Source organism: Pseudorca crassidens, chromosome 4 (genome assembly GCF_039906515.1).
Source record: "Pseudorca crassidens isolate mPseCra1 chromosome 4, mPseCra1.hap1, whole genome shotgun sequence".
NCBI classification, from domain to species: Eukaryota; Metazoa; Chordata; class Mammalia; order Artiodactyla; family Delphinidae; genus Pseudorca; species Pseudorca crassidens.
Genome location: NC_090299.1, coordinates 27,344,828 through 27,416,916, shown reverse-complemented (window position 1 = coordinate 27,416,916; position 72,089 = coordinate 27,344,828).

Genomic DNA, 72,089 nt, shown 5'->3' with positions numbered 1-72,089 from the left:
GCTAAGCCGCTCCGCGGCATGTGGGATCTTCCCAGACCGGGGCACGAACCTGTGTACCCTGCATCGGCAGGAGGATTCTCAACCACTGCGCCACCAGGGAGGACCCTACTTGTGTCTTTTAATCTGAATACTACTTAGTATTACTCAAACCATTCCACTAAGTGCTTTTAATCCTCACTACCTCACTTCCATGTTCACATCTAAAGATTCATAGTTTTGTTTGTTGCTTTATTTCATTAGTAAGTGAAATCAATTTGATAAAAGACTATTTAATTGATAAAGAGAGTCATTTTTATGTTTTGCTGTGGGTGGGATTGGGCAGCCCTGGACTGTGGCATGAACAGACAGTACACTTCACTCTTTCTTGAGCAGCTTTTTTTTTTTTTTTTTCCTGGACATAGGAGATTTTTTAATGACTAGAGTCTCATTTGCCTGTTAAAAGAGTATTTTTCAAAGGTTATCTATAACGTACCTGGCTTAGGCATATAATTTATTGTAAGACATGGTTAGTTTTGTAAGTAACTACAAACTAGTAGGCTTGGGCCTTTTATGAGCCAGATGCTTTTTATGTGCTAGACACTTTGTGGATGTAATTTTGCATCCCCACATTAATTTTTGAGGGAACATTATTAATATTCACTTTTGAAATGTGCATTATAAGAAATGTGCATTATAAGAGATCAAATAATTTGCTCAAGTTTAGACAGCTAAAAATGGTATTTAAATTTGAACCCAGGCCTGTTTTACTGACAAAGCCTACCGTCATTATAACTACATAGGAACATATGTGAGGGAATACAGTTTGCAAAATACAATAATTTGAATGTTATTCGTGCTGTTGTTCCCAAAGGATTCTGTAGGGTGTAAACTGATTGATACTATTTACATTCTCTCTCAAAATCTTTTAACCTGAAGATTATGCCACATTATAACAAATAAAATAAAAAAGCATGGCAGTAATACTAATGATACTATCTGCTGTCTTCTTAGTGTTTTGCATTTTATGTTTAAGTTGTTTGGCATGCCAAAGGAATTATTGGCTTTGGATTGCAGCTGATTTTTTGTATTCCTCATTTTTTAATTCTTTAACTTTCATGCCAATTATTTTCTGTTTTTGAAAAATTGTTAAAGTTTTTCATGGCAATTTATTTTCCTATGTTCCTATCTGTTCTTTAATTGGCTACTTCTGGAACTGGGATTAGTGTTTGCTTATCGTCATTTCTGCATAATTATTTAAGTCTATATAATGCTAATCAGGGGTAGCAACATGCTCTGCTTTAATTGACCCCCCCCATTAGTTATGCTCACTATTTTTAAAATTAATTTTTATTGGAGTATAGTTGCTTTACAGTGTTGTGTTATATGCTCGCTATTGAGTTTCTCTTCTTACACTTTGTATTTAGTAAATATTTACCATTTTCTCCATGCAAATGCCCTTTTGGATTGACTAAAATGGAACGCTTCCTAGCTTAGTAGAAATGTCTTAGTATACTGGGATATGCATATCAGTATTGTCCGCTGGCTTTAGCTCCATATTGAAAATTGGCAGAAGCATTTTTTATTTTATTTTTTAATTAAAAATTTTAGTGAAATATAGTTGATTTACAATGTTGTGTTAATATATATATATATATTCATTTTCATATTCTTTTCCACTATGGTTTGTTACAGAATATTGAATAGTTCCCTGTGCTATACAGTAGGACCTTGTTGTTTATCCATCCTATATATAATAGTTTGCATCTGTTAATCCCAAATTTACATTCTTTCCCCCCCTCCCTGCCCCTTGGCAACCACAAGTCTATTCTCTATATCTGTGAGTCTGTTTTTGTTTCATAGATTGTTGATTTGTACCATACTTAGATTCCACATATAAGTGATATCATATGGTATTTGTCTTTCTCTTTCTGACTTACTTCGCTTAGTATGATAATCTCTAGGTCCATCCATGTTGCTTTGCAAATGGCATTATTTCATTCTTTTTGATGGCTAATATTACATTATATATACATATATATATGTGTGTGTGTGTATATATATATATATATATATATATACACACACACACACCACATCTTTTTTCATTCATCTGTCGATGGACATTTAGGTTGTTTTCATGTCTTGGCTATTGTAAATAGTGCTGCTATGAATGTAGGGATGCATGTATCTTTTCGAATTAGAGTTTTGTCTGGGTATATCCCCAGGAGTGGGATTGCTGGATCATATGGCAACTCCTTTTTTAGTTTTTTGAGGAACCTCCATACTGTTTTCCGTAATGGCTGCACCAATTTACAATTCCACAAACAGTGTAAGAGGGTTCCCTTTTCTCCATACTCTCTCCAGCATTTGTTATTTGTAGACTTTTTAATGATGGCCATTCTGACTGGTGTGAGTTGGTACCTCATTGTAGTTTTGATTTGCATTTCTCTAATAATTAGTGATGTTGAGCATCTTTTCTTGTGAGAAGCATCTTTTATATTAAATGGGTTTATAGGTGACATTGAAGACTTGTAGTAACTGTATGGAAGTGTAGTTTATACTTCCATTAGCTTTAGTCAGGTTTCATTTCTTTATCACAGATATTTTCCTTTGTAAGTATTAACTATGCTTTTAAAAAAAATGGTATTTTTAAATAAATAGAAAACTTATGTTCACTCACTGATTGTCATTAACGTTGGTTGAAATCCAACCCTTCAAGTGAGGAAATAAAGCAATTAGTTTACTTTATGAAAGCCAATAGAGGATAATTAATGTAACTAATTTGAAAATACATTGAATTATTTTTAACGTATACCTAAATCATAACAATTTGAGATGCATAGAGCTTTTATTCTCTTTATTTTTCCTAAGACAAATGAAATAAGTGCATTACCAAATAGAATTCCCTTAGCAAAAAATAACAAGTAGAAAATTCATAAACCAGCATTTTGCTCATACTTCTGTAATAGGGAATAATCCTTTGTTTGCTTTAATCATATTAAGCGTCTTGCTAATGCTTGCAAATGTAGCTAAGTGTAGCCAAACTAAAGTTCTAGTTGGGAAATTAAAAAATGAACTTTAAGGGGCTTCCCTGGTGGCTCAGTGGTTAAGAATCCATCTGCCAATGCAGGGGACATGGGTTCATGGCCTGATCTGGGAAGATCCTATGTGCCGCAGGGCAACTAAGCCTATGTGCCACAACTACTGAGCCCACGTGCCACAACTACTGAAGCCCACATGCCTAGAGCCCGTGCTCCGCAACAAGAGAAGCTACCACAATGAGAAGCCTGTGCACCGCAATGAAGAGTAGCCCCCCCTGCCACAATTAGAGAAGAAGGGTGTGCGCAGCAACGAAGACCCAACGCAGCCAAAAAATAAAATAAAAATTTAAAAAAAGAACCTTAAATGCATTAAAATGTCTGCCATCAATGAAGATTGAACATCTTAATGAAAAAATTATTTGTCTAGATAAGAATAAATATTTTAATAAATGAATCTGTCAATCTGCTTATAGTTTTTCCTCATGCAGATATTAACAACATTTATTTTATTTTAGAGTAGAATAATAAAATTTTAGAACTTTATGTCTCCTGGAAAGGACCTTTACAGATCATTCAGTCCAGTGATCTTATTTTCAGTGCTGTAGAAGTAAAGGTTCTCCACCTGGCTGGTTAGTGGCAAAGCTAGGTTTAGACCTCACATCTTCCACCTCTAAGCTCAGAATGTTGTTCCTCACTCAGTGCTACCTCTGATTATGGTATATAATATCCACTAAACCTTTTATTTGACACAAAGTCAGGCTGCATTTCTAACACAGAGGAGACTCAGTTCAATTTTCTTTCCTCAAATATCTGTAAAATACATTATGTGCTGACAACAACTCCTGAGATGGTGTCAGGTGAGAGACATGATCTCATGACATTTGAGTGGGAAATGTCAATATATACATACACCTTCCCACAGCCAAACAAAATGTGTTCCCTATGGAAAAGCAATTAGCTAAGAGATAATAAATGTTTCCAAAATATTACACACATATCAGAGGATATAGAATGTAACAGTAAAAAAAGAAAGATTTAATTTTTTTAAGAGCTATGCTTTTAAAATCTGAACAAAGTAAAACAATCTTAAAGGATTTTTGATTACTAACAATTATGTATTATTTTCAGTTATGAATAACAATTTCAGCATTAATATTTTAAATTCTCTTGGATTTTTTGAAGGATTTACCATCTTGGTTATAAATAATGTGCAAACTGGCACAGAGAAGCCATTTATTTGCTTACCTTCCTCAGAGATACAGGGTGTATAGATTTTGATTCTGCCTTCAAAGATGGTCTGTTCTATTCTTATATAATCAAATTGTCATGTTTACTTTGTAGACTTTCATTAATTCTGGCTATACCTTATTGCACACACACATACTTAAGGATCAAGAATTCTCCCTTCCACCCTCCCTCCCTTTCTGTTTAATATTGCTTTAAACACCAAATATAAAATTGTTAAATTTTACATTTAAAACCCTACCTTAAAACAAAACTTTGGCTTGTATAGCTCAGGGATTTCTGGTTAAGAAATATTCAGGGAATCTTATTTACTTAAATATATTATCAGACGGTTTTAATGGTGATTAGTCCAAATGAATAATTCTAAGTATCATTTTCTTATGAGAAAATTTCCTGCATTAGGTTTCTTTCATTCTTTTTACAGTCACTGTTATATGCTCTGATTCAGAGTTGAGTAAAAGTATGTTGAGAAATGTGAGATACCATTTCTCTAATTTTTATTAGATTTTTAAGAGTGACTTTAAATACAATTCCACATTTTTTCAGTTCCCTCCATTTGTTCATATGTTTAAAAGTTCGTTGCCATGGCAACAGCAATTCAGCTCTCATTCATTTGTCCTTGTAGTCCTCTGCCTGGGGACTGTCATCTGACACTCAGCAAAGGGAACAGAAGTCTGGTCTGGAAGTCGGAAGACTGGGGTGCTAGTTCTAGCTCCAGTGCTGTTTAATCGTGTGGCCTTGAACACCTAACCAACATCTCTGGGCCTCAGTTTCCTGAGTTGTTAAATGAAGACGTAGGACTGTATGATTCTTAAGGTCTTTTTTAGTTCAAATATTGTCAATTCATGAAATTGTAGGGCTACTCTAATTGATCTTGCGAATGTCCAAATATACCAGTCTCTAGAACCCTTGATTTCCTTTAACTGGTCAGTTAGAGAGGGGAGACTGGTTCTCATTTTTAGGATTTTTGAGGAGAGTAAGCAATTTTTGAGTAGCTCTGTATGGGGTTGTATTTGTACTTGTCCTGATCTCTGTAAGTTTTTTAGTGGTTGCTCTTTCAATCCTATTTTTCATGGAGCCCAAGGATTCTAGCATCTGTGCTCATGATGACACATCTAGTTCTGCGACCAGGTTCTTTACTATCCCTATGAGCCATAGTTAAAATAAAATGATAAAATAATTGACAAGGAATATTCACTAACTCTGAAATCCTGTTCAACATATGTAGCCCAACTAGGATTTATGTTGGCAAACTTTGAACTTTAACAGTGTTCTCAGTTAAGGCTCAGTAGTAAAGTAATACAGAGAAGTCAAAGAGGACTTAAAGACATTTGAGTAGGAAAAACTCACTTCTTCTGTGTGTCTCCTTTACTACTCACACAGAACACTTGATACTTCTGGTCAACAAATGTGTCCAGTCTTTTCCCCACACCAAGTAGTTGTGCTCCAGTAGCTGAGTGTCCCACAATTTAACTCAAGTCTGACAATATTCACCTGGAGATAGTGTCAGATCCCACACGTTAAGGGCTCAGTTCTACAAGACTGCCCCCACCTGTCAGATGCCTATGTCAAGCCCAGGTTGTTACTTGTGCTTCTGACCTAGAAACTATAAATTGCAGGTTCCCACAACTCCCTCGTCTGGTTTGATTGATTTGCTAGGGTGGGTCATAGAACTCAGGAAAACAGTTTACTTACTATTTGCTGGTTTACTATAAAAGGATATGATAAAGAATACAGATGAACATCCAGATGGAAGAGATGCGTAGGACAAGCTTTGTGGGAAGGGGAGAGGAGTTTCCATCCTCTCTCCCAGCATCTCCATGTATTCACCAACCGGATTTGGGGCACTCCAAATCCCCTACTTTTTTTTTTGCGGTGCGCGGGCCTCTCACTGTTGCGGCCTCTCCCGCTGCGGTGCAGAGGCTACGGACACACAGGCTCAGCGGCCATGGCTCACGGGCCCAGCCGCTCTGCGGCATGTGGGATCTTCCCAGACCGGGGCACGAACCCGTGTCCCCTGCATCGGCAGACAGACTCTCAACCACTGCGCCACCAGGGAAGCCCCAAATCCCCTACTTTTAAACTTCATCATGTAGTATGATTCTTCATGAACTCCATTTCCAGGCCCTCTCCTCTCTCTGGAGAGTGGGGATGAGGTGGGGCTGAAAATAACAAGCTTCTAATCAAGGCTTGGTCTTTCTGGTGACCAGCCTCCATCCAGGACCCCACTAACAGTCACCTCTTTAGGACAAGAGGCACTCCTGTCACACAGGAAGTTCCAAATTGGTGGCAGGAACCGGGGCCAAAGACCAAATATTAGAACAGAAGGATTACCTTCTTCTGCTCTGCTCTTATTATTTACATGGGTTTTAGGAGCTCTGTGCCAGGAGCCAGTGGCAGAGACCAATATGTATATTTTCTATTATCTCGCAAAACTAAAGTGCATATTGAATAAAGTGTAGTTTGCTTAGGAATATTTGAGATAGTAGCAAAGACTGCTCAACCTGGTGCGACAGAGTCAGAGATGGGGTGAATCACTTATTTTGAGCAAAGGTTTCATAAAGAGCTTGCTTACTTGGAGTTTCAAAAAGAAGGTTTTGAAGTTTGATGCTGACTTAATACATTAATCAATTCGGCAAGTTCAATATCAATGTTGAATTTTAGTTAAGTATGGCCAAACCGTGAAAAAAACAGCTATAATTAAAAATGACTGTGAATATGAATATGAATTCATTGTCACTGACACCAAACTAGCAAAACTCAAGACGCAGTAGCAAAGGGAACAGAGTTCTTGTCTTAGGTTGTTTCCCCTTTTTCTAGTATTATAAAGGATACTTTTTTTTTAAAAAAAAGAAAAACATTCTTACATAATGCTAAGATTATTTTTCTAACTACAAAGAAAGTAATTCCTTGAATTTATTATTAGAATGGCATAGATTTAAATGTCACAAGATAAGTAGTTCCAAAATGGAAGTGCAGTTTCATTAACCAATATACTCTAGTGGACACATTATTCTATTTCTTGACGTTTTTGTATTTTAGCATTTAGTAGCACTAGATTCCAAGCCATTCCCACTTAACACATAGTACTAAACTAGAGATCAGAGAAATGAAATTTATTTTCCAACACTTTAAATAATTGCTGTAGAAGATAATAATGAAGAGTTAAAAAAGAAGTATTTAATGCTGTTGCCTCTTTGCCTGTCCAAATTAAATGCTAAAACAATCGCTCTAGTAGACAGTGTGTTGTGGGTACTTAAACTGCTAACTAAATTGTTAAACTCTGTAGTATGGAATTACTTTTGGAAGCTGATTATTAGCTGATTTTTTTTTTTTTTTTTTTTTTTTTTGCGGTACGCGGGCCTCTCACTGCTGTGGCCTCTCCCGTTGCGGAGCACAGGCTCCGGACGCGCAGGCTCAGCGGCCATGGCTCACGGGCCCAGCCGCTCCCGCAGCATGCGGGATCCTCCCGGACCGGGGCACGAAACCGTGCCCCCCGCATCGGCAGGCGGACTCTCAACCACTGCGCCACCAGGGAAGCCCTATTAGCTGATTATTAAGGTAATTGTTGCTGTATTGTTTTAAAAGGGCATTGGGCTAATAAAATCCCAACAAACAGCAAGCTCAAGTAATAAATGAAGTTGGGGGAAAATAAGATGAACTAGGTATTTCTGAGAAGAAAAAGCACTGTCTTTTGCAAATATGAATTAGATATTAAGTAAAAAAAGTTCATGACTGCTCTAAAATTAGAATGTTCATTTTAAATACTCCAAAGGGCCAAGTGCTGAGATTTGAACAAAATGGGAACCAAAATATTAACATTATGTCATCTCTTGAGTAAAGCTGTAAAAAAAAGAATTGGTTACTTTTGCTATGTTGTTAAGATATTTTAGATATTGGAATAGAGAGGAGTGAGGAATTTGGAAAGGAATACAGTGAAACGCCCAAATTCTCGGAATTTGATTCAAACCAAAAGGAAATGATCTCTTAAATTCAGCACAGATTTAAAAATAATTATTCTTCCAGTTGTGAAACATCTTAGTCACACCTCTGTTTTAATGACCCCAAAAATAATTCTATAAGTCTTGGTGTAAAAAATGAAAGGATGATATGTTAAAATGATTTTTTCCTATTTATTTAAAAAATCTTTTTTTCCATTTTATTGAGAAATGATTGACATACATCACTGTGTAAGTTTAAGGCATACAGCATGGTGGTTTGATTTACATATATTACAAAATGATTACCACAATAGTTTCAGCTTACATTCATCTTCTCATATAGATACAATAAAAAGAAAATAAGGAAAAAATTCTCCTTAGGAGAAGAGCTCTTATAATTTGCTTTCTGAACAATTTTTCTATATAACATACAACAGTGTTAGCTATATTCATCATGTTGTACTTGACATCCCTAGTACTTATTTATCTTATAACTGGAAGTTTGTACCTTTTGACCACCTTCCTCCAATTCCCCCTCACCACACACTTCATGTCTGGTATCTAGAAGTCTGATCTCTTTTTCTATGAGGTTTTTTTTTTTTTAAATTGCACATATTAGTGAGATCATACAGTATTTATCTTTCTCTGTCTGATTTATTTCACTTAACATAATGCCTTCAAGATCCATCCATGTTGTCACAAATCCTTGTTTTTTATGGTTGAATAATATTCCATAGTATATATATATACTACAACTTTTTTTTTTTTGAGAGGCATTTATCATCTATTTCTTTGTTTATCACACCAGATCCAAATGTCTATCCCAATCTCCCCGTTCATCCCACCCAACCCCCTGCTTCCCCCTTGGTATCCATATGTTTGTTCTTTACATCTGTACTACAACTTCTTTATTCATTCATCCATTGATGGATGCTTAGGTTGTTTCCATGTCTTGCCTATTGAAAATAATGCTGCAGTGAACAAGGGGGTGTACATATGTTTTAGAGTTAGTGTTTTTGTTTTCTTTGGATATATTCCCGGAAGTGGAACTGCTGAATCATATGGTAGTTCTATTTTTAGTTTTTTTTTTTTTTTTTGCGGTACGGGGGCCTCTCACTGTTGTGGCCTCTCCCGTTGCGGAGCACAGGCTCCGGATGCGCAGGCTCAGCGGCCATGGCTCACGGGCCTAGCCGCTCTGCGGCATGTGGGATCCTTCCGGACCGGGGCACGAATCTGTGTCCCCTGCATCGGCAGGCGGACTCTCAACCACTGCGCCACCAGGGAAGCCCCTCAAAGGAATTTTTTATTAATAAAATCCATTGGTTACAGTATACTGTAAACATTTTGGGATTACTTTAGTGGAATAAACTTGGAAGAACTTTGAGAGATTATTCAGAAGAGTTAGCTGGTACAGAATATAAAATTAATTAAAGTTGTAGAGCATGAAATAAGTTTCTTTCCTGCACTTCCCTGGTAATCAATCTATTCTTCCACTCTTGACTGGACCTATTGTCAGCTAAGAGAGAAAGTTTGTAGTGATCATGAAAAGAAAATAGTGTTACTTTGCTTTTAATAGAGTAGTTGCAAGTAAAGTCAGCTATTAGTTTGTGTTCTGGGCTCCTACACAACAATTTCAGAAATAACTTCTTTGAACCTTTTCTGTCAGTCAACAGGGTGTCTTTCCTGTGGGCTGCACATCAAAATCATTAAAAAAGTTCAGAGACTTGGATTCTGTGCCTGGAGAACCTGGTTCAGTAGATTTCAGTAGGGTCAGGGTGACTATATTTAAACAAAACAAAATGAAGCATAAAACCCCCTCTAGTCATTTTAATGTGTAGCCTAGATTGAGAATGACTGGGCTGTATGTACAAACCACTGAGGATATGAAGAAATAAGATGTCAGGCCGGTCCTCATATTGTTTACTCTCTGAAAGAGCTCAGAGTCTACTCTTTTTTTTAAATTTTATTTATTTTTTTATACAGCAAGTACTTATTAGTCATCCATTTTATACACGTCAATGTATAAAATGGATGTATACATGTCATCCATGTATACATGTCAATCCCAATCTCCCAATTCATCACACCACCATCCCCACCCTCTGCGGCTTTTCCCCCTTAGTGTCCATACTTTAGTTCTCTACATCTGTGTCTCAGCTTCTGCCCTGCAAACCAGTGCATCTGTACCATTTATCTAGGTTCAACATACATGCGTTAATATATGATACTTGTTTTTCTCTTTCTGACTTACTTCACTCTGTATGACAGTCTCTAGATCCATCCACGTCTCAACAAATGACCCAATTTCTTTCCTTTTTATGGCTGAGTAATATTCCATGGTATATATGTACCACAACTTCTTTATCCATTTGTCTGTCGATGGGCATTTAGGTTGCTTCCATGACCTGGCTATTGTAAATAGTGCTGCAATGAACATTGGGGTGCATGTGTCTTTTTGAATTATGGTTTTCTCTGGGTATATGGTTTTCTCTGTTATATATCTCACACCTCACTGGTGTGAGGTGATACCTCATTGTAGTTTTGATTTGCATTTCTCTAATAATTAGTGATGTTGAGCAGCGTTTCATGTGTTTCTTGGCCATCTGTATGTCTTCTTTGGAGAAATGTCTATTTAGGTATTCTGCCCATTTCTGGATTGGGTTGTTTGTTTCTTTAATATGGAGCTGCATGAGCTGTTTATATATTTTGGAGATTAAGCCTTTGTCCCTTGATTCATTTGTGAATATTTTCTCCCATTCTGAGGGTTGTCTTTTTGTCTTGTTTATGGTTTCCTTTGCTGTGCAAAAGCTTTTAAGGTTCATTAGGTCCCATTTGTTTACTTTTGTTTTTATTTCCGTTATGCAAGGAGGTGGATCAAAAAAGATCTTGCTGTGATTTATGTCAAAGAGTGTTCTTCCTGTGTTTTCCTCTAAGAGTTTTACAGTGTCCGGTCTTAAATTTATGTCTTGAATCCATTTTGAGTTTATTTTTGTGTATGGTGTTAGGGAGTGTTCTAATTTCATTCTTTTACATGGAGCTGTCCAGTTTTCCCAGCACCACTTATTGAAGAGACTGTCTTTTCTCCATTGTCTATCCTTGCCTCCTTTGTCATAGATTAGTTGACCATATGTGCATGGGTTTACCTCTGGGATTTCTATCTTGTTCCATTGATCTATGTTTCTTTTTTTGTGCCAGTACCATATTGTCTTGATTACTGTGGCTTTGTAGTATAGTCTGAAGTCAGGGAGTCTGATTCCCCCCGTTCCTTTTTTTTCCCTCAAGACTGCTTTGGCTATTCGGGGTCTTTGTGTCTCCATACAAATTTTAAGATTTTTTGTTCTAGTTCCTTAAAAAATGCCATTGGTAATTTGATAGGGATTGCATTGAATCTGTAGATTGCTTTGGGTAGTATAGTCATTTTCACGGTATTGATTCTTCCAATCCAAAAACATGGTATATCTCTCCATCTGTTGGTATCATCTTTAATTTCTTTCATCAGTGTCTTATAGCTTTCTGCATACAGGTCTTTTTTCTCCCTAGGTATGTTTATCCCTAGGTATTTTATTCTTTTTGTTGCAATGGTATATGGGAGTGTTTCCTTAATTTCTCTTTCAGATTTTTCATCATTAGTGTATAGGAATGCAAGAGATTTCTGTGCATTCATTTTGTATCCTGCAACTTCACCAAATTCATTGATTAGCTCTAGTAGTTTTCTGGTGGCATCTTTAGGATTCTGTATGTAGAGTATCATGTCATCTGCATACAGTGACAGTTTTACTTCTTCTTTTGTTTCTTTTTCTTCTCTGATTGCCGTGGCCAGGACTTCCAAAACTACATTGAATAATAGTGGTGAGAGTGGACATCCTTGTCTCATTCCTGATCTTAGAGGAAATGCTTTCAATTTTTCACCATGGAGAATGATGTTTGCTGTGGGTTTGTCATATATGGCCTTTATTATGTTGAAGTAGGTTCCCTCTATGCCCACTTTCTGGAGAGTTTTTATCATAAATGGGTGTTGAATTTTGTCAAAAGCTTTTTCTGCATCTATTGAGATGATCATATGGTTTTTATTCTTCAATGTGCTAATATGGTGTATCACATTGATTGATTTGCATATATTGAAGAATCCTCACATCCCTGGGATAAATCCGACTTGATCATGGTATACGATCCTTTTAATGGGCTGTTGGATTCTGTTTGCTAGTACTTTGTTGAGGATTTTTGCATCTATATTCATCAGTGATATTGGTCTGTAGTTTTCTTTTTTGTAGTAACTTTGGTTTTGGTATCAGGGTGATGGTGGCCTCATAAAATGAGTTTGGGAGTGTTCCTTCCTCTGCAATTTTTGGAAGAGTTTGAGAAGGACGGGTGTTAGCTCTTCTCTAAATGTTTGGTAGAATTCACCTGTGAAGCCATCTGGTCCTGGACTTTTGTTTGTTGGAAGATTTTTAATCACAGTTTCAATTTCATTCCTTGTGATTGGTCTGTTCATATTTTCTATTTCTTCCTTGTTCAGTCTTAGAAGGTTATACATTTCTAAGAATTTGTACATTACTTCCAGGTTGTCCATTTTATTGGCATAGTGTTGCTTGTAGTAATCTCTCATGACTCTGTATTTCTGCAGTGTCAGTTGTTAGTTCTCCTTTTTCATTTCTAATTCTATTGATTTGACTCTTCTCCCTTTTTTCCTTGCTGAGTCTGGCTAATGGTTTATCAATTTCGTTTATCTTCTTAAAGAACCAGCTTTTAGTTTTATTGATCTTTGCTATTGTTTTCTTTGTTTCTATTTCATTTATTTCTGCTCTGATCTTTATGATTTCTTTCCTTCTGCTAACTTTGGGTTTTGTTTGTTCTTCTTTCTCTAGTTCCTTTAGGTGTAAGGTTAGAGTGTTTATTTGAGGTTTTTCTTGTTTCTTGAGGTAGGCTTGTATAATATAGCTGTAAACTTCCCTCTTAGAACTGCTTTCGCTGCATCCCATAGGTTTGGGATCATTGTGTTTTCATTGTCATTTGTCTCTAGGTATTTTTTGATTTCCTCTTTGATTTCTTCAGTGATCTCTTGGTTATTTAGTGACGTATTGTTTAGCCTCCATGTGTTTGTGTTTTTAACTTTTTTTCCCTGTAATTCATTTCTAATCTCATAGCGTTGTGGTCAGAAAAGATGCTGGATATGATTCCAGTTTTCTTAAATTTACTGAGGCTTGATTTGTGACCCAAGATGTGATCTATCCTGGAGAATGTTCCGTGAGCACTTGAGAAGAAAGTGTAATCTGCTGTTTTTGGATGGAACGTCCTATAAATATCAATTCAATCGATCTGTCCATTGTGTCATTTAAAGCTTGTGTTTCCGTGTTTATTTTCATTTTGGATGATCTGTCCATTGGTGTAAGTGAGGTATTAAAGTGCCCCACTATTATTGTGTTACTGTCGATTTCCTCTTTTTTAGTTGTTAGCAGTTGCCTTATGTATTGAGGTACTCCTATGTTGGGTGCATATATATTTATAATTGTTATGTCTTCTTATTGGATTGATTCCTTGATCATTATGTAGTGTCCTTCCTTGTCTCTTGTAACATTCTTTATTTTAAAGTCTATTTTATCTGATATGAGTATTGCTACTCCAGGTTTCTTTTGATTTCCATTTGCATGGAATATCTTTTTCCATCCCCTCTCTTTCAGTCTGTATGTGTCCCTAGGTCTGAAGTCGGTGTCTTGTAGACAGCATATATATGGGTGTTGTTTTTGTATCCATTCAGCAAGCCTGTTTCTTTTGGTTGGAGCATTTAATCCTTTCACGTTTAAGGTAATTATTGATATGTATGTTCCTATGACCATTTTCTTCATTGTTTTGGGTTTGCTTTTGTAGGTCCTTTTCTTCTCTTGTGTTTCCCACTTTGAGAATTCCCTTAGCATTTGTTGTAGAGCTGGTTTGGTGGTGCTGAATTTTCTTAGCTTTTGCTTGTCTGTAAAGCTTTTGAGTTCTCCATCTGAATGAGATCCTTGCCTGGTAGAGTAATCTTGGTTGTAGGTTCTTCCCTTTCATCACTTTAAGTACATCATGCCACTCCCTTCTGGCTTGTAGAGTTTCTGCTGAGAAATCAGCTGTTAACTGATTATTATCAGTTATTATTATCGTTATTATCAGTTATTATCAGATTATCAGTTATTATTAATTATGGGAGTTCCTTTGTATATTATTTGTCATTTTTCCCTTGCTGCCTTCAATAATATTTCTCTGTCTTTAATTTTTGCCAGTTTGATTACTATGTGTCTCAGCATGTTTTTCCTTGGGTTTATCCTGTATGGGACTTTCTGCACTTCCTGGACTTGGGTGGCTATTTCCTTTCCCATGTTGGGGAAGTTTTCGACTATAATCTCTTCAAATATTTTCTTGGTTCCTTTTTTTCTCTCTTCTCCTTCTGGGACCCCTATAATCCGAATGTTTTTGCATTTAATGTTGTCCCAGAGGCCTCTTAGGCTGTCTTCATTACTTTGCATTCTTTTTTCTTTAGTCTGTTCTGCAGCAGTGAATTCTACCATTCTGTCTTCCAGGTCACTTATGCATTCTTCTGCCTCAGTTATTCTGCTATTGTTTCCTTCTAGTGTAGTTTTCATTTCAGTTATTGTATTGTTCATCTCTGTTTGTTTGTTCTTTAATTCTTCTAGGTCTTTGTTAAACATTCCTTGCATCATCTCGATCTTTGCCCCCATTCTTTTTCCGAGGTCCCGGATCATCTTCACCATCATTATTCTGAATTCTTTTTCTGGAAGATTGCCTATCTGCATTTCATTTAGTTGTTTTTCTGGGGTTTTATCTTTTTCCTTCATCTGGTACATAGCCCTCTGCCTTTTCATCTTGTCTGTCTTTCTGTGAATGTGGTTTTTGTTCCACATGCTGCAGGATTGTAGTTCTTCTTGCTTCTGCTGTCTGCCCTCTGGTGGATGAGGCTATCTAAGAGGCTTGTCAGAGTCTACTTTTTAAAATAGATAAAATACTTATTTTTCTAATAGAAAAGATATTTTTCTGTCATGAGCTCTCATCCCACATGTTGATAGTTTTTATATTTATTGTCTATGGCTCTACCATGCCAGGAATACAAGGGCAAAGAACAGGCCGATTGATTGATTCAACTATGTCAGAATAAATTGTCAAAGATATGAAATGGGCAGAAGAGATTACTGGGTGTCTGTTCAGTGGAGTGCTAAGCATTATCAGGCAGACCTTCCTGGAATTATCTGATTTTATAAAGGTTTGCATATTTAATTTTCTTTCCAGGCCATTTTACAACTTTGTGGAGGTAGAAGTTAATTTGTATTAAACTGATAGGAATGCAAATGATTCTTTTCCATACAAATGCTAATAGATTTTGTCCAGTATGAATACATTTAATTTCTGTTTTATAGAAAAGATAATCCAAAACATAATATTTTATTGCCAATAGGATATTAACCAGTTTGGCATATACTAGCAAATTATTTCAGCATTTAGCATACATAGTGGTCCATGTATAAGTCTGTTCTTCTAATCCTCCTTTGAACCAGTTTTAACATCTTACTGATCTTGTCATTAATTAGCTATATAAAATCTTTGACATGTATTATCTAATATTTGAATGATAGTTATGATTTTACCTTTTTGAAAATTGTGCTTTCTCAACTATAAATCCCTGCATGACTTAGATTTGCCTTTGGAAAGATTTCTCATCAGGAATATTTCTATACCTGCTGCTCTTCCAACTGCTGGCTGTTTTCTCACTTATCACTACCTGGCAATGGAGCTGGAGATAGGATATATATCCTCCTTGCCCATCACTGCTTCTTTCGTAAGTTGAGATGATTCCTTCTCTGATATCACACAGAAAAAATTCATAAAATCATCTACCCTGTCTTTTTCTGAAAAATGTATTCTGGCAGATTTATTGACAAAAATCAACTATCCTGCATCTTTTAATTACATCATAATCATTCTTATGGCTTTTGCTAAGCTATGGTCATAAACCACATCACATTCACTGGAAAAACATTCTTTGCTACCATGGCAACAGGCAAACTATGTCAAAGTTATATATAAATTGTACTTATTTCTTTGACCTCTTCTGTGGAGATGTGACTTTGCTCTTGAAACAATTCAGAGATATCCTCTCTTGCTTTCCAGACTGATAAACCTTCTCATACCAATGATCAGAGCCAATTTAAGGTGATGTCCAGATACTCTTCATATTTGATTAAGAAGGTCCCTGCTGTGTCATTAGCCTATAAAGTTTAGAAGCATTTTCTGATGTTCTAATAGTCTTGTAGGTTCATTCTGATTTTTTAAAAAAATCAAAAAATAAATGAGTATGTACACTTTTAGAAATATCAAAAAAAAGTTTGCCAAAGAATAGACTCATGTGTGAGAACATACTTATTAAGTTTTAAAATAATATATAGAGAGAAGTATAATATATTGGAGTTCAGAATAAAACAGTTGCTGGGTTTTTTTGAACTAGCTTTTGCAGTAATTATAATTGACAGGAGGAAGTACCTTTCGTTTTCCTAAGCTGATGCAATTAGGAAATGTTTTAAATAGGAAAAGAATATATACTCATGTAATTAGCACTTATGATAGAAAACACAAATGACATTCTGAGATGTTTCCATTGTCAATCATTAAAATATACATTTTACTTAAAACACCTAATGTAGAATTTTTTGGAATAGCAATTGTTATGGGCTGAACTGTGTCCCCTCCAACTTCATATGTTGAAGTCCTAAGCTCCAGTACTTCAGAATGTGACTGTATTTGGAGATACAGCTTTAAAGAGATAATTAAAGTGAGGTCGTTAGGGTGGGTCCTAGTCCAGTACGACTGTTGTCTTTGTGAGAAGAGATTAAGACACAGGCGCACCCATAGGGAAAACCATTTGAAAATTGAAAATCCATGAAGAAGACAGCTATCTATAAGCCAAGGAGAGAGGCTTCAGAAAGAAACAACCCTGCCTACGCTTGATTTTGGACTTCTGGCCTCCAGAATTGTGAGAAAATACATTTCTCTTGTTTAAGATACCCAGTCTTAAGTTTTTTTTTTTTCAATGAGTTCAAGGTGGGATAAGGAACCACGTATATTAAAGTCTGTAAGTAGGTTAATTTGTGCTTACCAGTCAACATTTATTTGGCTTATTTTTTTGGTCAAAGTCAACTTCTGTTTTTAGGAAGTCCCTGATTTATACTACTATGTATCTCTTCATTTAAAAGTGATTGGCATACTATTTATTCTTTAGACATATGTCTATTCTAACCAGGGTTTGCCATGGTAAAAACAAATTGTTTTTAGGATTATGAAAATAATGAAGAAATGAGGAGAACTTTGTGGGAAGGGAGCTCCTGAACTAGTAGGCTTGCTGTGACAAATATTCATACTGTTCTTAGGATTCAGTCTGCAGTTGTGTTCATGTGCAGTCATTGAATTAATCCTTCTTTTTTGTTTCTGTCATGACCAACCTAGGCACTAGCCAGCTGGCCAAGCTGATTTTCCCCTAAGAAATCTTCCATTTCTTCACCTCAACTGAGTGTCTCTAGGTGAATGCAGTGATAAATGAGTCTGGGTTACAATGAGTGATTGTCCTTGCGTCCGGTGGCAGGCTCTCATCTAACCATCTGTGCTGCAGACTCAACCTTGATTCTCACTCTCTGATGACCACAAGTCTAGTGATATCCTTCTATGGGATGAGGACTGGCATAATGGCCTGTTCTCTCTTGTTCCCAGAAAGTAGCAGCCTATACAGATGTTGGAAGAACTCTCCTATACCCAGTTTACAATGAGTTAGACATTGCCCAGCGAGGAGACTGTGATAGACGCTCTGACTCATGAAGTGTAGTCTCTGAGTGACTGGCGACTAGCAGAATAATGCACTTTTTGCTTCCGGGCCCATAAAAGGGAGTGCGTGAAAAAGATGTTGCTGAAGGAGTAGAGGAATAGAGTATTTGGGGGTGGAAGTTCTTATCAGAATGGGAGCTCATCTTTGTACAGTCATTTTCCTGATTATTGAAAATGTTCAAGTGTTGTTTAGGGTGCTACCTGTGAATACCAAGCAGAGGAGTTTGGGTAAGAGCGGGGGAGAGAGAAGGCTGGATTGCACTGTGTATGGGGGAAAAAGAGTGATGTAAGTGATAAAGGACAACAGACAGGAATAGTAAGTGGGGTCTCCATTTACAAGTGTACAACGTCTTAGCAGGGAAACTATAATTAAGCAAGGATTGAGAATAACTGCCAGGATTTGGTCAGAGCACAAGTGGAATAGGACACCGAGGCTTCAAGATATCAGGTGTAGATGAGCAGGAATTTTGATGATTTGTAACAGTACTTTAGTCCTTTCCTCTTGGTGATGATAAGAACTTTTAAACCCATTGTGGAGTCTGCATGTGACTAGGGAGACAGCCTGGTGCAGATGATAGGGGGACATTTCTGGGAAAGTGTTGAGCAGAGCAGAGCCTTGGAGGGCAGAGTCTTAGTGGTTGGAAGTAGAGAGGCTGGCACCCTACAAAATTGGTCTTACCCTCAATCGCATTTTATCATAGGCTCACAGCATAAATCCATGGGGATCCAAGAAGCTCTATGTCTTTTGTAAGTTAATGACAAGCTTGATTGCATACTACTTATTTTATGTACAGTTCCAGGATTTCTGCTTTAACCAGTTCCACAAAGTCTCCTCCCTCGTTTGCAGGAACTGCAGGTTGGTCTTGATGCCTTGACTAGAGAATCATGTGATAATTCCATCAGACAGCATCCCATACTGATTTATATCCCCAATCCTGGTATCTCTATCTTAATAGGAATTGCACATTTTTTACAGACAAAATTAATTTTCATTCATATTTGGGAGTTGTCATGGAATCAAACAATGAATCTTAGAGTAACTCTAAAAAATTGGAAATTGCAGCTTAATATAGGTGCTGAAGATTCAGTTTAATTCATATGTAAAAAGACAACAGAATATCATAGTGTTCCCGCTGCTAAGAACTAGTTATTTATCAGTGAGTGTTAATTTGTTGTTTAATAAGTGCAAGGGTCAGCCTCTAGCCTGATAGTGATAAAGATAAAACACTTGGCTGAAATGCTGAACAGTCTTCAATGAGCTAGCCTCATTCTCATGTCTCTAGGTGTGGCTTTCTGCCTACAAAGGATATAAGGTTTAGTGTTAATCCAAAGTTTAAGTTGTTTGTAATCAGATTTAGTAGAATATTTTAAGGCCAATGAGAAAGAAAACTTCTTGAAAGTATTTTCCAGATTACTGCATATAATTTCACTCTTCAAAAACCTCTTTCAATTAGTTTTTAAAGTGGTTTCATACTAGATAAGATTAAAGTTTCCCTAATGTAAAGCTAAAGGAAAATGATGTGCTAGTAAAAAACTTTAGTAAAATTGCCAATGTAATTTTCCTTCATTTAATCAAAGGAGTTAACTTCATGTAACCTTTGATATTCTCCTATTTCTTCCTATATTCAGGAAAATGTAAATATCAGTTAATTGATTATTCAACACTCAATTTCCTCTTTCATCTTGCTTTCTTAGGCATACCTTTTTCCATTTTCTTTATAATTTCCACGGTACAGTAGAAAGAAGAATGGATCAGGAGTTAAGGGATATGACTCATGAATAAATTAATTGAAAAAATCCAATAATTTTGGATATAAGCAGAAAAATTTGAATATGGAGAGGCAAATTAGGTGATATTAAGAAATTATTGTTAATTTTCTTAGATGTGATACCAGATCATGGTTATGTAAGCAAGTGTTCTTATGGTTTAGAGATGCATACTAAAAGATTTAGTGATGAATTACCAAGATGCCTATGTCTGGAATTTGCTTTAAAATACTTTGTCAAAGAATAAAAAAACTTATATGAAGCCAGTGTTAATAATTGTTAAATCTAGGGAAAGAGAATATGTGCGTTCACTTTACAAATCTCTCTCTGCTTTTTGTGTGTCTGAAATTTTTCATAATAGAAAGTTAAGTAAAAACAAACCTAGAGACAGGTACTTGATATTGGACCTGTGCTCTGGATATGTCAATGAGCCCTCCTGATTCTCAGTTTTTCCAACTTAAAATTTAAAAAAAGGCATTTTACAGTGAGTGTTAATATAATTCACATGAAGGAACTCTGAAGAAAGTAGAAAGTGATTCCATAAATAAGGTACAGGTTATTAAATAATCACTTAACTTTGTGAAAATAATTAAAAAAAAAGAAAACTGAAAAATTATAATAGATCTAAAGGAGATTGACTAAGAGGATGGCCATCTGGAAATGATGTCATATTAGAGTGGCCAAAGACCCTGGGGAGATTTAGCCTACAGGAAGGATGGTTGGGGGAGTTGGGGCCTGTTTGTTTCTTTTGAATATTTGAAGAGCTGTGGAAAGAGAATCAGCGCAGTCCTGGATGGCAGAATGGGACCAGTTTATGGGAGAATAAAGTGGAAGGTTTGGATTCAGAATTTGGAAGGACTTCTTAATGAGAATTTTCTTCAAATAGAATTTAATTATCTTGTAAAATAAGACTATTTCTGTGTGAAGCTTTCAGTGGAAGCTAGTGACCTACTATCGACCCCCGCTGAGGTGTTTCTGTCTTTAAATGGGAGGTTAGATCCTCTCGAGCCCTGAGAAACCTTCCAGCTGTCTGTGGTTTCATTGATCCCTGTCGCTCCATATCATTCTATTTTTCTTTTTATCCAAGACATTACTCTCTCTCAACATTCTTTTCTTCTCCCTCTGGCCTCCTAATTCCTCTCTACTTGAATTTTTTTGTCAACATCTCTATTTTTTCAGGGTTTAAGTCAGTTCATTGGTATTTTATTAGATTCCATTATCATATTTTCTCTTTCTGCCATTAAAGGTCACTATCAATCCACCTCTTTCCTTTTCCCAGTATTTATTTCTTCATACTTTGTTGAACACATAGTTATATATTAGGAAGATGATGTAAAATTAACTTATAATAAATAACTTGAGCATTTTCTACATGCCGGGCAGTATTTTGGATACTGGAGATACAGCACTAAACAAAATAAGCAAAAGATCCGTGCTCTCATGGAGTTTATATTCTTGGAAGAAGACAGAGAACAAAGTAGTAATAATATATTTGTTAGACAGTAATCAGTGCCATAGATAAAGGAATAGGGAGTATGGAGGGGAGGGTTTTTTTTTAAATATATAAATTAGACAGGAAAGGCCTTTCTGATTGGGTGACATTTGAGCAAAGATCTGAAGGAAGTAAGAGAACAGTGTGAATATCGGAGGAAAATACATTCTGTGTGCAGGCAACAGTGAGGGCAAAGTCTTTGAGTTAGAGCCTGCTTGGCTTGCTCCAGGAATTCCAAGGGGGCCACTGTGGCTGGAATGGGGTAAGCAAGTGAGAGTGTAGAAACTGCAGTCAGAGGTGTGTGTGTGTGTGTGTATGTGTGTGTGTGTGTGTGTGTGTAAGGGTACAGCTGGGGTGCTATAACATACCGTGCCACGTAAGGTCTTTAGCTTTCCTCCTAATGAGATGCAGGATCCTATTGGAGGATTTCTAGCTGAGAAGTGACAAGATCCAAGTTGCATTTTAATGTTTTCTTTTTCTCGGGGTTTACACTCTTGGAGGTGAAAGTAAAAAGCAAAACAAAACAAACAAGCAAAAAACTTAGATTAAAACTGTGAAGACAAATATGATATCATCTTTTGTTTATTTGAATAAATATTTTGGGGCATGTACCGTGGGATTATAGCACCTATGATAGTGATCAGTCGTGAGAGAAAAAGATATCTAGGCCATGTCCCTGCCTTTGAGACCATCCATCTGGCGTCTTGTCTTCTCAGTTATGTGATTTTTGAAGAATACAATAAGCATAACAAGGATGACAACAAACGCCCTTTGAGAGTCTTCCTTGGTCAATATTATGAAGAATATAAAAATATACAACAAAACCACTGCCTCAAGGAATTTACAGTCATTCATAGCAGGAGACAAGGAAAGATATACAGAAATTAAAATTTAAGAATGACAAAGGAATAGCAGTGATGTAAAATAGTGAGTGTTTATCTTTCCTGGGACAGAAAGACTTGTTAAATTAATCTGTCACTAGTTCAGAATGACGATATGTCAGCGACCACTCTCACCATCTATCAGTGATAGATGCTTTTCTTCTAGAGCATGTCTTTGTCTCTGGAACTGTGTTAATTGAAAGTTTGTAAATGGAGGAGCTTCTGTATTGTACACCACTAAATGGCAGATGATTTGGCCACTGAGTGTAAAGAGCTCATGTGATTTGAGAAGTAGGAACAACAAGAATACTGTTAACATTTATTGAGCTCTTACTATGTGCTAGGTCCTATTCTAGGCGTTTTCATATATTCACTCATTTTTCTCTTGCAACTCTAAGAGGTACTGTTACTGCCCCTATTTTACAGATGCGGGGCTCAGTAACTTTCCCCAAATCTTTTAATTGGCAGGTGGGGAGCCAGAATTCTCCAAGACAGTCTGAACTCTACAGAGATCATATTCCAAACTATTCTACTGATAAAGTTTATTTATACTTCAACAACTTTTCAAAAAGTTGCCAACAAATAAATCTGAACTTGTTTTCAAAGAGCTTACACGTATTTGAAGGACTGGATGAAATAGTGGTAGGTGTTGAAAATCTTACCTTTCATTACTTACCTTTTGGATGGCAGGCTTTATGTTGGAGCAGCTATAAAAGTACCCAGGGGCTTCCCTGGTGGCACAGTGGTTAAGAATCCGCCTGCCAATGCAGGGGACACGGGTTCAAGCCCTGGCCCGGAAGATCCCAAATGCTGCGGAGAAACTAAGCCCGTGCGCCACAACTACTGAGCCTGTTCTCTAGAGCCCGCATGCCACAGGTACTGAGCCCACGAGCCTAGAGCCCGTGCTCCACAACAAGAGAAGCCACCGCAACGAGCCCGCGCACTGCAACGGACAGTAACCCCCTCTCGCTGCAACTAGAGAAAGCCGGCGCGCAGCAATGAAGACCTAATGCAGCTAGAAATAAATAAATAAAATAAAATATTTTAAAAAGTACCCAAGATATGTGAGTATAGACTTTATTTGTATGAGCACAGTTCTTACTCTTTCAATTTGGGCATCTTTAGGTCTGAGTAGCTGGATTTCCCTGAATGAAGCAGTTATATTCATTACTCCGTCATGCTCTGAAAGGAATTCTTGTTCTTTAGTCCTAGCATACCCTAAGTGTTCTGTTGGTTATGATGTTTTCAGTGGTGCAGGGGCTCCTCAAGCAGCTCATATAATGGATGGTTTATAGAAATGAGGTGGTCTTTGGGAAGAGATGAGCTCTGCCATTTAATAGCTGAGTGGCCTCTGGCAGGTTATTATATCTCTGTAACACAGTTTCCTCAGCTGTAAATGAGGATAACAATAGTATCTACCTCACGGTGTTACATTTAAATATTAAATGAATTAATATTTTAAAGCAGTTAGAACCAGACGCAAGAGGGAAGAGAGATGGGAACATATGTATATGTATAACTGATTCACTTTGTTATAAAGCAGAAACTAACACACCATTGTAAAGCAATTATACTCCAATAAAGATGTAAAAAGAAAAATTATTATGTTCGGTAGTGTATATACGTCCATGCCACTCTCTTACTTTGTTACAGCTTACCCTTCCCCCTCCCTGTATCCTCAAGTCCATTCTCTAGTAGGTCTGTGTCTTTATCCCCGTCTTACCCCTAGGTACTTCATGACCTTTTTTTCTTTTTCTTAGATTCCATATATATGTGTTAGCATACGGTATTTGTTTTTCTCTTTCTGACTTACTTCATTCTGCATATATACACTACCAAACGTAAAATAGATAGCTAGTGGGAAGCAGCCGCATAGCACAGGGAGATCAGCTTGGTGCTTTGTGACCACCTAGAGGGGTGGGATAGGGAGGGTGGGAGGGAGGGAGACGCAAGAAGGAAGAGATATGGGAACATATGTATATGTATAACTGATTCACTTTGTTATAAAGCAGAAACTAACACCATTGTAAAGCAATTATACTCCAATAAAGATGTAAAAAAAGTAAAATAAAAATATTATTATGTTCATAATTCCAAAAATCATGTTATTTTCTCCCAGCCAAAATAGCTTGTCAGAACCGCATAGCTAAACGTGTCCAAAGTAGCACTTTCACAGATTTTAAATCATTTGATCTTCACAAGACCTTCTTAGATGAGTAAGGATGTATTACTCCCAATATTTTTCTAATGGGAAACTTAAAGGTCATGGTGATTAGATGAATTGTCCGTGGTTGTTCATCTAAAGGTGGGTTAAAGGTGAGCTAAAGCTAGGACTTGAGAATGCATATCTCTAGACACCTTCTCCAGACTTCTGTTCCATCATGCTACACTATTTCTTTTCAGGAGTTCTATTCGTTTGTGGTGAAGATTCTATCTACCACCATGTGTGTTGGGATGTGATTGAGTGATGTGTTAGAAGGTGGTATGTTGTAGCAAACTCAGACTAATATCTCATCTCTTTGTACATTTTTTGTTTTCCCCATATGGTATATTTTAAGTTGTATTTTGGTCACAAAAAAAGCAAGTTAAAAACAAAACCAAAGGAGACAAAAAGAATACAGCATGAACAACGTTACTTTTTATTCTGATCAATGAATACAGTGCCACCTAGTGGAATTTTTCTAGATAGCTGAGCTAAGAAAGAAAAATTAGAGGAGGCAAGAGGAAAAAGTGGAAATAAATGGAAAACAATGAAAGGGGAAAAGTAACCATGGGGTCTGTTTTCCACCTCAGAATCTCTAGTATACTGGTAACTACTCATCAGTGGAATATTACACTGGAACGTAAGCACCATGATTTTTCTTTTCTCTTCATTACCGTATCCCCAAATCCAGAACAGTGCCTGCCACGCAGCAGGAACTCAGTAAGTACTCATTAAATGAATTAATTGTTAAAGTTGACTTATTTTTTTTTTGTTTGTTTGTTTGTTTGTTTGTTTGTTTTGCTGTACGCGGGCCTCTCACTGTTGTGGCCTCTCCCGTTGTGGAGCACAGGCTCCGGACGCGCAGGCTCAGCGGCCATGGCTCACGGGCCCAGCCGCTCCGCGGCATGTGGGATCTTCCCGAACCGGGGCACGAACCCGTGTCCCCTGCATCGGCAGGCAGACTCTCAACCACTGCGCCACCAGGGAAGCCCCGACTTATTTTTTAAATTAAAAATATTACTCATCTTTTTCTTTTTGCTGGATAATTTTCTGCAGTTCATATATAAAAACAAGTTTGTAAGTCTTATTAGTACTTTATAGTTTTGGATCCTAGCTCCTATCATAAAGTTTATTTGTTAATATCTGGAGGAACTTGAAACAGTTTTTTTTTTTTTAAACTAAAATAAAGCTTGTGGAAATATTTTCATGACTAGTTTGTTAAATTTGCTTGGGAAATGGCAAGTCAGTCAGTAGGAAATGGGAAAGCTTGTAAGCATATTAATCAAGTCAAGTTCAGAAGAGACTGAATTTAAAAAACATAATATCAGGGAACAATCATTCTTTAAAATTTAATTTTTATTTTAAAATTGGATATTCATTAGAGTGACTCAAAATTCAGAAAGTACAAAAAATGTGAAACTTCTCCCTCCCTGTATCTGTCCTCCAGCTACCCAGTTCCCTTCCCTTGAAGCCGCCAATGTTATTTTCCCATGTGTCCTTCCTGAGATGTCTTAGATGTTTGCAAGTGAATATGTCTGTCTATAAAATTGTACCTATTATTATAAAACTACTATACAACTTAAACCTGTTACTATATAGGACAAAATTTGATGGAAAACTTACTTAGTCTTCTCGATTTTCATAATATGCTTTTAATTATTAGAAATGGCAGTGTTTTCCCACTGAAAAAAATTCCTTTAGGTATTCCCTAAATTATATTTAAATAGGAGTTCTTATTTTAGTTTTGTCAATTTCTTAAGTTAGTTTTCACAATAAATTTTTACTTGCATGTGAGTTATTTACACAGGTTCTCGGTATGTTGGCTGAGAGTTTTACCAGATTGTTGTAAATGTCCACCAAGCCATCTCATGTTTCTGGTGCCTTAGTAATATCCTGCAATCATATCAGCAAGCAAGGAAACACAATTACAGGCATTTTATACTATCAAATGTTATTTGCTTGTTACCCAGGCTAGTTTTTGCCTTATTTCTTTAATTTGCTATTAAGAAACCAGTAGACACGCAAGATACATATTTATCTGACAAGTCATTCGTAAGTACTCCCATGACCCTAAAACTATGCTAGAGACTGTGGAAATCACCTAATAATTATGTAGAGCATTTGAGGTACAAATTCTACCTAGGGACACATAAATAGAAGAAGCTAGTGACATTTTGAAAATTGGCTGTATCTGAACACACACAGGGAATGTCTAATTACTTAACAAAAATGACTGACACCAGATCACTTTCAGTATTTGGTTATAATGAGAAGTGATGTCATTAGCATTTTAAGACTCTCCAAATGCCGGAGGCATTGTACAGAAAATTAGCATACCCGTTAATATCATGCACTGGGGGTTCAGATTGTCTGACATGTGGTCAGTTGGATAACTGTTGTAGGACTTCATTTAGCATAACAGCCTCTGAATCATACCTACAATGTCAGCTCAGTATTTACATTGCGAATAAAGGAACCCAAAGTGAAGGAATCTATTGAAAATCTTTGAACATTTTTTGGTTTGTTTTTTGCATGGAAAAGCAGCATTTTTATTTCAGATAGCTTAAAGCACACTGATTTGTCCCTGAGGCATCTGTTCTCTTGGTGAAAGTGTAGCCAAACAGGGATTCTTGTGTCAAGGCATATGATTTATTTATGTACTGGAGCACAGTTTAATGCCTGAATTCTCATTAAGAGCTTTAGATCAGAGGGTGAAAGGGACAGATACTTTCAACCCACCCACGCTGTTGTAGATAAGATTTTGGCATTTCTAAAGGTTGAGAAAACGTACACTGAAAAATTGTCAGAGGAGTTTGGCTACTTTGTCATGAATGTTATTAAAAGCATCTTTAAGATATTTATATTCTTCATTTATATAATACTGTATTAAAATACGGCAGAAGAATAGTTAATAATACGGGAAAATGTTCATGCTATTTTGTTGAGTAAATAGAACATATTAAAGCATATTAGAAAAGAACATAAACTGTGTTAATCTAATTTGGTTAAAAAGAAAAAATATATAATACATATGCACAGGAAAAAAAAGAAAGCTATACATCAAAACTTTGATAGGGCTTCCCTGGTGGCGCAGTGGTTGAGAGTCTGCCTGCCGATGCAGGGGACACGGGTTCGTGCCCCGGTCCGGGAAGATCCCACATGCCGCGGAGCGGCTGGTCCCGTGAGCCATGGCCGCTGAGCCTGCAGGTCCGGAGCCTGTGCTCCGCAATGGGAGAGGCCACAACAGTGAGAGGCCCACGTACCACAAAAGCAAACAAACAAACAAAAACTTTGATAGACGTTTTCTCTGTGTCTCAGTTTTTTCAGTTTAAAAGTGAGGATAATGACAGGAGGTATTTCATAGGGTTGTTATAAAGATTAAATAAAATAATAATTATAAAATGTTTAGAATAATGCCTCCTATAAATGATAGCTATTATTATTGTCATCTTTATTGCTATGAATAATTTTATAGATTATTGTTATATAGATTTATTTTCTTTTGTTTCCTTTATTTTCCTAATTTTCTATAATCAACATATTAATTTTATGATTAAGTTATTTAAAAATATATTATCTACTTCTAGGATATTTTTTAGTTCCCAAATGCTGTCATCCAAACATCAGAGGGGTAGATAGGATCTTATCATTCTCCTTTGCAGCACATACTGATATTGTAATTCATTATCTGTATGAGGATTGTCTTCAGTAAGCTGTAAGTTTCACTGAGTGGTCTGTGTAGGTCTTGGTGATTTTAGTTTCCTTTGTGTCTAATGCTTTTCCAGTTCCTAGTCTGTGCTCAGTAAATATTTGTTGAACAAATGAAAGCTAAGGATATGTTTGAAGGAATTCGTAGTCACTTAGTACTTTGTGCTTTAGTTTTATGTGTTATGTTATTTAATGATATTACTCCCATTTTACAGATGAGAAAACCAAGCTGACTCACAACAAGCAAATAGTGGGGTCAGGGTTTGAACCCAGGTAATTTTATTAAAGGGTATGGCCTCCAATGAGAAAAATGAGGAACAATGATCAAAGCAATACTATTAGGGAATTACACCAATAATATAGGACATATATGAAATATTTATTGGGATTGAAAAAATAAAACTGGTAAGAATGGAACGGAATATGTACATATCTAGCATGCTTTACAGATGGGTTTGCATGAGTACACATGCCAAATTCTTTCCTTATAATTTCCCAAATCATTTTTATTTTTATCAACTTTAATTTTATATTTATTTGCTTATCTCTTTATATTACCTCCTATTCATAAAATTAAGAAAATAATTTTCTCCATTAATTTCTTACATACTATCTCTTTTGCGGGAGAGGAGCTTTTAAACCAACGGTAATCTAAAGTATTAACAAAAGACAAATGGCTAAATTGAACCCAATTTTACTTGCCCAACATATAAATAATTAAACTTGGTAACCATTTTTGCAGCTCTTAATCTTTCTTTTCTTTCTCTAGACTTCTGTGAACAGGAGGATGGGAGAGTCTAAGTCTCATAATGAACCCCTGACTCTGAGATCAGATTTAAGTAGAAAGATGGGGCTCAGCAGGTGGCTAAGTCTTCTTATCCTAGATCCTAGATGCTGATGTCTCAAATGTACAACTTGAAAGGAAAGTGTATTCTCTGTGAGAAATCTCTCATAATAAACTGAAAATTTCTCTCTCCCCACTCCTTCTCCCCCTTCCTTCCTCCCCTTCTCCCTCCCTCCCTCCCTCCCTCCGTCCCTCCCTCCCTCCCTCCGTCCCTCCCTCTATCCCTTCCTTCCTTACACTTGCAAATGTAGGCAACCTCAATTAACAATTAACTATAGTGATTGAACAACTGCTGGAGAAAATTAGAGATGTTGGGAGAACCAGATTCCTGTTAGTCTTCTCCTTTCTCTTTATCTTCACTTGTGGCCATTGTACCCTGGTGAGAGCAGCCCTTGACTAGAAGTCATATGATCTGGATTCCAGTCCTGGATTTGATTTCTGTAGGATTCTGTCTTCTCATCTTCACAATAATGGCATTAGGCGTCTAAAGACACTTTCAGCTCTAAACTCTTCTAACTTTATTATATATCAAAGGGGTGTGTGTGTGTGTGTACACGATAATGTCAGGATTAATGACGTTTCACAAAAAAAAAAAATAGTAAAATGGAGCCCATAATGATTTTTACTTTTTCCTCTACCTTGTTTTGCTGTAAACATTTGGGGGATGGAATAGGGTTTGTGGAAAGAGAAGATTACTCAGAGAATATAATTTGATTTGTTTTCTGGCATTCTTAGGTAATATTTTTTAATTAGGAAAGAGTTGGTATTCAGTAACAAGCTTTATGGATTCAAACCTAATTTGTATGTCAGATATAATTTAGATGACTTCAGACTATTTATGTGAAATGAGAATGGGTTTTGGTAGCCCTTAATTAGAGAAGCCTGAGGTATAGTTTGCAGAATTTTCAGTCCATTGAACTAATATATATCTTTAACAAGGACTAGAAAAAACATGTATAAGGGTTATCTACATAGAAATCAGCCCTTACACCCTCTTCCACTTCTGGACAAGACTTTCACTTATTGTTCTGGGAGGGCTTGGGCTTGGTATGCATCTCTTTGTTATGGCCTGTTAGTAATTGACAAGAAATGATATATTGTATTAGCTGCCTTGTTTATTTGTGTACCATGATCTCACCCACAGACTACTGTACAAGTATTTTCATTTCCAGTTAATAAACTGAGGAAATGATTTTTGCAGTTGACAGACCTGCCAAGCATAGTATTTTCTTTAGCTTGGGTAAATAAAATCATGGGCTAATTTGAAATTTTTCAAAGATGCAAACATTCTACCTCTTTATGATAGGATAAGGGGAAATTATTATCAGTAATGAAAACATGGGCTTCCCTGGTGGTGCAATGGTTGAGAGTCCGCCTGCTGATGCAGGGGACATGGGTTCGTGCCCCGGTCCGGGAAGATCCCACATGCCATGGAGCAGCTGGGCCTGTGAGACATGGCCGCTGAGCCTGCGTGTCCCGCAATGGGAGAGGCCACAACAGTTAGAGGCCCGTGTACCACAAAAAAAAAAAAAAAAAGAATACATTTATTGAGTGCTATAGCACATAAAAGGTACCCTTAACTTTAAGAGCCTAGGGAGGCTCTAAACTCTAATTTTCTCTTTTATATAAACTCTAATTTTCTCTTTTATATCCATCTAATAAACATCTCCTCCCTCCTTGATGGTGACCTCTGAATGGGAGGATCCCTGAGGTTTGATGAGCAGGGTAGTTGCTTGCACATGGCAATTGAGAAGTGATTCCAAGGTTAAGGTGCAACATAGAAAATAAAATGAAAAGACTAGCTTATTTTCAGCAAAGAGAACTGAGGCAGATAGTATAGAATAAAAATATGGCTTGTAGAGGACATTAGAGGGAAAGAGGTAACACAGCCATCAGTGGACTGGTAAGGATGACACCTCACCTTTGAGGAAGAATAGGAATTCGTGCAGGTAGTTCTCCCTCTCAGGGCTGATAACCTTTTAGGAAAAGGTAGCTTATTGAAAAAGACAATGCTGTAGTGAAAGCTAACATTCTCAGGCTAAGGCTGTCATAGCCAAGGTTTTATACAAGTTATTAGGTAATATTGAACCAACTGGGTACCCGTCAAAATGGGAAAGGTCATACTGAAGTAGCAAATAATGACAAAATTTAGTGACTTAAAACCACAAATATTTAGCTCTTCTTATGCCACATGTGTATCTTGGGTTGGCGGGGCTGCTGCCCAGCATTGCCCTCATTCAAGGCACAGGCTGGCAGAGCTTCCAGCGCCTGGAATACTGCTGTCTGCCATGGCACTGGGAAGCAACAGGTGAAATGGGCACACACTGTGAAAGACTTCTCCTTGGAAGAAAGGAATGTTACTTCTACTCACACTTCACTGACCAAAGCAAGTGCAGGAACAGGGCAGTCCCACCTTGTACCCAGAAAGGAGGAGAACCAGAAATATTGGTGAATGGCACCAAGTTCAAACAAAAGGAGCAAAATATATTTCCAATTACTATTTAGTATCAAGAGTTTAAAAGTAGTACATTAGTTAAGGAAAAGTGGACATAGTGACGAATCACAAAAAATTATTGAATAAATCCCTGGGTCAGGGCTACTATTTCTTATCAGTAACCACAGCAGTCATTCTGAGAAGTGTACCTGGGAATGCATCCATGAACAGCAGTTTGAGGAGTCCCGATTTAAGTTTTATTTTCTGAAAATACGTATTAATTGCAAATTATCACTAAGGAAAAGTTTATTTCCTTCAGAAAGAGGTAAAATAATTCTACATGAGTACTGCAGCAGACACAGGACCCTACTCCCACCCTGTAACCCCCTACCTCAAGAATTCAATTCAACAGACTCTGGTTTGAGAAATACAAGGTTATATCCTGTAGTACTTATAATAAGTGGTGGCAGTATTGTAATGCCCATTTTATGGACAAGGAGCCCAGGCTCTAAGAGGTCAAGTACCATTTCCCGAGTAGCACGGAGCTCTGCCTGCCTGGCCTCGAAGTGCATGTGTTCATCCACATACTCTGCTAGTTTGCAGCAAGCCTGGCACCGCGGGACAGCTGACTGCTGGGGCCGTGGAGGGTCAGAGTTGGTGCAGCTGGACCAGCTGGACTCCCCGAGGGAAGGGTGACTGATCTCGATTCTGCGTGGTAGTCGTGCTCATACTCTTACTATAACAAAGTGTTTTAAATTAGCGATTTTGGGCTTCCCTGGTGGCGCAGTGGTTAAGAATCCGCCTGCCAATGCAGGGGACACAGGTTTGAGCCCTGGCCGGGAAGATCCCACATGTCACGGAGCAAATAAGCCCGTGTGCCACGACTACTAAGCCTGCGCTCTGGAGCCCGCGAGCCACAACTACTGAAGCCCGCGCGCCTAGAGCCTGTGTTCTGCAACAAGAGATGCCACTGCAGTGAGAGAAGCCCGCGCACCACAACGAAGAGTAGGCCCTGCTCACCACAACTAGAGAAAGCCTGAGTGCAGCAACGAAGACCCAATGCAGCCAAAAATAAATAAGTAAAAAATTTTATTTTTTAAAAAAATAAATAAATAAATTAGCGATTTTCTGGGCTTTTGTTACAGAAGTCCAGTTATTATTGTTGTTTTTCCTGGGCCTGCGAGAGGGCCTTTGTCTGAGTCTGAGAGCCAGGGATATCCCAGAAGTTGAAGACCAGAGCCCTTCCTGGAAAGAAGACCTTGCCCAGCAGAGCCGTCCTCCTGATGCTTGGATGTGGTGGGACTGAGGCCGAGGTGGGCTTTTAGGAGCCGGAACGCTGGGAAAATCAACAGGCAGACTGATACGCCTTAAGTGCTGCGAAAGTCAGAACAGTGGTGTGAGGATTCCTGTAAATGGAAGAGTGCCTATAATTTGATTAAGGCACAGTCAGCTAATGGACCTTTAAAGGAGTGCTTAAAGCAAATCAAGTGAGGAAGACGGCACTCGGGGAGAATTAAAAGGCAAATAGGGTGAAATTGTCAGTCAACCAGACACAGCTGTCTATTTTGACCATTTCTAACTTAGAAATAAATAAGGCCTCTACCATGTATATACCAGGAACAATATCAGACCGACTAATTTTGGTATTTACAACCGTAAAAAATATGCTTTTTCTTAAAATTGACTACTAAACAGTGCCAGGTACTATAGTAAATACAGATTTTTTGTTGACTCCTCAGAGCAACCCTATGAGGTAGGTATTATGATTCCACTTTATAGGTAAGCAGACTGAGGCCTAAAGAGATTAAGTAATTTCCCTCACATTATACAGCTGGAAAGTCACAGTGCTAAGCTTCAAACATCTGCTTTCCTTTGAAATACACTTGCACAGGTGATTATTTTCAGTGGATCAATTCTGCTTTTAAGTTGAAGAACTATGTTTTCTCAAAGACTCTACTCACCCCACATTTCTAGACTCCCTTTCCCAGTTAACACTGATATGAAACCGATGCAGAAACAGCAGTATTTTCTCTCGAACGATTCACTCTTATGAATGCGTGCTGCATTAATTAAGTCCATATTATCTTCCACATAATATTGTATGCCCTTTGGGAGTAGGAACCATAGCTAAACAGTTATTTAACCCCCATTATTATTCTTGGTGTAGTGCCCTTCAATTAGTGGCTGATTTTATGAAGTGTAGTTTTTTTATGGTTAGGCATTTTATGTAGCTCATTAACTGATGACATATGCCCAAAATTTTAATGAAAATCTTTGCTCTGGGATCTTGCTATCAAATAAGGTACTTATACTTTGTTTTGAGTTACGCCAAAAAAAATGAGTAGAATTATTTAATTATGCTTTCATAATCTTAAGATACAAACAAGAAAAGCATGCAGGCATCTGGAACAAAGCCACAGAGGGAAGCCCACTGAAATCTGTACAGCTGAAGGTTATAATCTTACTGTTTCCAGACAGTGAGGAAGTATATATTTAGCATAGATGTTATACTGATAAAGTTAAAAATATTAATTTATAAAATAAAAAAATTGCTGCCATTTATAGTAAGTAGCCAGAGAGCTTGTGGGAAGTAATGGAAAACACACAGGGCAAAGTCTGTCAGGTAGACTTGGGTTCACATCCAGGCTCTCTTACTAGTAGCTATGTCACCTGCAGCAATTTAGATAATCATTTTGAAACTGATTTTTAAATATTTATTACATGGAGTTTGTAATTCCTAGCTTGTAAGGTTGTTCTGAGGATCAAGTGTGTAAAACATCTAGAACTAAGTAGGCACTCAGTAAACAGTAATTACTGTTATCGTTATTTAAGCCCAACACTTAAAAGACTATTTTGAGAAGTCAGCGAATCTACTGGAGATGCCATCTTTTCTGTTTTTCTGGAGAACATACTGTGGCAAATAGGAGAACCTTATGATATCTGCCAACCTCGTGATGAGATTTAAAATTTCTGGTCTCGGGAAGTGCTCAGAGCCACTCTTCCCTCGTGACCCCTGTCATTTTATTACATGCATTTCCTAATGTTACACGCAGACCCATGATTATCATTTTCCTCATCACATTTTTCTGTCCAAATCAGAGTAGAGAAAGATCAGAAACGGAGATGTTGGGGGTAAGTTATCACAGAGGATCAAGTGTGTGCCACTTGCCTTGGAAAACTGGGCATTGACAGTTGATAAGGCTGCTTGAGGGGCTGGCAGCTGCCTTTTGCCTACTTACTAAAAATCACCTTGGAGAAGCCACACACACACACACACACACACACACACACACACACACACACACACACACACACACACTTACCCCATGCCTACTTCCTATCTGTGGTTTATTTTTGTGAGAATTGATGTAAAATTTTAACTGTTTGGATTAAAGTTGAATGTATTTGTTACTTGTGTTTGAGCAATTTTAAAGTAACAGTAATTAGTTACTAAAACTATTCCTGGTGAAGGAAGAGACAGACAGATCAATGAGCTGGGGTGGAATCCAGAAGAAATCCAATTATATGATAAATGTGTAACTGGTTTGATTCAATGAAGGGGCTACACACAGGAAACAGCTTTGATTTTTTCCTAGCATTTCATTCAAGCTGTCATTTCTTTCCTGGCCCTGGATATCATCTCAAGTCATCTGATAGCTTTTGGTCACTTTCATGTGCCCAAATGGTCTCATTTTCAGACCTTAAAGAGTCTAGTCCCTGTATATCAAAACTTTATTTTGATACTCAATCTAAAGGCTCTGTCTCCTTTCCGCTCAGGCCTGACTGTTGGTTGAATTTGGAACCAGAAGAGTGTAAGGAGGAGTATGGCCTGTACTTCTACTCTTCTTGCCTCATATTCTCCTCGCTTTCAGATCTTCTGTGGTTGGGAGAAAGAGGGTAATGAGTAATGTTGTTTGTAGTACTTTCCTTGTATCAGATGTCTTCTTTATTTCAAGTGTTCAGATGCTGCCTCTTTTGTGAGGCCACTAGAGTTCTTTGAAAATTTCCCATGGGATTTCTCCAGTGAGGCTCAGAGTTTCTCTCACCCCTGAGCTTTTGCGCAGGGCCATTCAATTCCCACCATTTCTTCTTGGGTCCTTTTGCCCCAGCAGGCAGCAGCTCTCTTGGCAATGCCTATGAAGTCCACGAAAAGTCTAGCTTAGCTATTTTAATCTAGTTTCATTGGTCTTAGCTTGAAAGAAGAGATTGGTATCTCCTCAGCTGGGTAAAACTTGCAACCATCTCCAAAGTGGTTCTCTTGGTCCCTCCTTTTCCTACAAGGCTTGACAGAGGGGAGACATCAGAGAGCATTCTCCTAAAATTGTCATCAAGGAAACAGTCTTAATGAATCTATAGTTTTCTTGTACATATTCACTGGTTGACTGTTGTAATCTTTTGATTCTCGTGAAGATGATGGATCTATTTATTGGTTATTGTTAGAATATTTGTAGAGATCTCTGACCTACTGGGGCTTCAGCTTAAATTCTGAGCCAAAACAAAGAGTTTTATTCCACAGTGTTTTTCAAATGTAATAATCATATATGTTTGAGAAAGTTTTTTCCAAATGGTATGGTATATCCTGCTAACCATTTGGAACAAAAATAGTATGATCTCTGTTTTAATACCACACACAAAAATAAACCTGAGATGGGTTAAAGGGTAAAATGCAGGATAAAGTTGATAAAAGTAGTAGAAAAAAGAGATATTGTCATCTTAGTCTGGAAAGGCCTTTCTAAATTTGATGCCAAAATTAAGAAACCATAAAGGAAAAGAATGCTCAATTGAGATATGTAAAAATTAAAGACTTTTGTATGGCATGCACCATTAACAGTTAAAAGACTAATTATACAGTGGAGAAATAATTTGTAAAATGGGTTAATATTCTCAATATATGAGATATTAAGAAAAATAGAAATATGATAGAAAAATGAACAAAGGCTAGAAATAGGCAACTTGATAAAGAAGAAATGCAGTTGATCAATAAACATAACTGTGATTATATGTTCAGCCTCACAAATGACCTATTTGGCTTGTATTAAATGTTTCCTTCCTTTCCTCACAAATTTTATAAGCTTAATTCCTTTTCCCTCAGGTCTTCATTCTAATGCCCCTCAGCTCAGTAACTCTCTGTGTCACAACCTGTCTGACTCTGAATAGAAACTTTTTAAGGCCAGGAAGCTAATCTCTGGGTTTTTTCTAATATATGTCTAGTGCTTGGTCACAGTAGACACGCAAATGTTTGTTGAATAATTGTGTAAATGAATGAAGGAGTTAATAGTAGATAAATTAAAACAATTACATACAATATTTACCTATTGAATTGAAAAAGGTTGAAAACAGAAAATACACAGTGTGGGTGAACTAATGTAGTCTTATAAATTAACACAATAGTTATGCAGGAAAATTTGGCAATTTGAATCACATTTTAATATGTGCATCCTTTTGATCAAGTAATTCCACAATTTGGAATTTATTCTAAGAAAATTGTTGGATAAATTATGCACAAAGATATACATGCACATGGCTGTTTATCAAAGTATTATTTATGATGGGAAAAGTTATTAGCAGTGAAATGTTCATTAATAAATAGGAAATTGATCTATTGTAGTACATCCAAACAGCCAAATATTATGTAATCACTAAAAATGATGTATAGATCTGTATTTCTTGATGGAAAAAAATTTTTATGATACAGTAGGGAAAAAATAAAATTATGAAGAGGTATGTGCAATATGACCCTGTTTTTGTAAAATGTCTACAAGGATATTCACCAAAATATTGACAGCACTTAATTCTTTAATCATTTTATGGGTCATTTTACTTAATTTATATGTCCTTGTTCATTTTATGAATTTTTTATACTGAACGTGGGGTATTTTGACAACTAGCTAGTACAGACAGCCTTAAAATGGTCATAATTTTCTTTTCCAATATTATTTAATAAATCAAATGAAAAGAAAACAAATGAAGTAATTTCTTTGTAAATTCCTTTTCCTTCTAGTTTGTTTTTCTATTTTCTTAATTCTTGTTACTGCCACCTAGTGGGTGAGGAATTGTTTTCTTTTTTACTATTTGAGATTACAGCTTGTTTTTTCCCACTATTTAAGAGTTAAAAAAAAACAACAACAGGAGACTTCCGGGAAGATGGCGGAAGAGTAAGACGCGGAGATCACCTTCCTCTCCACAGATACACCAGAAATACATCTACGCGTGAAACAACTCCTACTGAACGCTGGCAGAAGACCTCAGACCTCCCAAAAGGCAAGGAACCCCCCACGTACCTGGTTAGGGCAAAAGAAAAAACTAAACAGAGACAAAAGGATAGGGACGGGTCCTGCACCAGCGGGAGAGAGCTGTGAAGGAGGAAAAGTATCCACACACTAGGAAGCCCCTTCGCGGGTGGAGACTTCGGGAGGCGGAGTGGGGGAGCTTGGGAGCCGCGGAGAAGAGCACAGCAACAGGGGTGCGGAGGGCAAAGCGGACAGATTCCAGCGCAGAGGATCGGGCCGACCGGCACTCACCAGCCGAGAGGCTTGTCTGCTCGCCCGCCGGGGCGGGCGGGACTGGGAGCTGAGGCTCCGGCTTTTGTCGGAGCGCCGGGAGAGGACTGAGGTTGGCGGCGTGAACACAGCCTGCAGGGCGTTGGTGCGCCGCGGCTGGCCGGGAGAGAGTCCGGGGAGGGGTCTGGAGCTGCCGAAGAGGCAAGAGACTTTTACATCCCTTTTTGTTTCCTGGTGCACGAGGAGAGGGGATTAAGAGCGCTGCTTGGGAGAGCTCCAGGGACGGGCGCGAGCCGCGGCTAAGAGTGCGGAGCCCGGAGACGGACATGGGACGCTAAGGCCGCTGCTGCCGCAGCCAGGAGCCCTCTGTGCGAACACAGGTCACTAGCCACGCTCCCTTCCGGGGAGCCTGTGCAGCCCGCCACTGCCAGGGTCCCGGGATCCAGGGACGGCTCCCTCGGGAGAGCGCTCGGCGCGCCTCAGACTGCAGCGTCACGCCGTTACGCCGGCCTCTGCCGCTGCAGGCCCGCCCCGCACTCCGTGACCCTCCCTACCCCCCGGCCTGGGTGAGCCAGAGCCTCCGAATCAGCGGCTCCTTTAACCCCGTCCTGTCTGAGCAAAGAACAGACGCCCTCTGGCGACCTACACGCACAGGCGGGGCCAAATCCAAAGCTGAGCCCCTGGGAACTGTGAGAACAAAGAAGAGAAAGGGAAATCTCTCCCAGCAGCCTCAGAAGCAGCAGATTAAACCTCCACAATCAACTTGATATACCCTGCATCTGTGGAATACCTGAATAGACAAGGAATCATCCCAAATTAAGGAGCCCTGTGGATGAAAGGCTCTTGGTGCTGCAGCCAGGAGTCAGTGCTGTGCCTCTGAGGTGGGAGAGCCAACTTCAGGACACTGGTCCACAAGAGGCCTCCCAGCTGCACATAATATCAAACGGCGAAAATCTCCCAGAGATCTCCATCTCAACGCCAGCACCCAGCTTCACTCAATGACCAGCAAGCTACAGTGCTGGACATCCTATGCCAAACAACTAGCAAGACAGGAACACAACCCCACCCATTAGCAGAGAGGCTGCCCAAAATCATAATAAGTCTACAGATACCCCAAAACACACCACCAGACGTGGACCTGCCCACCAGAAAGACAAGATCCAGCCTCATCCACCAGAACACAGGCACTAGTCCCCTCCACCAGGAAGCCTACACAACCCACTGAACCAACCTTAGCCACTGGGGACAGACATAAAAAACAACAGGAACTACGAACCTTCAGCCTGCAAAAAACGAGACCCTAAACACAGTAAGATAAGCAAAATGAAAAAACAGAAAAACACACAGCAGATGAAGGAGCAAGATAAAAACCCACCAGACCTAACAAATGAAGAGGAAATAGGCAGTCTATCTGAAAAAGAATTCAGAATAATGATAGTAAGGTTGATCCGAAATCTTGGAGATAGAATGGACAATAGAATGGACAAATTGCAAGAATCAGTTAACAAGGACCTAGAAGAACTAAAGATGAAACAAGCAACGATGAACAACACAATAAATGAAATTAAAAGTACTCTAGATGGGATCAATAGCAGAATAACTGAGGCAGAAGAACGGATAAGTGACCTGGAAGATAAAATAGTGGAAATAACTACTGCAGAGCAGAATAAAGAAAAAAGAATGAAAAGAACTGAGGACAGTCTCAGAGACCTCTGGGACAACATTAAACGCACCAACATTCGAATTATAGGGGTTCCAGAAGAAGAAGAGAAAAAGAAAGGGACTGAGAAAATATTTGAAGAGATTATAGTTGAAAACTTCCCTAATATGGGAAAGGAAATAGTTAATCAAGTCCAGGAAGCACAGAGAGTCCCATACAGGATAAATCCAAGGAGAAATACGCCAAGACACATATTAATCAAACTGTCAAAAATTAAATACAAAGAAAAGATATTAAAAGCAGCAAGGGAAAAACAACAAATAACACACAAGGGAATCCCCATAAGGTTAACAGCTGATCTTTCAGCAGAAACTCTGCAAGCCAGAAGGGAGTGGCAGGACATATTGAAAGTGTTGAAGGAGAAAAACCTGCAACCAAGATTACTCTACCCAGCAAGGATCTCATTCAGATTTGATGGAGAAATTAAAACCTTTACAGACAAGCAAAAGCTGAGAGAGTTCAGCACCACCAAACCAGCTCTACAACAACTACTAAAGGAACTTCTCTAGGCAAGAAACACAAAAGAAGGAAAGGACCTACAATAACGAACCCAAAACAATTAAGAAAATGGGAATAGGAACACACATATCGATAATTACCTTAAATGTAAATGGACTAAATGCTCCCACCAAAAGACACAGATTGGCTGAATGGATACAAAAACAAGACCCATATATTTGCTGTCTACAAGAGACCCACTTCAGACCTAGAGACACATACAGACTGAAAGTAAGGGGATGGAAAAAGGTATTTCATGCAAGTGGAAACCAAAAGAAAGCTGGAGTAGCAATTCTCATATCAGACAAAATAGACTTTAAAACAAAGACTATTAGAAGAGACAAAGAAGGACACTACATAATGATCAAGGGATCGATCCAAGAGGAAGATATAACAATTGTAAATATTTATGCACCCAACATAGGTGCACCTCAATACATAAGGCAAATACTGACAACCATAAAAGGGGAAATCGACAGTAACACATTCATAGTAGGGGACTTTAACACCCCACTTTCACCAATGGACAGATCATCCAAAATGAAAATAAATAAGGAAACACAAGCTTTAAATGATACATTAAACGAGATGGAGTTAATTGATATTTATAGGACATTCCATCCAAAAACAACAGAATACACATTTTTCTCAAGTGCTCATGGAACATTCTCCAGGATAGATCATATCTTGGGTCACAAATCAAGCCTTGGTAAACTTAAGAAAATTGAAATTGTATCAAGTATCTTTTCTGACCACAACGCCATGAGACTAGATATCAATTACAGGAAAAGATCTGTAAAAAATACAAACACATGGAGGCTAAACAATACACTACTTAATAATGAAGTGATCACTGAAGAAATCAAAGAGGAAATCAAAAAATACCTAGAAACAAATGACAATGGAGACACAACGACCCAAAACCTGTGGGATGCAGCAAAAGCAGTTCTAAGGGGGAAGTTTATAGCAATACAAGCCCACCTTAAGAAGCAGGAAACATCTCGAATAAACAACCTAACCTTGCACCTCAAGCAATTAGAGAAAGAAGAACAAAAAAAACCCCAAAGCTAGCAGAAGGAAAGAAATCATAAAAATCAGATCAGAAATAAATGAAAAAGAAATGAAACAATAGCAAAGATCAATAAAACTAAAAGCTGGTTGTTTGAGAAGATAAACAAAATAGATAAACCACTAGCCAGACTCATCAAGAAAAAAAGGGAGAAGACTCAAATCAATAGAATTAGAAATGAAAAAGGAGAGGTAACAACTGACACTGCAGAAATAAAAGAGATCATGAGAGATTACTACAAGCAACTCTATGCCAATAAAATGGACAATCTGGAAGAAATGGACAAATTCTTAGAAATGCACAACCTGCCAAGACTGAATCAGGAAGAACTAGAAAATATGAACAGACCAATCACAAGCACTGAAATTGAAACTGTGATTAAAAATCTTCCAACAAAGAAAAGCCCAGGACCAGATGGCTTCACAGGCGAATTCTATCAAACATTTAGAGAAGAGCTAACACCTATCCTTCTCAAACTCTTCCAAAATATAGCAGAGGGAGGAACACTCCCAAACTCCTTCTACGAGGCCACCATCACCTTGATACCAAAACCAGACAAGGATGTCACAAAGAAAGAAAACTACAGGCCAATATCACTGATGAACATAGATGCAAAAATCGTCAACAAAATACTAGCAAACAGAATCCAACAGCACATTAAAAGGATCATACACCATGATCAAGTGGGGTTTATTCCAGGAATGCAAGGATTCTTCAATATACGCAAATCTATCAATGTGATAAACCATATTAACAAACTGAAGGAGAAAAACCATATGATCATCTCAATAGATGCAGAGAAAGCTTTTGACAAAATTCAACACCCATTTATGATAAAAACCCTGCAGAAAGTAGGCATAGAGGGAACTTTCCTCAACATAATAAAGGCCATATATGACAAGCCCACAGCCAACATCATCCTCAATGGTGAAAAACTGAAAGCATTTCCACTAAGATCAGGAACAAGACAAGGTTGCCCACTCTCACCACTCTTATTCAACATAGTTTTGGAAGTTTTAGCCACAGCAATCAGAGAAGAAAAGGAAATAAAAGGAATCCAAATCGGAAAAGAAGAAGTAAAGCTGTCACTGTTTGCAGATGACATGATCCTATACATAGAGAACCCTAAAGATGTTACTACTACTAGTAGAAAACTACTAGAGCTAATCAATGAATTTGGTAAAGTGGCAGGATACAAAATTAATGCACAGAAATCTCTGGCATTCCTATATACTAATGATGAAAAATCTGAAAGTGAAATCAAGAAAACACTCCCATTTACCATTGCAACAAAAAGAATAAAATATCTAGGAATAAACCTACCTAAGGAGACAAAAGACCTGTATGCAGAAAATTATAAGACACTGATGAAAGAAATTAAAGATGATACAAATAGATGGAGAGATATACCATGTTCTTGGATTGGAAGAATCAACATTGTGAAAATGACTCTACTACCCAAAGCAATCTATAGATTCAATGCAATCCCTATCAAACTACCACTGGCATTTTTCACAGAACTAGAACAAAAAATTTTGCAATTTGTATGGAAACACAAAAGACCCCGAATAGCCAAAGCAATCTTGAGAACGAAAGAAGGAACTGGAGGAATCAGGCTCCCAGACTTCAGACTATACTACAAAGCTACAGTTATCAAGACGGTATGGTACTGGCACAAAAACAGAAAGATAGATCAATGGAACAGGATAGAAAGCCCAGAGATAAACCCACGCACATATGGTCACCTTATCTTTGACAAAGGAGGCAGAAATGTACAGTGGAGAAAGGACGGCCTCTTCAATAAGTGGTGCTGGGAAAACTGGACAGCTACATGTAAAAGTATGAGATTAGATCACTCCCTAACACCATACACAAAAATAAGCTCAAAATGGATTAAAGACCTAAATGTAAGGCCAGAAACTATCAAACTCTTAGAGGAAAACATAGAACACTCTATGACATAAATCACAGCAAGATCCTTTTTGACCCACCTCCTACAGAAATGGAAATAAAAACAAAAGTAAACAAATGGGAGCTAATGAAACTTAAAAGCTTTTGCGCAGCAAAGGAAACCATAAAGAAGACCAAAAGACAACCCTCAGAATGGGAGAAAATATTTGCAAATGAAGCAACGGACAAAGGATTAATCTCCAAAATTTATAAGCAGCTCATGCAGCTTAATAACAAAAAAACAAACAACCCAATCCAAAAATGGGCAGAAGACCTAAATAGACATTTCTCCAAAGAAGATATACAGAGTGCCAACAAACACATGAAAGAATGCTCAACATCACTAATCATTAGAGAAATGCAAATCAAAACTACAATGAGATATCATCTCACACCAGTCAGAATGGCCATCATCAAAAAATCTAGAAACAATAAATGCTGGAGAGGGTGTGGAGAAAAGGGAACCCTCTTACACTGTTGGTGGGAATGTAAATTGATACAGCCACTGTGGAGAACAGTATGGAGGTTCCTTAAAAAGCTACAAATAGAACTACCATATGACCCAGCAATCCCACTACTGGGCATATACCCTGAGAAAACCATAATTCAAAAAGAGTCATGTACCAAAATGTTCATTGCAGCTCTATTTACAATAGCCCAGAGATGGAAACAACCTAAGTGTCCATCATCGGATGAATGGATAAAGAAGATGTGGCACATATATACAATGGAATATTACTCAGCCATAAAAAGAGACGAAATTGAGCTATTTGTAATGAGGTGGATAGACCTAGAGTCTGTCATACAGAGTGAAGTAAGTCAGAAAGAGAGAGACAAATACCGTATGCTAACACATATATATGGAATTTAAAAAAAAAAATGTCATGAAAAACCTAGGGGTGAAACAGGAATAAAGACACAGACTTACTAGAGAATGGACTTGAGGCTATGGGGAGGGGGAAGGGTAAACGGTGACAAAGCGATAAAGAGGCATGGACATATATACAGTACCAAAAGTAAGGTAGTTAGCTAGTGGGAAGCAGCCGCATAGCACAGGGAGATCAGCTCGGTGCTTTGTGACCGCCTGGAGGGGTGGGATAGGGAGGGTGGGAGGGAGTGAGACGCAAGCGGGAAGAGATATGGGAATATATGTGTATATATAACTGATTCATTTTGTTGTGAAGCTGAAACTAACATACCATTGTAAAGCAATTATACTCCAATAAAGATGTTAAAAAATAAATAAATAAATAAATAAATAAAAAATAAATAAATAAATAAAGAGTTAAAAAAAAAAAAAAAAAACAACAAACCAGCAGTGTACTAGTGAATGTTTAACAACCAGGTCTCTGAAAAACTATATACATTAATAAATTTTTAACAAATTCTACTCACATAAAAGATGCACACAGTTAATATGAAGGTAGCACACAATTTAAAAGTCATAATAAAATAGGAAATACTCTTTATTTAAGCTATATATACCTAATTCATTTTCACAAAATGCTTTTATTGATTTTTTACTGAACTTGTGTCTGTAGGTAACCAATGTTTGCAGGTCAACCATGATTTTTTAAAATTGAAGGATAGTTGATTTATAATATTGTGTTAGTTTCAGGTATACAGCAAAATGATTTTGAGATATATATATATATATAAATTTATTCTCAGATTATTTTTCATTATAGGTTATTACAAGATGTTGAATATAATGCCCTGTGGTATGCAGTAAATTCTTGTTGCTTATCTATTTTATGTATAGTAGTTTGCACCTGTTAATCCCATACTTATAATTTATTCTTCCCCCTCTTTCCACTTTGTTAATCATAAATTTGTTTTCTATCTCTGTGAGTCTGTTTCTGTTTTGTATATAGATTCATTCATATTATTTTTTATTTTATTTAACTTTTTAACTTTTTAATTTAATTTTTTTTATACAGCAGGTTCTTATTAGTCATCCATTGTACACACATCAGTGTATACATGTCAATCCCAATCGCCCAATTCACCACACCCCCCCACCCCCTGCCGATTTCCCCCCTTGGTGTCCAGATATTTGTTCTCTGCATCTGTGTCTCAATTTCTGCCCTGCAAACTGGTTCATCTGTACCATTTTTCTAGGTTCCACATACATGCATTAATATACGATATTTGTTTTCCTCTTTCCGACTTACTTCACTCTGTATGACAGTCTCTAGATCCATCAACGTCTCAAAAAGTGACCCAATTTCGTTCCTTTTTATGGCTCAGTAATATTCCGTCGTATATATGTACCACATCTTCTTTATCCATTCGTCTGTCTGTGATCATTTAGGTTGCTTCCATGACCTGGCTGTTGTAAATAGTGCTGCAATGAACATTGGGGTGCATGTGTCTTTTTGAATTATGGTTTTCTCTGGGTATATGCCCAGTAGTGGGATTGCTGGGTCATATGGTAATTCTATTTTTAGTTTTTTAAGGAACCTCCATACTGTTCTCCATAGTGGCTGTATCAATTTACATTCCCACCAACAGTGCAAGAGGGTTCCCTTTTCTCCACACCCTCTCCAGCACTTGTTGTTTGTAGATGTTCTGATGATGCCCATTCTAACTGGTGTGAGGTGATACCTCATTGTAGTTTTTTTTTTTTTTTTTTGCGCGGTATGCGGGCCTCTCACTGTTGTGGCCTCTCCCATTGCAGAGCACAGGCTCCGGACGCGCAGGCTCAGTGGACATGGCTCACGGGCCCAGCCACTCCGCGGCATGTGGGATCTTCTCGAACCCGGGCACGAACCCGTGTCCCCTGCATCAGCAGGCGGACTCTCAACCACTGCGCCACCAGGGAAGCCCCTCATTGTAGTTCTGATTTGCATTTCTCTAATAATTAGTGACGTTGAGCAGCTTTTCATGTGCTTCTTGGCCATCTGTGTGTCTTCTTTGGAGAAATGTCTATTTAGGTCATCTGCCCATTTTTGGATTGGGTTGTTTGTTCTTTTAATATGGAACTGCATGAGCTGCTTGTAAATTTTGGAGATTAATCCTTTGTTGATTCGTTTGCAAATATTTTCTCCCATTCTAAGGGCTGTCTTTTCGTCTTGTTTATGGTTTCCTTTGCTGTGAAAAAGCTTTGAAGTTTCATTAGGTCCCATTTGTTTCTTTTTGTTTTTATTTCCATTATGCAAGGAGGTGGATCAAAAAAGATCTTGCTGTGATTTATGTCAAAGAGTGTTCTTCCTATGTTTTCCTCTCAGAGTTTTATAGTGCCTGGTCTTACATTTAGGTCTCTAATCCATTTTGAGTTTATTTTTGTGTATGGTGTTAGGGAGTGTTCTAATTTCATTCTTTTACATGTAGCTGTCCATTTTCTCAGCACCACTTATTGAAGAGACTGTCTTTTCTTCACTGTCTATCCTTGCCTCCTTTGTCATAGATTAATTGACCATAGGTGAGTGGGTTTATCTCTGGGCTTTCTATCTTGCTGCTTTCAAGAATTTTTCTTTGTCTTTAATTTTTGCCAATTTGATTACTATGTGTCTTGGCATGTTTCTCCTTGGGCTTATCCTGTATGGGACTCGCTGCGCTTCCTGGACTTGGGTGGCTATTTCCTTTCCCATGTTAGGGAAGTTTTCGACTATAATCCCTTCAATTATTTTCTCTGGTCCTTTCTCTCTTTCTTCTCCTTTTGGGACCCCTATAATGCGAATGTTGTTGCGTTTAATGTTGTCCCAGAGGTCTCTTAGGCTGTCTTCATTTCTTTTCATTCTTTTTTCTTTATTCGGTTCTGCAGAAGTGAATTCCACCATTCTGTTTTCCAGGTCACTTATACATTTTCTGCCTCAGTTATTCTGCTATTGATTCCTTCTAGTGTAGGTTTCATTTCAGTTAATGTATCATTCATCTCTGTTTGTTTGTTCTTTAATTCTTCTAGGTCTTTGTTAAACATTTCTTGCATCTTCTCGATTTTTGCCTCCATTCTTTTTCCGAGGTTGTATCATCTTCACTATCATTATTCTGAATTCTTTTTCTGGAAGGTTGCCTATCTCTACTTCATTTAGTTGTTTTTCTGGAGTTTTATCTTGTTCCTTCATCTGATACATAGCCCTCTGCCTTTTCATCTTGTCTATCTTCTGTGAATGTCTGTATTATTTTTTAGATTCCACATATAAGTGATATATAGTGTCTGTCTTTCTCTGACTTACTTTACTAATATTCTCTGGGTCCATCTATGTTGCTGCAAATGGCAATAATTCATTCTTTTTTGTGGCTGAGTAATATTCCATTGTATATATACCACATATTCTTAATTCAGTCGTCTGTTGGTGGGCACTTAGGTTATTTTCATGTCATAGCTATTGTAAATAGTGCTGTTATGAACAGTGGGGTGCATATATCTTTTCGAATTTGAGTTTTCCGGATATATACCCAGGAGTGAGATTGCTGGATTATATGGTAGTTCTATTTTAGTTTTTTAAGCGACCTCCATACTGTTTTCCATAGTGGCTGCACCAATTTACAATTCTCTACACCCTCTCTGGCATTTATTATTTGTAGCCTTTTTGATGATAGCCATTCTGAATGGTATGAGGTGACATCTCACTGTGAGTTCAGCCATGATTTGACACACAGAGTTGTATCACAATCCACTAACTGTCTTCCCAATTATATATGATCTACTGTGTAACTGTTTATCCCTCTTGTACAAATTATATTCATTAAACTCAAATCTCAGCTTTAGCACTAAATCAAGCCCTTTTCTATAGCACTTGTAAATTTTTGTTGTGTAAATATCCCACCATGGCCAGTCTCAGTCTAATCAATGTGACATCACTGAACATGGATTTGGGAACAGATGCACAGTAGCACACCATTATACAGTATTTTCAACAAAAAGGTACAATAGTGAATTGTAGTAAATGTAGTAAAATAAATAGGAGGAGATAAGTTTGAAATGTGCATTTATCTTTACTTTTAATATAATGTACTTAATTGTAAGTTTATATAACTTTAATGATCAGTACCAACTGTCTTGCAGAATTCTTGAAAATTTAACACTTGGCTCTTGCACGCCTGTGTGAGACAGCTACAGCACACCACTGAATATAACTTTTTTTTTTTAAACCTCTTTACTGGAGTGTAATTGCTTTACAATGGTGTGTTAGTTTCTGCTGTATAACAAAGTGAATCAGCTATACATGTACATATATCCCCGTATCTCCTCCCTCTTGTGTCTCCCTCCCACCCTCCCTATCCTGCCCCTCTAGTTGGACATAAAGCACAGAGCTGATCTCCCTGTGCTATGCGGCTGCTTCCCACTAGCTATCTATTTGACATTTGGTAGTGTATATATGTCCATGCAACTCTCTCACTTCGTCCCATCTTACCCTTCCCTCTCCCCATGTCCTCACGTCCATTCTCTATGTCTGTGTCTTCTGAATATAGCTTTTATCTTTGCTTTCTGAGTTACCTTTATTGTTCTGGGAAAACTGCAGAACCATGAAATAGAAGCATTCTTTGAGTTTCCAATTTGTATTTGTGCAGTGTATTATGGCATTTTTATTGTTATCTGCCGTTAGTACATGTTAAGGAAGAGTAATTACTTTCTTAACATGAAGTAATTAAGGAGGTGACTCTTGCTTAACATGCGCCTTTTAAGTCTTTGAGCATCTTGTTTAAAAAAAAAAGGGGAAGAAAACATAAAAGATATATGCAAAGCTCCCAGTTACCGAGTGAAATTATTCCAATGCAGATACAGTTATCTGAACTAAACTATCTCTCGGTGATACTTTTATAATGTAAACCTTTTACATTTTAAAATGCTTCTTCATATCGTCTTATTTGACCTTTTCAACAATCCAGTTAAGGGGGATATTATTGCTCTCATTTATACAGGTTAGGAAATGGGGATACAGAAAAGTTAAGTGACTTGACCAAGGTCAAGAGAGATAAGGAAACAGGATAGAAAGCCCAGAGATAAACCCACGCACATATAGTCACCTTATTTTTGATAAAGAAGGCAAGAATATACAGTGGAGAAAAGACAGCCTCTTCAATAAGTGGTGCTGGGAAAACTGGACAGCTACATGTAAAAGAATGAAATTAGAACACTCCCTAACAGCATACACAAAAATAAACTCAAAATGGATTAAAGACCTAAATGTAAGGCCAGACGCTATCAAACTCTTAGAGGAAAACATAGGTAGAACACTCTATGACATAAATCACAGGAAGATCCTTTTTGACCCACCTTCTAGAGAAGTGGAAATAAAAACAAAAAGAAACAAATGGGACCTAATGAAACTTAAAAGCTTTTGCACAGCAAAGGAAACCATAAACAAGATGAAAAGACAACCCTCAGAATGGGAGAAAATTTTTTTTTTTTTTTTTTTTTTGCGGTACGTGGGCCTCTCACCGCTGCGGCCTCTGCCGCTGCGGAGCACAGGCTCCGGACGCGCAGGCTCAGCTGCCATGGCTCACGGGCCCAGCAGCTCCGCGGCACGTGGGATCCTCCCAGACCGGGGCACGAACCCGTGTCCCCCGCACCGGCAGGCGCACTCTCAACCACTGCGCCACCAGGGAAGCCCGGAGAAAATATTTGCAAATGAAGCAACTGACAAAGGATTAATCTCCAAAATTTACAAGCAGCTCATGCAGTTCAATATCAAAAAAACAAACAACCCAATCCAAAATTGGGCAGAAGAACTAAATAGACATTTCTCCAAAGAAGATATACAGATTGCCAACAAACACATGAAAGAATGCTCAACGTCACTAATCATTAGAGAAATGCAAATCAAAACTACAATGAGGTATCACCTCACACTGGTCAGAATGACCATCAACAAAAAATCTAGAAACAATAATGTTGGAGAGGGTGTGGAGAAAAGGGAACCCTCTTGCACTGTTGGTGGGAATGTGAATTGATACAGCTACTATGGAGAACAGTATGGAGGTTCCTTAAAAAACTAAAAATAGAACTACCATACGACCCAGCAATCCCACTACTGGGCATGTACGCTGAGAAAACCATAATTCAAAAAGATACATGTACCACAATGTTCATTGCAGTTCTATTTACAATAGCCAGGACATGGAAGCAAGCTTAGTGTCCATCAATACATGAATGGATAAAGAAGATGTGGCACATATATACAATGGAATATTACTCAGCCATAAAAAGAAATGAAATTGAGTTATTTGTAGTGAGGTGGATGGACCTAGAGTCTGTCATACAGAGTGAAGTAAGTCAGAATGCGGAAGACATATACCGCGTGCTAACACATATATATGGAATCTAAAAAAAAAAGAAAAAATTGTTCTGGAGAACCTAGGGGCTGGACAGGAATAAAGACGCAGACGTAGAGAATGGACTTGAGGACACTGGGTGGGGGGAGGGTAAGCTGGGATGAAGTGAGAGAGTGCCATGGACATATATACACTACCAAACATATAATAGATAGCTAGTGGGAAGTAGCCGCATAGCACAGGGAGATCAGCTAGGTGCTTTGTGACCACCTAGAGGGGTGGGTTAGGGAGGGTGGGAGGGAGACGCAAGAGGGAGGAGATATGGGGATATATGTATATGTATAGTTGATACATTTTGTTATAAAGCAGAAACTAACACACCATTGTAAAGCAATTACACTCCAGTAAAGATGTTAAAAAACAACAACTGATTTCTTGTAACAGATACTGTATCTTACCACATCTTTGTGGCCTTTTGTTTGCTGACTTTTGTTGCATGTGAGGTTCTCTCTGCTAACTTGGTAAACAGTATTCTGCTGTGTAGGGGATTGCCTATTTTTAAACAATTAACCACTCAGTAATACAGCTTCATTGTTCTCAGCTGCACATGTTGTTATTTTGCATCATTCCAGAAAGAAGTAAAGTGCTGAATTCAGGTTTTTGATTCTATGTGAAACTCCAAGGCCAGAGGTCTTTTCTGCTATTCCAATGAGGGAGGTGTTCACAGTGAGGGCCACGCTGCCTACCATTCCCAAGCCCCCTCACGTGGATGTGGGGAGAATCCCATCATTTGTTTGTTGAGAGGATTACATGTGTTTAGTTTGCATTAATTTCAGAGCTTTGACATTAGCATTTCTCATATGGGACTGCTTCTGCTAGATACTAATTTCCGATTAAGGAAATTGAACCTCTCTAGAGGTCTAATCCCTGGCTCTCCACTCTGCAAGAAGGTAGTTCTTTTGCTCGATTGGCACTAAAGCTTACCCCTTGAATTTTGGTAAGGATATTATCAGGTGTTTTGTTGCCTAATATTAAGCATCTCATACATTGTGAAAATAGATAGGCACTAGCCACAGATATCTTATCCACTTTATTCAATTATCCCAGTTTTTAAGTTTTCTGTTAGGTGGTTGAAGTTACATAAACAGATCTTTTTTTCTTTTGTACAGTGTAAGGAAAGAAAAGAAGGGCTAGAGAACAGAATAGGTTGACACTTTAAAGACTGAGAAAAATACAGTAATTTTTGTCCACATTTTAAACCCAAACAGAATTTTATTACCTGATTGCTACTACCATGTGAATAATTTGGTTCATTTTTATGGAATTATATTTGTCATTGGATATTGAACTTTTGGCATTCTCTCTCCTTCCCCCCATTTTTCTCCCTCCTTCCCTCCCTTCCTTCCTTCCTTTCATCCCTTCATCCCTTCCTTCCTTCTTATCTTTACATAAGTCAGTTCAGCAACATATCAACCCTAAAAAGGCATAGTTCCTTCTACAGAGTTAGAATGGCAAAAAGCACTTCCATTAACTTATTTCCTGAACCAAGGCAGAATATTATTTGAACTCCAGTTATGCCATTTATTGTCCATGGGAATAATGAGATAAAGTATTTAAATGGAAGGGATTGTGCACCAGGAGCCCATATGCCTCATATCTAATACACAATTCGAATATAAGCACACTAGTAAGAACTCTAAATTGTTAAACAGGTGGTGGCTTTTGGGCTTCATTCAGTAGAAAATTGTACTACCTCCCTAGACCAGTAATTCCTGGTTTTCAACCTCCATTGATTTCTTAATAGATTTAATTTTATTTGACCAACTGGCATTTATTTCGAAACAAAAAGAATAGCAATAAATAAATATAGTCTTTAAGAAGGCAAGTTTTTTTTTTTTTCGGTACTTGGGCCTCTCACTGCTGTGGCCCCTCCCATTGTGGAGCACAGACTCTGAACGTGCAGGCTCAGCGACCATGGCTCACGGGCCTAGCCGCTCCTCCCGGACCGGGGCACGAACCCACGTCCCCCGCATCAGCAGGGGGACTCTCAATCACTGCGCCACCAGGGAAGCCCCATCTTCTTAAAGTAGAAAGGTGATAGTTTATGAAGTGAAAAAGTTTAGAGTTAAAAAGCCACCTCTGCTTTTTGTATGTAGATACAAATTCTGTGTAGATACAGTATTATAAATAGGGTTTGAGCATAAGATGGGGTAATATTTTTGGAAAATAATTTGGAAATATATATTAAAAACATGAAAGTGTACATAAGCAAGAAGTCAACTTCTAGGAATCAGTCCTAAGGAAATAATTCTAAATATGTTAAAAAAAAACCTGTGCCTGGCCAAATGAGTGTATAATTGTGAAAAATATAGATCTCTGGCAAGAGGTATGAAGTCATACTAACTATGCTCACATTACAATTATATTAACAAAAACAAGGCAATAAAATGAAAATTTATGACCATGTAAATAAAAAAGAAGATAGAAATAATTTCCTTTGATACAAATCAAATAAAGTTCACTAAAAATAGGCAACAGTTAAAGCTATCTATGGAAGAAAATACTCAATATGCTAATAGTGGTTGTGTTCTAAATATGTTTTACTTTTTTAAAATTAAAAATATCATATTACTTTTATAATAAAGAACATGAAAAATAAGAAGCCGCATTCCTCATCCAGAAATAGGCATCACATTAACCTAGGTCTAATGATTATACAAACCATTTTTCAACCCTGTAATAATTTAAGATTATGCTCAAGGTAAGAATTTTTAATAGTGAAAGGGCCAGAACCTTAGAGATCATATATTCTAAATTTCCATTTGACATGTAGATGTGACAACATTTATAGCAAGGAAGACTAAAACCCCAGTCTTTTAATTCTTAGTCCAAAATCTTTTAAACCCCAAAACATCTTATTATAAAAAAACGTTTTTTAATCAAAGTGAAGTTATTGTCTATGTGAGTACATAAGGGATTACCAATTTACTACATGGCACACATACAGCCTGATACAGTGGGATTCTAGTTTATCATGTCATGAATGTTACTTACTAAAAACAAACATATGCAGTAATATGCTGGGCATATAAAACATTAAATATATAAGTACCAATATTTATGTACTAATCTTTGATTAGTAGCATTTGAGGGATGAGGGACAACGAAGGACCCATATCTCTATTTAGGAAAGTTTGTATGGATGTCATCTTGTTTCTTAAATAATTTTTTTTTTTGCAGTAAGTACAGGCATTTATTAATTTATTCATTCACTTAATAGGTACTTATAAATCACTAGTATGTGCCAATTGCTGTACCTAGTGCAGGAGAGATAATGATTAGCAAAGACATATAAAAACATTTTAAAAATTCTTATTTTATTCTTCCCTTCAAAGAGAACCATTGCATTTTATAAATATCAGTCATCCTGAGATCATCATTGTGGATAATCTCTAAGTCATTACCACTTGGGACCTTGATGAAAAAACTAAAATTGAAAGAAGGGAATAAAGTGGATAAAGACATTGAGTGCTCTGGGTATTAATTAAATATAATGACTAAGGATAGGAAGGTGGACACTGTCTATACTCTGTAGATTATGACATATTTCTGTAAAGTGGCCTCTTAAATTTCCCTAAAGTGAATCTGCAGTATTGCCTTTGTCTTAAAGCTTTAATATGTACCACATATGGTCAGTTGTTTTTGAGTTGACTGTACTTGAAAAACATGTAATGACAAATTATTGTTAATATATGGAGCCAAGTGTTTGTCCCTATCCAATGATAATGGTTTCTTTTATTGGGAAAAAGGAGGTTGAAATGCAGACTTAACCCCTAAAGAAGCATATTTTCTGGGAAAAAAATAAGCTTCAGTATATTAAATGTTATTTTATTAATGAAACCCTCCCTGCTGCCACAAATAAGAGGATGTTCCTTAGGGATTTAAAAAAGTTATTTGTGGGTCTCTAATGCTTTAATCAATATTTGCCTAATTGAATTAATGCAAAGGTGAAAAAGTAAAGGTTTGGGGACGTTGTGAAGATATTATGGGACATACACATGCGTATGGATAGGTAGATAGACAATATTTTGTTTTACTTGAGATAGTCTCTGTCTGTAGTGTAATTGCCTTTTGTGACCAGAATTCTTACCTCAAATGTATTGATATGTAGAAATATAAGTGCTATTGCTGAAAGTGCTGGCAGTAAGATTAAAGAATGGAAGGAAAAATAAATTCTGGCTAATAGACTCTGGGAAGATTGGGAGAAGAATTGTCAAATCCAGCTACCAATACTTGCTTAGTCCCTGAGAAGTACCTTATGTCAGCCCAGTTTTAGACACCCTCTTTTTTGAAATCTGCCTCAGAACTGTCAACAATTACAAATGTTCCTGCAATCTGGAGGCCAAGGCTTAGACTGACTTAATGTTAAGCAGCTGAAATAGCTTGAAAGCAGCAAAACAAAGTGCATGATGGAAACTCTGATGAGCTTTTCATTGTGTTTGTCTCCTGTGGTGACACTGGTAATAATAAGAGTTTATTTAAAATAACCTAGGTGGAGAGAAAAGATTTTGTGTATCCAAGCCTAACAACTAAGAGAAAGCCTAGCAACATCTAAGAGAAAAACGTTTTAGAAAACCATACTGTAATAATATGAAGCCCATCTGTGTCAGGAGTGTCAGGAGGGGCCACTAGATTTGAGGACCTATATATAGTCAGAAAGCCTCCTTCTGTGGGCAAGGAGGTGGTCTAAATGGGATGACCGTAGATGAAATGTATGTAGGGTAGATTCTAAACCAGAGAAGGAACAGTGTGAATATTTGCTGCATTTAAAAAAATTTTATTGTTATCTTTTGGTATCTCATTTCCAAAGCCACTCAAAATGACAGAAAATAGGTGAGTTGAGCATTATACCAGACATATAAGAAGTTTCCATTTTCTAACATAGTTTTTCTGGCTCCCAAATATAATCACTGTTTGTTTGTTTTTTAATTTTTTTAAAATTTATTTATTCATTTATTTTTAGAAACATCCTTATTTCAGTTGTCCTTAAACACATCTCTACGTGCATTAGAAAACGGATGTGACCTCCACTCCCTGTTATAATTGTTTGCAATGCAGCTTGCAAGTACCATTTTTTCAAATTGAGATATAATTGACCCCAGGGTGTTGTAATAGAATGGGGCGCGAGAGGATGGTCATACCCCAGGTCTCAGGGGAGTCCCTGGGACAAGCCGCCAGGTGAGGGTCCTTGACTTCTCACAGGAAAGAATTCAAGAGCAAGCTGAAGTAGAGTGAAAGCAAGTTTATTTAGAGAGATAAACATTCCATAGGTAGAATGCAGTCCAAGTCAGAAGGTGAGAGTGGCCTGTTTGTTTTTTTCTTTATTTTTTGCTGTTTGTTTATTTTTAAGAACCAGAACCCAGAACATCTTTTATTTTATGTTATGTTATGTTATTTATTTATTTTGGCTGTGTTAGGTCTTTGTTGCTGCGTGCGGGCTTTCTCTAGTTGCGGTGAGCAGGGGCTGCTCTTTGTTGTGGTGCATGGGCTTCTCATTGTGGTGGCTTCTCTTGTTACGGAGCACGGACTCTAGGCATGTGGGCTTCAGTAGTTGCAGCACGTGAACTCAGTAGTTGTGGTGTGTGGGCTCAGTAGTTGTGGCTCACGGGCTTAGTTGCTCCACAGCATGTGGGATCTTCCCACACCAGGGACTGAACCTGTGTCCCCTGCATTGGCAGGTGGATTCTTAACCACTGCACCACCAGGGAAGTCCCCATCTTTTATTTTAAAAGAAATTATTTGTCCTAATCTTTGGGGCAATCATAATGCCTAAAATTAGATTGTATTCAGCTCAAGACCAAAATTAATGAATTTAAAATAAACACTATTATCTTGATAAATGTATTCTTTAAGATAACAAGTTACTGATAATTCTTAACATTAAAATTTAACTCTACCAATATTTTCCTTAACTGCATTTTATAGTATTAAGAGTAATTTATTTTATATATTGACTTGTCAAGTTTCCTCCCATGCTTTTCTCCTCTTAACCATCATAATATCCCCATGAGGATACTGACATAGGAATCATTTTTTTTAATTAAAAAAATTTTTTTAACATCTTTATTGGAGTATAATTGCTTTACATTGTTGTGTTAGTTGCTGCTGTATAACAAAGTGAATCAGCTATACGTATACATATATCCCCATATCTCCTCCCTCTTGCATCTCCCTCCCACCCTCCCTATCCCTCCCCTCTAGGTGGTCACAACGCACCGAGCTGATCTCCCTGTGCTATGCGGCTACTTCCCACTAGCTATCTCTTTTACATTTGGTAGTGTATATATATATATGTCCATGGCACTCTCTCATTTCGTCCCAGCTTACCCTTCCCCCTCCCGGTGTCCTGATGTAGGTATCATTACTCTAATTTTACAGATAAAACCAAGGTTCAGAAAATAATAATTTGCTCTTTTCCTTAGGACCTAAGTTCCACGTTATTCTCAGTTTGCCACATGGCCTTATCATCAGATGCTTTCACAGATCATCAGATTTGTAAGGTGTTTGCAAAATGCAATTTCCATATCAAACTTGTGTAGCATTGTTATTTTTTTAAAGGTATACTGTAAATTCTTTAGTTTATGTAAATTAAGTAACTGCTATTATAATAGTGGGCTTAATCGAGACAAATAGGTTACAGATAAAATTCCATTACAAAAATGTCACTACAGAGAAGAGTTCTGTACAAACAGCTATTTCCTTGCCTGGGCAGACAGCCCATGGAAAGTGTTTGTCTGCTCTAGTTGCAGTGAATTCTGTGTGAAGAAAAAAGTGCTTTCTCTGGATTCTAAAAGTCAGTATATCAAATGCAACAGTACTCTTGTGTGCTACTTTCAGTGTCGGTGGGAAAAAGACAACTGACTTAAAGGATGGTTTTGTAGGTATATAAGAGTGATAGTTACTTGTTTCCATTTCAAAATATTATCAAACAGAACCTGTTTTTACTTCAAAATTACCAAAACAAAGATACGAACATAAAGGTTCTAAACATAGGGATTGAGAAAGGAAAAGTATGTGTTTAATCAGCTCCTCATTTCTTTAATAGGTTCTAAATACTTTAAAATGCCTTAGAGACTGGGCCTTGGCTTACCTGTAGGTACTGTAGGTACCTACAAATCATCACATATATATAAAATGGAAATAATAAAATATTTGTTAACTTCTCACAAATTTTCTTTGAGGAAAAACATAGCTTAAAAACATTGTAAAATATGGCAGCTTAACTATGTCTCTATAGAATGTGATTTTTGCAAGAATCAAATAGTTATAAATCAAAACATCTAGCATAACCTTGATACAAAGTAAAAATATAGCAAAGGATAACACCCACATACTAGCACAATTTCATTTTTTGTGATCCTTTGCTGTCTTTACCCCTGTTGTTTATAGTAGCCAACTGTTTATCCTTACTGATGCTGGTGTCTTTTAACCACTTCATGATTGTATACAGTCATCCTATACATCATGTTAATGGCTGCATTGTATTATTATTCAACTATATCCCTGTTGTGTGTTCTTACATTATTTACAGTAAAACATGATACTCAATTTTTACTATTCTTTTGTCTAGATGATATTTTGAATTACATTTATTAGAATATTCCTGTTATAGCCAAAAATGTAATACTATTTTTTATAATAATAGCTATTGCCTGATTTTACAAAACCATTAAAATTCATAAAAAGTCTTAATGACACTTTCAAATTATATTCAGTGTGTTTAGATAGAATTATACCTGTCACATTGTTAATTATAAAACAAAATTTTAAATCTATAAACATCTTCAATTATAATAATTTAATTACGTATCAAGTTTAAAAATAGGAAGAAACTATGATGATATATTTCCATTGCCTCATGAATACTTCTGCTGCGAAACCAAATTATATCATAAATGTTTGATTAAATTTATTCTCCTTCTTAAAAGATTATATGACTCATTAAAAAATTAAAGTATACTAAAATAATTTTTCTTTATGCAATTTTAATATAACTCTTTTCAAACATATTTTTCATTGTAAAAATTTTACTAGTAGAAAATTTAGAAAATTATTCACATTAGTCACATTCGTCATGTAAATTAGTGTTAATGTTTTATTTTTCTTTCTAGTTCTTTTAAAATGAGTGTGTGTATATATATATAATACTTTTTAAAAGCAAATTTGTGATCATGTTGAAAATTAATCTTTCAACTTAATTATATAATGACAAGTTCTTCATGTTTGTAAATATTCTGAGAAAATGTTCTCTTATTGTTGCTTTTCTAAAAAAATATTTCAAGTAATGCTACAATGAACATTTTTGTACATAGAGTCAATTCTAGAGAATTAAAGATGTCTGTGTTTGAGTATCACTGAGAACCATAGCCATGTGTAAGATGGTAGATATATAAAGCAATATATACTATATAAGACTTTAAAAATCCATTATGAAATTGTTTTATAAACAATTAAATAATCTTGATTGGTGGTGTTTGATTGATACATAAAATGTTGTAAAACCTATTAAATAAAAGTGTTACTCCTCTGACCCTTCCCTCTTGGAATGGCAAAATCTCATTTTCAGCCTGAACAAGCACTGTCAATAAATGTAAGAAAGCTTGACGAGAGCCTTGGGGTTAGCATGTCAGGGCAAATTGCTGGTTCTTTTGTCATAATAGTTGTTTGGGGATGTTCTTAAGACACATTAAGCCATTCTGAGTGGTAGGAGAAAATATATTGTCTACAGATAATTTAGAAATTTTCTCAGTGGAATTCTTCATGAAATAAGTACTTATTATTTTAAAATGCTGAAATATTATGGTATTGTACTGAGTTTCAAATAAGAAAGTGAATGCAATGTAATCTCCACCCTCCAGGGAGGTGCAACTTGCGAGTTTGTTTGTATGGCCTGGCTCTCTTGTCAGGTACAAGGGCTGGATTATGGTTTACACCTTACTGGGGCTGGAAAGCAAGAGTCAAGATCAAGATTAGACTAATCCAGATCTTTTTTTTTGTTTTTGCCCATGAGTATAGTGATACTTAAAGAGGTTAAACAACTTCCCCCAGGCCACATAATTCTGAGCCAGAGCTGAAACTTGCATTTTAGGGCTTTAGTTTGATCACCTTTCCTCTCACCACCATTTTGTACAGAGGTTCAGAAGTCTCTTTCCTTTATTTTATAATCAAAATAGTAGTTTAGATGATAAAGTTGCCCATTACTAAATGGCTTTTGCTTTTTTTTTTAATCTGTGAAGAAATACTGGAATGATGTATACATTTCCAAAGGTATAAAAAATAAAACTGAACAGAGATGAAATCAAAGTTGTAGTAAGTCAAAAGTGTTAAAAATTTCATATTTCTCCTTTAAAAAATGTCAAGCCAGTATATTTTTGATGTTATACTGATTTTTATTTTAGTTAGATCCTTTATTTTTAGCTTGTTAATCACACTCAGACAGATCTTAAATGCAAAATCCTTAGTTGTGGGTGGCAGAAACAGAGATAGCAGCTTGCTTATTTTAATATTTAATCATTTCCTCTCTCAGTTTGAGGTGAATAGACAGAGGCTTGTGGACATGTCAAGGAAGATTGTCAAATCCATTGTCTCATAAAAGGAAGTCTAACTGATCCATTTTGTCTACCATACAGACATTTCCCTAATAGTTGATGGTAGATTACTTATGTTAGGAGGTAAAATTAGATGATTCTCATAGTGATTTTTATGCATCTTTGACTTTCTTTATTCCAGAGAGATTTATTCAGTCACAGAATACTTAAAATTTGAAGGCATTGAACTTTCTTTCAGTTGATTGTTCATCTGAAGGACTTTTCTCTGAATCATTAATTATAATTGAACATGAATTATTAGTAGGTTAGTGAAATTCTTAACTTGAGATCTCTATCACTGAACAGGGTTCAGAGAGGTAGTAGTGCTATTAAATAATAGTCAGATCCATTGATCCTCATAGCCACAGATTTTATTTTCAGATGTTAGAGCAATTGAATGGGACATCTGTCACTTCACCATTGACAGGGCTCATTAGACTGGCTGGCCGTTGCTTTTTCCTATCTTAGCTCTCCTATAACATGCCGTTGGCTGAAGGGAGTGGCCATCCCAGAGAAAAGAGTGAGTCTTTGGTTGAGAAATTGCTCATGCCCGATTTTTTTCTTCTACTTGTCTCTAGTAAATTTATCCTGACCCCCAAATGAAGAACAGAGGAATGAGGATACAGAATATCTGCAAAGACAGATTCCTTATAGAATCACCCTTTTCTGTTTTTCCTCTTTTCCCACATTGTGACCGCTGTTGCCAATAGCAACCACCATTATAACACTCACAGCAATTTTTGCTACAATGGGAAGGAATCCCCAGTTAGAAATTGTATGCTTTTCCATACAGGACACAATCCTTTATTACTTAATTAGCTTAGTATAGGGTTAAAGCATTAAACAATCTGTTTTAGAGAGTTTAATATTTTTATAACCCTTTAGTTGCTCATTTCTCTACTGATACTGACCTTCCTTGATTGTTTACACCATTTTAAGCTGGTCCTAGGTCTCTGGAGAAACAGGATCTTTTTGTGTCTTGGCCTCAAATCCATCACCACAGCCTGAACTCAGAATGGCTCTCTTCCTTAATAATAATTACAGATTCGAATTATTTAGCTATTACTTTGAATAGCCCAGGAACTACACTGGAGGTTCTGCATACATTGTCTAATCTTCACCTTTGTCTTGCAAAGTGGGTGTGATCATCCATATTTTATAAATGGGAAAACGAGGCTCTGGGAGATATTTGCCCAAGGCCACATGGTTAATAAATGGTGGTATCTATATTTCTCAGACTTCAGGCACTGGAGCTCTTTTCTTGAATCTACAACAGCTCTGTTAGTGAGAGTTACTTGCAGCTCCACTTAGATTTCAAGACATAGAAATGCACTGAATACTCTTTGCCTTGGACATGCAGCATGTCATTTCTCCTGGGGAAGGGTCTGTTATTTCCTGAGTGTCCAGGATAAAGGTATTGCCTATTCCCAAAATTTTCCTTCTTACTTCCAAATCTCTCTCTTCAATTCTTATCCTTTCAGCCTTCTTTTCTGACTTCTCATGTCATTGGTCTTGCCCAGGACTTGAATGCTGAACAATATATACTGTTTCCAAAAGAAGTTTAGATGCCGCAAGGGGTAAGGCTTAAGGAAAATGAAGGGTAGGGAGGAAAAGAATGGAAAAATGAGTCTGAGGCTGATGTTCTGAAGAGGCAGAATATGAACTGCATGGTGTGGAGAAAAACTCAATCAAACCTCATCTAGCCAGGTTTTCAAAATATTTTGGGACATTTTGTTTATAGAATGTTTGTTCTTACATCTAAACCAATGTTTGCCCTGTACCGTGCGCCAGTATCCTCTTGTTCTGTCCTTGGTGGATATGCATAGTAGTTATTCAGCAGCCTCCTTTTGTATTTGATGATAAGTATTATTCTTCATAGCTGAGTCCTTACGTGGTACTTTAATATACTAGTCTCATTAGTGATGAGTATAAGAGGGCTAACATCTAATTCTAAAATATATTTTTTTAAAGATTTTTTTTTTGATGTGGACTATTTTTAAAGTCTTTATTGAATTTGTTACAATATTGCTTCTGTTTTATGTTTTGGTTTTGTGGCCATGGGGCATGTGGAATCTTAGCTCCCTGACCAGGAATCAAACCTGCACCCCTTGCATTGGAAGGCGAAGTCTTAACCACTGGAACACCAGGGAAGTCCCCTAAATACTATTTTTGATGCAAGGTGTTGTCATACTGTTTTATTTGACAGTAGTGCTAAACTATATATATATATGATATAAATATCTCTCTTTATATGTTATCTCTCTATATAGATGATATATGACGTGTAAATGATTCAGAACAGCTTACAAAAAATATGTATAACAAAATAAGCTATAAATAGAAATTCAAAATCATGATTATATAAAATATGTTAAAGTATGATTTTATTATTTTTTCCTTTTTTGTTTTTTTAAAAAATTTTTTATTGGAGTATAATTTATTTACAATGTTGTGTTAGGTTCAGGTGTACAGCAAAGTGAATCAGTTATACATATATCCACTTTTTAAAATTATTTTCCCACGTAGGTCATTACAGAGTATTGAGTAGACTTTCCTGTGCTATACAGTACGTCCTTATTTGTTATCTATTTTATATATAGTAGTGTGTATATGTCAATCCCAATCTCCCAATTTATCCCTCCTCCCCTTTACCCCCTGGTAACCATAAGTTTGTTTTCTATATCTGTGACTCTATTTCTGTTTTGTAAATAAGTTCATTTGTACCATTTTTTTAGATTCCACATATAAGTGGTATCATATGATATTTGTCATTCTCTGTCTGACTTATTTCACTCAGTATGACAATCTCTAGGTCCATTCACGTTGTTGTAAATGGCATTATTTTGTTCTTTTTTTATGGCTGAGTAATAGTCTATTGTATATGTGTACCACATCTTCTTTATCCATTCCTCTGTTGATGGACATCTAGGTTGGTTCCATGTCCTGACTATTGTAAATAGTGCTGCAATGAACATTGGGGTTCATGTATCTTTTCAAATTATGGTTTTCTCTGGGTATATGCCCAGGAGTGGGATTGCTGGATCATATGGTAGTTCTATTTTTAGTTTTTTAAGGAACCCCCATACTGTTCTCCATAGTGGCTGTACCAATTTACACTACTACCAACAGTTCAAGAGGGTTCCCTTTTCTTCACACCCTCTCCAGCATTTACTGTTTGTAGATTTTTTGATGATAGCCATTCTGACCTGTGTGAGGTGATATCTCATTGTAGTTTGGTTTGCATTTCTCTAATAATTAGTGGTGGTGAACATCTTTTCACGTGCTTTTTGACCATCTGTATGTTTTCTTTGGAGAAATGTCTGTTTAGATCTTCCCCGTTTTTTGATTGAGTTGTTTGTTTCTTTGATATTGAGCTGCATGAGCTGTTTCTATATTTTGGAGATTAATTCCTTGTCAGTTACTTCATTAGCAAATATTTTCTCCCATTCTGAGGGTTGTCTATTTTTTTTTTTTTTTTTTTTCCGTACACGGGCCTCTCACTGTTGTGGCCTCTCCCGTTGCGGAGCACAGGCTCCGGATGCGCAGGGTCAGCGGCCATGGCTCACGGGCCCAGCCGCTCCGCAGCATGTGGAATCTTCCTGGACTGGGGCACGAACCCGTGTCCCCTGCATTGGCAGGCGGACTCTCAACCACTGCGCCACCAGGGAGGCCCCTGAGGGTTGTCTTTTCATTTTTTTGTGTATGGTTTCCTTTGCTGTACAAAAGCTTTTAAGTTTAATCAGTTTCCATTTGTTTATTTTTGTTTTTATTTTCATTACTCTAGGAGGTGGATCAAAGAAGATCTTGCTGCAATTTACGTCAGAGAGTGTTCTGCTTATGTTTTCCTCTAAGAGTTTTATAGTATCCGGTGTTAAATTTAGGTCTTTAATCCATTTTGAGTTTATTTTTGTGTTTGGTGTTAGGGAGTGTTCTAATTTCATTCTTTTACATGTAGCTGTCCAGTTTTCCCAGCACCACTTATTGCAGAGACTGTCTTTTCTCCATTGTGTAATCTTGCTACCTTTGTCATAGATTAGTTGACCATAGGAGCGTGGGTTTATCTCTGGATTTTCTATCCCATTCCATTGATCTATATTTCTGTTTTTGTGCCAGGAATATACTATTTTGATGACTGTAGCTTTGTAGTATAGTTTAAAGTCATGGAGCCTGATTCCTCCACCTCTATTTTTCTTTCTCAAGATTGCTTTGGCTATTCAGAGTCTTTTCTGTTTCCATACAAATTGTAAAATTTTTGGTTCTAATTCTATGAAAAATTCCATTTGTACTTGGATAGGGATTGCATTGAATCTGTAGATTGCTTTGGGTAGTATAGTCATTTTCACAATATTGATTCTTCCAATCCAAGAACATGGTAGATCTCTCCATCTCTTTTTGTCATCTTTGATTTCTTTCATCAGGACCTTATAGTTTTCTGCATACAGGTCTTTTGCCTCCTTAGGTAGGTTTATTCCTAGGTATTTAATTCTTTCTGATGTGATGGTAAATGGGATTGTTTCCAAAATTATGATTTTAAAAATGAAAAATCCTGACTCATAAGAGTATAAAATGAATGCATGTCACAGATGTCATTCATCTTATTAATTGATGAGGGAACCAGTAAAATGTTAAAAACCAGTCCAAAGACTGGTTTGGGTTTTATTAGATTTATTACAATTTATTGGACTGCTAAATTAGATATAAAACTGGGCCTTAAACCATAACCTTCGGGTTCCACTGGACAGACATTATTTGCATGTCTGTTGAACAGAATCTATGTTTTAACTTCTGTCCCTACAGAGTTGTAAACAGGCGTGAAGTAGAATGTCAAGCACAGTACTGCACTGAAAGCATACTCAGTAATTTCTTTTTCCTATTTCCAGGTTTCAGATAATTTTTCTGACAAATAATTCAAAAAATTACTGTAAAGTATCAAGAGCAAGGTGGGAAATGGACCATAAGTACACAATCTAGCCGTAAGGTCCTATTAATCAGTATGTTTGAAATTTACATTTAGTTGTAGGTCTTCTGGTAGCCAAAGAGAATAGAAGATATGAAAGGTTAGAAGATTTTATGGTTGGAAAGAATAAATACATCAATTCTTAGGAAAAGGCAAGTATATCCTGAGGAGCCTCAGATTGTGGTTCAGGGGGTGGGGTGAGGGCTTGGAATTACACATCCCATGGTCCTCAAAATAGTTCTCCAGCAAACACAATAACAGATGTCATAGGGCTGTTTTCTTAGAGTGCCCTGTGATGGAAGCCTCAAACATGACATTAAAATCCACCCAGAGAAAGCAATTCCAGTGGGACAGGGATAGGGTGAGAAGGGAGTGGAAAAAATATAGTCCAAGAATTTGACTTTAAGATGGATCCACCTCTAGCAATGGTTCTTATCAAAGAGATGTAGAAGAATCACCGAAGGTTCAATGGGCTCTTTTGACAGTTGTGCCAAGAGCAGTGTGAAATTTAAGGGAGAGGAGTCCTGCCAGGGCAGGAACAATAAAGCGATATTGAAAACATACTTAGCATAGTGCCTGGAATGAAGTAAGTGTTCAACAATCTGTAGCTGCTATTATCATCATTATAATTATTATTCTTACTATAAAATAAGTTTTTATATGCTTCTTAGATATGCAAGTGCGGATGTCAGGTGGACTGAACTGACTGAAGTTCAGAGGGGAGAAGGGACCTGGTGATGAGTGTTTGAGAGTTGTCAGTGTACAGGTGTTACTGTAAGCCGGGGGAGGGCCTGGAGGGGAAAGGTGAATGAGTGGTAGTGGCCTTGGCAGTAGGATAGCACAAATAGTGAATATGGGGGAGGTAGTAACCAAATAGTCTTCCAAAAATACAATTTCCTCAGTAAAACTTTCATATGAGTAGGACAACAAAGAAATGAGATTATGAGAAATGCACTCTTTGGAGTGAATGTTTTTCGTGTTTTTATTTTTAAAATCAAATGAGCAGATGCAGTTTGAGTTTTGCAAAACTCTAGCAAATAGTTGTGGTAGGATATTTTTATCTCTGTTTGCAGCTGACAAAGTATAGAAAAGCAGAGTGATGTGCTCAAGATTTAAATATATGTGTACATATATATATTATATGATTATAATAATATACTAATAAATTTGTATTATAGATTTATCTGTAGATGGCAGAGTTAAGTCTTGACCTCAGAGCTTCTGACTAGTTTAGTGCTTTTCTGTCTTATCTTTCCTCCCCCACTGTGCTTGTACTCTCCTTCCGAGTTTGTTGTGTTGCTTTTGATAAGGATCCAATTAGACGTGGTCACAGAGAGCTGATTAGTATTTTCTCAGATGCCAGCCACTGCCTTCCTTGCAACATAGCTTCCTACACAGACTTAATAAGCATGTTCCTTGTGCCATCATTTAGGATATTGATTGAAATATTTGCTAATCCAGATGCAGGACCACTTCTGGCTATCATTCCTTCAGTCTGAATTGTCACATTTTGGGTGATGGGTTGTGTGATGTAGGTGGTTCTCCATTAAGGAACTGGATTAAAACCAGAAATGTATTCCTTATAGGCCACAGCACTATCGTTAGGGGTCACTCACTGCCCGTCTGACTGGATAGATAACTAAAAGTAAGAAATATTTCATTATAATCTTAGGAAAGCCTCAAACTACTTATGCAACTAGCTACCATACTTGAAAAAGCAAGTCATTAAAAGGTATAATAATTAAAGGCAGTGACCTTGTCTCTTGGTTCTCGGAGACATAAAAATTGCTTGCAACATTCAGTCAGCTTTTGCTTTGTGGTGTCTTTAAAAACAATTCAAATCACGTATTGGAAAGGGGCCAGGAGACCCATCTGCTGAGAGTTTGGCTTTCTAAATTGGGTGCAGTGTGTAGTGCTGAGGGAAATGACACACCTCTCTTATGCATGTTTTCATGAGGCTTCTCAGTCTCTAGAGAATCTACCCATGCACTGTTAAATTGTGTCATTTGTGGGAACACAATGACAAGGGCCTAAATTGGAAAGCAATGTAGATTTAGCAAGAAAACATTTTCCACTAAGGAGGGGACTTTGCTAATTTTCTGTGTCCAATATAAAGAGCTAAGGGGATTGAATAAACAACACAAAATGCTAATTCAAAAGGCTTGCTTTCTCTTGTTACTAAATTAAAATACTGATATTTCATATAGATCATAGCACAGAGTGAAATGGAATTGTAAATGTTTGTGAATATATATATAATATATATATATATATTTGGATATGACCAGTCTATGTCCGGTGTTAGTTAATCTTTAGTTTTTTATTATTTTTTTATTATTCAGAAAGCCTCAGATGGCTAAGTAGTTTGTGAAGAGAGGGAAAATAAAATAAAAAGAAGGAAGAGAAGATATAGATGATCCTGGACTAGTCCTATTTCTCCTTCCATCTCCCCACTATAAATAAACAATAGCAGTAATAGCCAGAATTCATTAGCTGCTTTCTATGCAGTAGGGACTACATATGGATTATCTCATGAATCCTTGGGATCATTTTATTATTTCACTTTATAGATGAGCACAGTGAAGTTCAGAGAGATTAACAAAATTGGTCTGGTTTTGTTTCCCTAGCTAGTTTTCTATAAAGAACTCACATTCTCCATAGAAATGTCTTCTCTGTTTCCTTTCTCCACCGTAGCTCCTAATTTTGCCTTGGCAAACGTAAAAAAAGAAGAAAAGAAGAGAACATAGATGTGGGCTTTGCCTGTTCAAAAGTGAAGAAGCAGGGTTATCAAAAGAAGAGAGGAAATACCATAGGAAAGAATTTTCAGTTTATCTAGTCCAACATTTTCATTTTCATATGGCTTAACTATAGTTTCAAAATAAGTAAAACATTTAGTTAGAAGTAAACCTGGATTTGAAACTAATGTTGCCCATTCCCAGGCTAGTACTTTTCATATATCACATTACTTTTCTTCATTTCAAATCCAGAAAATGCCCCCCGAAAAATTTAAGTTATGTGAGGTTATTGATCTGTCTGACATAGTCTTTTTGTAAAGGAACATACTGCTTAGGAACTTCCATTTAGTTACTTGTATATGATGAGTATATTTTATGGATGTTTATGTTCACTTAGCAGGAATCATAATTTTCCTAAGTTCATGATGATTATTTTTTACAATTTTTTTCTTGCTAGAGTGAATTTGAAGTTGCCTTGCTCTCTCAAATAAAATGATATGTTCACAGTTTTCAGACTGTCAAGTATAGCTGAGGTAAATATAAACTTAAAAGGAAAAAAAAACTTATTGGATCCTAAAAAAATTTTTGGAAAACATTACACACAACTTCAAATGATTTTTCCTTGTTTGGTGTATTCAATAATACAGAAAAAATGGGTTTAATTAAATTGGAGGAAATAAATCAAAAGGAAGGGCTGACAGTTTTATCTAATGTGACCTATGAATTGAAAGCAAACATCATCAACCACTCTAATTTTTATTCTTTCTATAAATAACATACAGCAGGATTGGAATCAAATAAACTCCCTTTTACCATTCTTTGTGCGCAAATGCTTTCCTTAATGTTGACAATAATCAGGTTCAAGTTGGTTCCTCTATATTGTGATAATCAGATATTTCATTTAAACTCTTAGATTATTAGATCACAGCACTGATTAATTACTTTCTAGAGAATTCTCTCGACGTGGTAAATGGGTACCATTTGCGAGTATATTTGGATATGACCAATCTGTGTTGGGTGTTAGTTAATCTTTAGTTTTTTATTATTCAGAAAGCCTCAGATGGCTAAATAGTTGTTCCCATTTTATATATAATTGATGTTTCTCATTTTGAAAATGTGATATGCCAAAACATGCTTCTGACATTTCTTCGCTTCACTTCTTGCAGACTTGTTTTTGCAATCCACAAATTCTCTATGCCTTTCTTTTGTAAGTGTGCTAGTGGCAAGTGCAGTGAGGAAGCAGTTTAGGAATTAAAAGTGTTTATTATAAATAGCCCTGGGATTTATTAGCTGCGTAATTTTGAGCTGGCTGCTTTCTGAGAGACACCTTCCTCTTCTGAAATATGGGAGTAATCATAGAGCCCTCAACAGGCTCTTTATATCCAGTAGTGTATGAATAGTCACTTAATAAATATCACAGTGAAACATAGGGTGATATTAGAAATGTAAGGGGATATTAATGTTGATATTGGCTTTTTTCTAAAGACATCCATCCCAAACTAGAGACTTGTAATTTCCTTTTCTTTTTTCTCTTTCCTTTAAGAGAGCTCCAGAATCACCAACTTAGAGCTGACTACTTCTTTGTGCCCCTACTGTACTTTGAATCTACCTCTTTTATTAAGTCTACCTCTTTGAATCTCTACTCACAACATGGAGATGCATTTACGTGCATGTATGTCTCCCATGGACTTAATTCCTTGAGAGCAGGGAGAAAGGGCCTTAGTCATCTTTGTAGCCCTAGCATCTCATACTGGGGGCTGCCAATTATATGCTCTTGCAAGTCCTTGTTGAGTTAGATTTAATTTGGAAGATTGGAAAGCAGGAATTGTGTGTTCTATTCTTTCACTTGTTTTTCTTTTCTTAAACAAAATAGAGGTTTGCCCTGCTAAAAGAATAGTTTATCTTGGGCCAAATTTATTATAAAAATTAGATTTTTATGAAAGGGGGAGCCAATAGTAGGAATTAAGTTGTATTCATATGCCTTTCTTTCATCTTTATTGTCATCTTTAAAGAAATGAGTTGATGTCAAATTGACTGTTTTGGTATGGAAAAAAAATAAAGTTATTTGTTATGAATAATTACCTTTCTCCCTTAAATGATATTGTTGAAATTAACAATAGCAAAGTATACTTTTCTTTTTCAACAAGGTCCAAATTTTTAGGAAGTACTTTGTGGAATTTAATTTCAAGAATAGTTTTAAATTAATTTTATAATATAAAGAAATTTGAAAACTGAGTTTGAATCATTGAGTCTAATGTCTCTTCTGAATTTCTTTTAAATGTGATTATGTTTTCTAATGTGTATCATCATTCTTCTTTAAGCACAACATTGATTTGTTGATTTTTTCCCCCTAAGATTCTGATAAAAAAGAAAGTAATTGAGTCTTTTTTTAAAAGTTTGTTTTCTGTTACCTTCATTTAAAAATTCCTCTTACTCTGTTTGCAATGTAATTTTGTTCCATTTTTTTTATTGTGGTAAGATATACGTAACATAAAATTTACCATTTTAAGCATTTTTAAGTGTACAGTTCACTGGCATAAGGTACATTCACATTGCTGTGAGAACATTACCACCACATCTGTCTAGAATTTTTGCATCTTCCCAAACTGAACCTCATATCCATTAAACAACAACTACTCTTTCCTCCGTTTTCTCAGCCCCTGGCAACCACCCTTCTACTTTGTATCTCTATAAATTTGATTAGGTACTTAACGTACGTGGAGTGATAAGATGTTTGTCTTTTGGTGACTGGCTTATTTCACTTATTGTAATGTCCTCAAGGTTCATCCATGTTGTAGTGTGTGTCAGAATTTCCTTACCCTCTAAGGCGGAATAATATTCCATTGTATGTGTATACCACATTTTGTTTACCCATTCATCCATCAGTGGACCTTTGCGTTGCTTCCAACCATTTAAAAAAATTTCCCCATAATTTAATGCTTTTGGGACTGTAATTTTAGCAATTTTAAAGTACTTCAACAAGCATAAACTTTTTTTTTTTTTTTGCAATACGCGGGCCTCTCACTGTTGTGGCCTCTCCCGTTGCGGAGCAACAGGCTCCGGACGCGCAGGCTCAGCAGCCATGGTTTATGAGACCAGCCGCTCAGCGGCATGTGGGATCTTCCCAGACCGGGGCACGAACCCGTGTCCCCTGCATCGGCAGGCGGACTCTCAACCACTGCGCCACCAGGGAAGCCCACCAAGCATAAATTTTAACAAATCCTTTGACCATAGAGTGTGGTTAGGCTCCATACGGACTCAAATCTTCACTCGGTACATCACTGGCCATGTGACCTTGAGTAAGTTAGTCTCTCAGGGACCAGGTGTCCACATTTTTACAATGGAAATTATAATAGCATAACACTTGATTGCTATGGTTGGTAAGTGAAGAATTGACATTTAATTCTGCCTGTGAGAAGAGTATTGCAAACCAGTCCCGCTGCTTCAATTCATTTAAACATGTATGTGCTGAGTGCTTTAATCAGGCATCATGTTAAGTGATCTACTGTATGCTAACACGTGGTATAGTCCTTCCTCTTTGCGGCGCTTAGGGTTGGGGTGGGAGCTGTGGTAGGAATTAGTAAGCACAATAAAGCAGAATTCGTGTCAATAAAGTGAAGTTTTTTAATTGTGAGATTTTTAATTGAAAGGGATCATTTCAAAATAGAGTAAATTGGGAAAGCTTTCAATGATTATGTGCCAGATATGCGTGCTTGCGTGCATGTGTGTGTATGTATATGTATTTCATTTAATCTTTATGAAAACCTATGTGGTAAGATTATTATCCCCATTTCACACTTGAGGGTACTAAGGATCAGAGAGAGTTTACAGTTGGTAGGAGTCAGAGTTTAGTATGAATCAAGATCTGCCTGCTGGCCAAGCTTGTACACACCTGTGCTCACCATTTTACTACAGCATGCCTCAGGCTGAAAGTGTAAATACTTGAGATGGATATGGGAGAAGAGTGCGGAGGAAGAACATTCCAGATAAAAGTGGCAGAGATGTGCTCAAGTGAGGCGCATGCTTAAGACTTCACTGGTATATGAGTAGGGAAGGATGCGTAGTAAGGCTGGAAAAGCAATTTGGATATGAAATTGTGGAGTAGATATCCTAGGCAGAATGCCAGTTGTGTGTGTTTGACTTGGTAAGCAATGGCAAGATATCAAAGATTTGGGTACAGAAATGTCAGAGTTGCCTTCATGAAAACTAACGAGTAGAAATGTAGAGGATGGAGAAGGGAAGGTGGGAGGCGGATTGAGAACAGTGAAGAGGAATATCAGAAGAGTTTATATGAAAACGGCTGGATTAAGGTGACAGCTTGGAATGAAAAAGAAGGGATAAATTCAAGAGACACTGCAGAAGTGAAATCCACAGGATTTAGTAGTACCTTATTGGATGAGAA